General features: G+C 30.9%; 5 protein-coding genes and 2 pseudogenes across 5 annotated transcripts in view; 6 read left to right on the top strand and 1 right to left on the bottom strand.

The window, feature by feature from the left end:
* Positions 1-3202: 3202 nt before the first annotated feature.
* On the top strand, positions 3203-8049 carry LOC114392524 (AP2-like ethylene-responsive transcription factor ANT). The gene is made up of 9 exons (XM_028353693.1): positions 3203-3972; positions 4412-5108; positions 5426-5508; positions 5653-5661; positions 5768-5856; positions 5939-6012; positions 6099-6149; positions 6254-6330; positions 6817-8049. The coding sequence occupies exons 1-9, from the start codon at positions 3597-3599 to the stop codon at positions 7512-7514; spliced, it is 2154 nt and encodes a 717-aa protein (XP_028209494.1). The 5' UTR covers positions 3203-3596; the 3' UTR covers positions 7515-8049.
* A 14978-nt stretch (positions 8050-23027) lies between these two features.
* Positions 23028-27341, top strand: LOC114393652 (transcription factor bHLH74-like). The gene is made up of 8 exons (XM_028355027.1): positions 23028-24837; positions 25128-25364; positions 25459-25524; positions 25639-25707; positions 25869-25940; positions 26024-26164; positions 26441-26522; positions 26609-27341. The coding sequence occupies exons 1-8, from the start codon at positions 24220-24222 to the stop codon at positions 26629-26631; spliced, it is 1308 nt and encodes a 435-aa protein (XP_028210828.1). The 5' UTR covers positions 23028-24219; the 3' UTR covers positions 26632-27341.
* An 880-nt stretch (positions 27342-28221) lies between these two features.
* Positions 28222-29129, top strand: LOC114393296 (annotated as a pseudogene).
* A 14723-nt stretch (positions 29130-43852) lies between these two features.
* LOC114392745 (protein PELPK1-like) lies at positions 43853-44981 on the top strand. Its single transcript, XM_028353972.1, has one exon. The coding sequence runs from the start codon at positions 43953-43955 to the stop codon at positions 44673-44675; it is 723 nt and encodes a 240-aa protein (XP_028209773.1). The 5' UTR covers positions 43853-43952; the 3' UTR covers positions 44676-44981.
* Positions 44982-57727: 12746 nt separating this feature from the next.
* Positions 57728-62441, top strand: LOC114393911 (squalene monooxygenase-like). The gene is made up of 9 exons (XM_028355412.1): positions 57728-58207; positions 59520-59631; positions 59743-59917; positions 60429-60597; positions 60831-61049; positions 61180-61455; positions 61574-61852; positions 61946-62052; positions 62139-62441. Coding segments are annotated over exons 1-9 (1581 nt in total). The 5' UTR covers positions 57728-57964; the 3' UTR covers positions 62140-62441.
* A 4157-nt stretch (positions 62442-66598) lies between these two features.
* On the bottom strand, positions 66599-69415 carry LOC114391747 (annotated as a pseudogene).
* A 592-nt stretch (positions 69416-70007) lies between these two features.
* LOC114391398 (probable pectin methylesterase CGR3) overlaps positions 70008-72089 on the top strand; it is a 4087-nt gene continuing 2005 nt past the window's right edge. Inside the window, exons 1-4 of the mRNA XM_028352401.1 lie at positions 70008-70166; positions 70320-70485; positions 70584-70623; positions 70734-70775. Of these exons, the coding sequence (XP_028208202.1) occupies positions 70378-70485; positions 70584-70623; positions 70734-70775 (190 nt within the window). The 5' untranslated portion in view covers positions 70008-70166; positions 70320-70377. The remainder of the gene's footprint in view (positions 70167-70319; positions 70486-70583; positions 70624-70733; positions 70776-72089) is intronic.

The raw sequence follows: 72089 nt of genomic DNA, 5'->3' as shown, positions 1-72089 counted from the left end.
AACATAACTATGTATCCACTGTTAAAAAAAAACCATGTATGTAAGACTTAAATTATAGCCTATTGATTTAGTTTACACTTCTTTTGTCTCTAAATACAATATGTTTTTAATTAATTTACACATATTAAAAATTATTTTTAATTTAATTAATAATATTAAATTTATCTATATTTATAATAATAGTTTTTTTAAAATTATCCTTAAAATTTTGAGTCCAACTAGATCACTTTTTTCTACTCAATTACTTTCTACTTATAATCTAAATAATGAATATATGGATAGAGATTAATCATAGTAAAATTTTAATATTTAAAATTAAGCAATTTTTTTTTGCCTTCCTATAATTTTAATAATAAATTTACCACAAGTATCAAAGGTCAATTACAACATAGACAAAAGAATTGAAATAAAAAATATTGAGAATAATCCCGCATCAAATTGATAAGTGTTTATATAACTGGTAGATTATTCCCTTATAAATTAGTTTTTAAGAGAATTTTTTGGATGTCTTTGTTCCATTATAAATTTAATAAAAAAAATTGTATTTAAATAATACTCTTTAATAATTTTTTATTAATAAGAAATGAACATGATATTAAAATATTTACAATACTTATAAATCATACTTGATCAATTAAATTAAATCTCTTTTTTATTATTTAATTACTGTATGTAATCTCAGTACGAATTATTTACATTCTTGGAAGGTGCCGAATTAATTAAAAAAATTAATTTAATTTTCATGTGAAAAATTTTGACAGTAAAACACAGGTGACTCGAACCTTCACTGTCAAACACCGAAGGATGAATGAGCTTGCAGCAGACTCATAAAGTCAGCAGAGATCAGATAAGAAGACCCACAAAGGAAACCTCTCTTTGTCTTCATCGACGGTGAACCATGGGTTAGACATTGTCACCCATTCATAGTGACAGTAAAGTTCTGTACCTTTTTTTTTATATATATATTATTGTTATTAAAAAAAAGAAGGAATTTATTTCATAATTTCATTTTCCAAAATTTCAGCAAACTTACTGTCTTTTGATTTATAATTAAAATTAATTTAACATGATATATATTTTAATATAGATTTTGTACTTAAGCATAACATGACTAATTTATACTAGTTACAATTAATTTGAAATATGGTAGTTGTACAAGAAAGTACACGAACCCGTGAAGCTTCACCAGATAGTAACTTGACAATAATTTCATTTTATGCAGGTGTATTTAAAGAACAGTACTTTATTTTATTTAACCGCAATTAATTATTTGACATGACGTGCAACTGTAATTATTATTACTAATCAACATTAAATAATGTTATTTTATAAAAAAACATTATAACAATGTTATGTTATAAAAATAATATAAAAATAAAATCAACATTCTATATACAATAATCGAAAAAATATTATAACTTTTTTATTTAGTTTCGTTAAATGATTTTCACATGCTAGTCATGAACATTTTTTAAGAGATATAAATTTATTTATACACATGTCATTGTTAATATATGTGTTTATATAATTAAAGAAACTGTTCGTTGACAACCTAAATTTTAAATATAATGATTATAAAGTAGTACTTGTTATATTTTGAACTTACTTTTTTTTTTGTACATGAAATGATTTATTATTGTATTTTGCTTTTATTTTCTGTCACATAACACTATTATTATTTAACATCTTTATATTTTTTTTAAATAGAATTAAGTTATTAACTTTTTCAAAATTTTATTTTACAATATTTTTCAGTATCCAATTTAGTTATTTGAAATATTTGTTTGAGAATATTTTCTTTTATCTCTAAATTTTAACTATTTATATTTATTGATTTAAATAATGTATTGTTTATATTTTAACTTTTACTTAAATTAAAATTTAAAAACATCTAAATATCGTAGTATAGTACAATTGTACGCAATATTATTAATTTATTGTTTAAATTTATGAGCAAACATAAATTATAAAAAAATAAATGAATATACGCAGAGCAGATATGTTTTATTTGTAATAAAGATGCTTTTAGACTTTGCAGAATGCAGGTGGCACAGAATGGGTGTACTGTATGAAGGGACTGGATGGGCAGATATGTCCTGCCCGTCAAATCTATGGCCCCCTTCCACTGCACTGCTTGCAACCTTGTCACCCTAAAAACAAAAATCAAATTAATAAACCCCATTTTCCGTGGGGTATATAAGTGATTGGAAAAAAAATATAATAAAACATAATGAGGAAAAAAAGTTAGAGAAAGAGTATATGAATATGATATGAGTTTAATATATATATTATAAAAAAAATATTGTTAATAATTAAAGATTAAGATAGATATAATTTAATATAATTGCAAATTAGATACTATTTTATGTCTATACTTACAAGGAGATGAAAACAGATTAACACTTGAATTAATTAATGTGATGTTTCAATTTAATTAAATGTCTCAAATTTAAATTTCGACTCCTTAACTACATTAAATAGTTAAGAAAACTTTTGTAGAAGATCTTACTCAATCAATACTTGTGATGTCTTTAGACCAGACAAGGAGATAAAAAAAAAAAGAAAAATAAGAGATTGATATTTTGATAACGTAACATATATAAAAAAAAAAGAGAAATCTAAAGTGTTGATAAATTGTTTGTAATTAATAGGCATCCAAAAATTATTATTATATTTTAAAAGTCAATTAATATGTGTATATGTATATTTCAATTTGGAAATAAAAGTGATATAATTTAGTTTATTGATCCAGATGTAAATGTTATAAATTTTTGATATCTTATTAAATTTATATATCTAAAAAAAATGTGAATGTGGATGAGGTAAAAGTATAAAATATAATAACCCAAAAATATATATAAAATATTAAATAAACTTTTTTGGCTGATTTCTGAATCTTTTCCCAAATCCCCTCACCGTCTATATCTTGGTCATTTGCGCTCACTAGATTCACCTACTAGCATTCAAGTTTTCAGAAACTGACCAAAAAAAGTTCATCTCACCATTACCATTTTGGGCTCTTTCTTCTTATCCACTTTGAAAAATTAGATTCTGGGTTTCACATAGGGTTTAAGAAAAAGCTAAGTCTAAAGAGGGGTGGCAGAGTTTTCTCTCTCTTTTTTTTTATAAAAAAATAAGAGAAAAAAAAAAAGAAAGCAAAAGACTTTGTGTGTATATATATATATACACATACATACACAGATCCCTATGGAATGAAGTGGGTGCTCCCAATATCACTTGCTAGTAACACTTATTCCTTCTGCTTAGTTTAAAGAGACCAGTTTTATTATGCTCGAGTGAAGAAAGAGAGAGAGAAAAGAGAGAGTTTGGTTTGGTTGTTTTGTTGGTGTGAGAAAGAAAAACCTTGCTGTAGCTAAACAACAAAAACCAAGTCTTCATTGGTAACAAGAAGATTATTATTTTTATATGATTTGTTTATTTATCACCCAATGATTGACTTTGCCTAGCTGCTGCTGCTACGAGAGAAGATACTGCTGGTGGTGGTGCTAGCAATAGCAAGTTTAAAGTTCAAACCTTTTTCAAGTAATTTATAAGTTGAGAAAGAAAAGAAAAAACCAAGAAAAAAAGAAGCAAAGATGAAGTCCATGAATGATAGTAACACCGTTGATGATGGGAACAATCATAATAACTGGTTGGGATTCTCTCTCTCACCCCACATGAAAATGGATGTTGTTACTTCTTCTACTACCACTGGTCCTCATCATCCCCACCAACACCACCATCATCATCACTACTATCATCACCCTCACGAGGCTTCTGCTGCAGCTTGCAACAACAACAACAACACTGTTCCCACTAACTTCTATATGTCACCCTCACACCTCAACACCTCTGGAATATGTTATGGTGTTGGAGAAAACAGTGCCTTTCACACTCCTTTGGCCATGATGCCTCTCAAGTCAGATGGGTCACTTTGCATTATGGAGGCTCTAACAAGATCACAAACCCAAAGTAAGGTCTTCTTTTTACCCTCTTCCATACATTCAAAATCTTTCCTTTCAACTTCTTTAGGTGCTTTTATTTTTGGGTTGTTCTTCCATTAGAATTAGAGTTTCACCCGGATAATCTTTAATGAAGATTATTATTTTGTTGAGGTGATACTTCAATTCTGATTGGAGAAAAACACCGAAAAATTATATGATAAACTGCTGCATCGGAGATATAAGATTTCCTGAATGATTAAGAATGAGGAGGAAAAGATCGGGACAGTCCGATTCCTCTTATTAACAAAAATCTATCAAAGTAACAATATACAATTAATATTTGTCTATAAAACGACACGATAAACTGCATTTTTTGTTTTAGTTTTTTTCTTGTTTTGTAATTTGCAATATAAAGGATCCTTTAAGGTTGTTGTTCATGTTGTGGCCGTTTTTTGTTGTTGTTGAAGTGATGGTGCCAACTTCATCTCCAAAACTTGAGGACTTCCTAGGTGGTGCAACTATGGGGGCTCAAGACTATGGAACCCATGAGAGAGAAGCAATGGCTCTAAGCCTAGACAGTATCTACTACAGCAACCAGAATGCTGAACCTGAAACCAACAGGGACCATTCATCTTCTCTTGACCTTCTTTCTGACCATTTCAGGCACCAAACCCATCATCACCCATATTACTCAGGACTTGGGATTTACCAAGTGGAGGAAGAAGAAACCAAGGAACAACCACACGTTGCAGTTTGCAGCTCCCAAATGCCTCAAGTGGTTGAAGGCAGCATTGCTTGCTTCAAAAACTGGGTGCCAACAAGGGAATACTCTTCTTCTTCCACTCAGCAGAATCTGGAGCAGCATCAAGTGAATAGTAGTAGCAGTGGTGGCCTTGGAGAGGATAATAATGTAGCTTATGGGAATGTTGGTGTTGGTAGTAGTGTTGGTTGTGGTGAGTTACAGTCTTTGAGTTTGTCTATGAGTCCTGGTTCTCAATCAAGCTGTGTCACTGTTCCAACTCAGATCTCATCTTCTGGAACTGACTCAGTTGCTGTGGATGCCAAAAAGAGAGGCTCTTCTAAGCTTGGACAGAAGCAACCTGTGCATAGGAAATCCATCGACACATTTGGTCAAAGAACTTCTCAGTATAGAGGTGTCACAAGGTTAGTACTTAGTTCACTTCACCTTCATTCACCTCTTTGTTTCTATAATTATTTCCTTCTTTTGTGTATAATAGCAAAAATGAGGTTTAAATCTGAAATTCCATGTAAGCTATTCAAATTCTTACTATTAAGCTGACCCTAGCGGTCCTTTCTTACCATAGTAATTTTCATTTTCATATCTTTTCTTTAGTTCTACTTTTTAACAAATTTTGGAGTTTATTTAGTCAAATTCATGGGGATTTTTACTTTTTGAGTTTAACTTATGGTGTTTTTTTAAGTAAATTTTGTGGTGACATTCTTGGTGGTTGTGTATGCAGGCATAGATGGACTGGTAGATATGAAGCACATTTGTGGGATAACAGTTGCAAGAAGGAAGGGCAAACAAGGAAAGGACGACAAGGTTTGTTAGCACAGACTTTATTTATTTTAAAGTATTTATTTTACTTTGTTTTTGAAGCTGTGCCCACTAACTTTGTTTCACCTATTGTGTGGGTTCACAATGCGGATGACCATTGACCACTCAACAAAACGTTGCATGTCACAGTGTATTTGGGTATGCTACTAGTTCTTTTCCAAAGTGTCCGCGTTTTCAGTGCTCATACTTTTTTTACTAAATGCTAATTTGATTAGTGGTGATTTTTTTTGTTTGTGAACTGAAGGTGGTTATGATATGGAAGAGAAAGCTGCAAGGGCTTATGATCTTGCGGCTCTCAAGTATTGGGGACCTTCAACACACATAAACTTCCCGGTATGTTTCAATTCAGGTGGCATTTCTGGCTTATAATATTGTACTACTCCTTGGAGTCCCATTTTCTCTTTCTATTTGGCAGCTAGAAAATTACCAAACTCAACTTGAAGAAATGAAGAATATGAGTAGGCAGGAATACGTGGCCCACTTGAGAAGGTACATATATTATTATTATTATTATTATGCTAAAAGCTACCAATTATTTTTAATGTATAATGATGATGTTGGTGATTGCTTTGCAGAAAGAGTAGTGGGTTTTCAAGGGGTGCCTCAATGTACAGAGGAGTGACAAGGTTCATGCTGTTCCTCTGCCACTTTTTATTTTTTATTTTATAAACTATAGAAATTAAACATGTTGGCTAATTAGGGGTTAACTCCATTTTTGAATGTTATGCAGGCACCACCAACATGGCAGGTGGCAAGCAAGGATAGGCAGAGTTGCAGGAAATAAGGACCTTTATCTTGGGACATTCAGTAAGTCCTTCCAGAAAGTAGTTGTTGCATTTCCTCGTACTTCATTGCCAAATCTTTCACAGCAATAGTGTGGGGTTTTAGGCTAATGTATACATTCTTAGGACTTTGTTATTAATGTTATAGTATTATATGCTAGCGGCTTTCTATAAGGCTGATCTTATAGCTCTACTTTGGACTGTGCTACAAGTCACTTTTCTTAAGGCTGTTCTCTCTGGAAAGGTTAAAAAAAAGAAGGGAATATCTAAATAGTAAATATCTCCACAGGAATGACCTAAAGAAAGTTCAATTTTTTCTAATGCCCCTTTAATTTTGAATCTGATTAAAATGCTTATGCAGACTAAAGATTTTTTATACTGGCATCTTATAAAAAGTAGTCTTAGTTTGTCATGTATAGTAAGATTAATAACTTTTTTTGGGTTTTAAAAGTCATTTTTTATGTTGATAGTACATTAAAAATTAAATTCATTTTCATATGAATTAAATTAGGCACTCAAGAGGAAGCAGCTGAAGCATATGATGTAGCTGCAATCAAATTTCGTGGGGTGAATGCTGTCACCAACTTTGACATATCAAGATACGACGTTGAGAGAATAATGGCCAGCAACACCCTTCTAGCTGGAGAGCTAGCTAGAAGAAACAAGAACAGTGAGCCAAGAACCGAGGCCATAGAGTACAATGTTGTGTCAAGCCAACAAGTCATAAGCAACAGGGAAGAAGTTCACGAGACTGTGAACAACAACAACAATAATAATAGTGAAAATGGTTCATCATCAGATTGGAAGATGAGTTTGTATCATCATCAGCAACAGTCAAACAACTGTGACCAGAAAACCATCAAGTGTGAAAATTATAATAGAGGTGGTGCTGCTTTCTCTGTGTCCCTACAAGATCTCATTGGGATTGACTCAGTAGGATCTAGCCAAGGCATGATGGATGAGTCTACTAAGATAGGGACTCATTTTTCAAACCCTTCCTCGCTGGTCACCAGTTTAAGCAGCTCAAGGGAAGGTAGCCCTGATAAAATGGGCCCCACTTTGCTCTTTCCAAAGCCTCCAATGGGGTCAAAGATTGTTACTAGCCCTACTGTTGCCAATGGTGTCACTGTTGGCTCTTGGTTTCCCTCTCAAATGAGGCCAGTCTCAATGTCTCACTTGCCAGTTTTTGCTGCTTGGAGTGATGCCTAGAGGTTGATCAATGTCTCTACGCGTGTTTGGAAGCTAGTTGAGAAGAAAGAAATCACGTTTGGAATGTACGTAGAAGCTATAACTAACTACTAGCTTCTTGGATGTAGAAGTTGTAACTATTAGCTTCTTAGTAAAACGTGAAAGACAAATATCTCAGACGTGAAATCAAACACGCCATGTCGTATGTCATTTGTCATGTGTTAAATTATGCATGTGAAAGGGAGGGAGGGAGAAAAGGAAAAGGAAAAGAAATAGAGGGTGGAGAAAAAAATGAAAAAGATGAGGTTTGAAGATTCAGAATATGTTGTTTTGCAAAAAAGACATTAGTGCAGGAATTTTGGGGATTAATTATGGGCATGTGGGGGCCATTTATCTGTCATCTTTCTGTATCCTACTGGAACGAGACATTTTCCAACCGTAGCCTTTTGGATCTATATTGCGAATTTGAGAAGGAAAATTGTGCAAATGGGAGGGAAAGTGGTTAATTTTAACTAGAGGACTAATGATTAATTCAGTGAATTGATGTTTTTGACGATATGAAAGTGGCCCTTAAATTATTGAGTTTGCTTTTTTTGGAGTTGGACCTTTTTCTTAGGTCCAACTAAGTACAAAACCAACTCTATGTTTTGTCAAATAATGCAAAAGAGCCATCCCCTTTGATCACATTCTCTCGTTTTGTTGTGTGTGTTCCTCAATCTGCATAACACCATCATTGCAACCTAACTTTCTTATCTTGAACTTTCTCCAAAGACACAAATACTCAATCAAAAAGAAAAAGGGGTTGTCGTAGATATTTTTGCACTAAAGTTTCTGGGTGCCCTTATTTGTCATAATTAGTCAAGACATCTCTAATTTTACTTTAAGAAAAAAACATGTTAAATGGTTAAAAAAATCGTAACTTCACTCAATATTCCATGGCGAATCCAAATTCCAAAGAGACACATTTGAGGGCCTAAAAGCGGTTCCATGTCTTGGTGTGGAATGATGATTATTAGACCCTTAACACAAAATATATGAGTTCATCTTTCATCATATATATATATATATATATATATATATATATATATATATATATATATATATATATATATATATATATATATATTGTTAATATCGATTCTTTCACACGTGTGTGCCCCTCGTGTTGTAATGAAGTGTATGTTTTGTGCTTGATTGCGCAATCTTGGTTCGTGACCGTAAACATGGGACGACAACGAGGAATTAGTGCCGTCAAAGCTGGAAATGGTTCCGAACTTGTGTCGGGAATAGCTCTTTTTTCTCTGCATGGAACAATAACGTGTTAATAGTACTCCAAATTATTTGTAACATGCATAGTTCTAGCTATTCAACAATAGGTGAAAAGGACAGGTTCTAGCGATTGAAAAATAATGGTGGGTGAGTGAGCAATCAGCTTGAATCCAGCTACGTTTTCTGCTATAATTTTTTTAATATAAAAAAAAATAGTTATCCTAAGTACCAATGTCAAATTATGAATATAAAAAAAACGCACCAAAGTCAAATTAATGGCTTACTCTCCTTAGACTTTGTGATTTAAAAAGGTACAGCATGCATCAAGGATCAAATCTCCTAATATTTTATTTGTATTATTAAGATAAAAAAATGACGAAAATTTTCTTCAATTTGTTCGAATATTAAGTAAAAGAATGACTAGAAAGAAATATATGCATGGAATGGGGGATAAAAACAAAAATGGACAGACATTACTACTTTTATAAATATTTTTTTAAGAAAAACTCTGATGTAGTTTCTTAAACACTATTGGTATTTTTTTCTTAATTAGAATTGAAATTTTAGTTTAGTAATCTATGCGAGCCTTTAATGTAGTACCAATAAGAGAAATGATTTTTTTTTTTATCTGTTTCGGTCTTATGTATTTCTTTACACTTTATATAAACATGTAAAACTATTTGTTTGTCACGTCTTTAGTCTCCTCACTTTCCTTTATATTAACTTCTATTTACTCTTCTAATATGCGTTTGCTATATTGTTTGATGCTTTTAAATATCAATTGAACAATTTAACAAGTCGTAATTAAATATCAAACACCAATTTCAAATACATATATTTTATCTTCAAAATTTAAATACTATATTCTTCTACTCTAAAGATTTTATAATTATGTTGATTTATCTTCTTCAAACTCTCTTTACATCTCTTTTGAAATTCATATATAATTTGTATTTCTTTATGAAATAAGTATTTGTCCTTACAATTTATACATTGATTGTCAATTTGTTATTCATTTTAATTATATAATGTGAATAAAGTTTTACATTAATTATAATAATTAATTAAAATCACAAATTTTAGTTATTAAAATTGATTCGTGCGGTAGTGCACGAGCTAAAATATTAGTTTCTATTGAAAATAAATAAGGGGACTAGTTCACGCATGCAAGATACCCTGGTAGAGATATAAAAAAAATGTAGTAAATTAATTTAATTATATCTGACAAGTCGTACAGTTACGTGAGACTGGCTTTTACATTGCTATCAGCACCTCCATGAAAATGTTGGTTTTATAATGTTACCACTACATACATAAATAGATCGGTTGTTACTTTAATTTCCTTTTACTTCTTTCATTCTTTTCCTTCAAAGAAGTCTAGAAAGAGGTTTATATTAATGCAGCTTATGAATAACATTGTTCTTTGATTTGGCATTGCAGATCTAGTGTAGAATACTTCTGCATTATTTCCTATTAAGTAATTATGTTTCTACCAAGTAAAATTCTTCCGGAATATTAATACGTCTTTATTCAATGGATTTGTTTGAATAGGTGTCAGCAGATACACACTATAATTACTCGTCCAACGCCCAATAACGGTGCAAATGGGAAGAGACAATATCTTCTTCTTTTATTTTGGTTTTGCTAATTAATAAAATGAACTATGTAGAATATAAAACAAGCATTTGTTTTGACAAAGGAAAAGCGAACATATCTAAAGTAAAATACAACAAGAAGTAAATTGCTTTACCAGCAAAAGGTTAAACCAAAAATGGTTGTGGTCAAAAAAGCTAGCAAGACTTGTGGAAAAAAAAGGAAAGCAAAAGATGTGCATCACTCTTTTAACAGGAAATAAAGCAAGATCCATTTCAATTGTATGGTGTTTTTGTTTCTATCCATAGAGATTTGTCAACAAATATGATTACAAATCTTATGGGGGACATCCTAAGGGCAAAAAGTTTGCAAAGGACAGCTTTACAAAAGAACTTGCTCATGAGCTGGATCATAATGTTTCTAACTTATCATATGTTGAAAACTGGTGAAGAAAAATTCAGGGTTACGTACGTACTATATATGCATTGAAAACATTTAAGTCCTTGACATTTGGATATGAAATTAATTACAACGTTCATAAGTTAGGTGAGTTCCCATAGGTTAATTCAATGTGATGACAAATTTAAGTGAAAAAAGTACGTTTAAACTAAGCTCTAAAGGCAATAAATTGATAACTAAAAGCAAAAAGACTTCTTAAAAAAATGGTAGTAACATTTAATGTTTTTAATGCATCCACATCTAATTATAGTTGCTAAAGGAATGAATGCGAAAACGAAATAAATAAAGCCCCCTGACATATACTATTATGAAGCCTAACTATTAACTATATTTCATTAATTTAAGATCCTCAAAATAAATTATAAAAAAACAAGTAGCCTAATATTACCAAAACAACCAAATCTATCGTGACCTAATAATAGGAGAAAATATCTCTCCATTTCTTTTATTTTTCTCTTTCTCTTTTGCTATTAAGCTTTTGAAAAAAATATGTGTTGCTCTCAATTAAATGTGCATCATTTTCATTTCATTTATTTTTTGAAAACCTTAATAATGAAAGAAATGGAGAGAAGAAAAAACATAGACGGTCTTTACCTATACACATATATGCAAGACAACACATAAGAAAGGAAGATTAAGATGATATATTATAATTTGGATTTAGACCTAATGCAATCTTAAACTTAAAGCTAACTTGTAGTATTAACAACATACTTTCTACATGTCCAAAAAAAACATACTCTACACACTCTTCTTAACATACTTCTTTCTATTGGTTGAAAGTTATTTGAAATTATAATATTTTGTAAGTCACACATTATATTTAAAGTTTTTCTCTTCTGAATTGTAATTATCTATAAAATTTAATCAATAGCAAAGATTGTTTGGAAGAGTATGTTAGAAAATGTTTTTAACGCATCTCGTTTTAATTTTAGGGAAAAAACTTTGTATGTGACAAAATGTGTAATAGCCTTGATTTTGCTCACTTTTCCATTTCATGTGACTGTAAGAGCAAAATAATCCACTTGTGTCAAGTCCAACAATTGTTTAACAAACTTCACAAAGACCAATTATATTATATTACCTGAGAATCCAAGTCTATATGCCCTCTATCGATCTGCTTTTGCATGGACAATGTAGTGTTACACTACTATTAGTATATTACCGTACATGCATGATGCATCATGTTTAGAAACATAGTCCCCACACACACGAGCATGCATGCAGATGAATGCATACATATGGTCCCCAAAAATATGTTTGTATTTATCTTGCAACTCGAAATAAATTGTGACATATATCATAAGTATAGTACTGTAGGGGGGGACCAAGAAAACGTTGTGAATGTTTGGTTCTGTTAATGAATAGAGAATAAGGGGTGTTCCCTATACACGAGCCATGTTTCACCCAGGGTGGCCTTGATCTTATCTACTGACTGCTCCTTGCTACAAAATCTTCTCATTTATTCAATTTGGTCACGTCACGTCCTTCTCATTGTACTCAGGTGGATCTCTCTGGAAATTGTCCCAGCAAAATGGAATCTTACTTCTCTATGCAATTTTGAACTCATCCTTCCTATATCAACCAATTTACGTTTGGTAACTAAATTCATCGAGGAAATAATTACTTTGATTACATGACTATTTCTTAGGAGATGAATGTCTGTGTTTTATATGTTATATATATCGATAATTATGAAAACATGCTATATATAGATAAATTAGACAATAATAAACCATAACTTAATTACTACGTGTGTTATTAGCCACATCATTATCAGCGATAGTTGTTAAGAAAAAAATACATGAAATCAAGAACTACTAGCAACAGTAGTATTCATGCTTTACATATTTCCAACATTACATCGATAGTGTCAATCATGAATAGATACAAAAATATCAGTGTCATATATTAATAGTTTTGACATTGTTTAGGCTTAGTATATGAAATTGAGTCAAATATGCTGACTCAATAATAACCCAAATAAAATTATATATTAGTAGCTGTATTATAGAAGAAGAAATAAGTTAACAATGTTTTGGAGCCGAACCGATTACCATAAGATATACAGCCCGAAAAAGGGGCATGCAATTTAATTATGTGTAACCCCTATAAGAAAACTCGTGTATTTAGGCAACTCTAACTCTAATCTCTCACTCTATCTCAATAAAACACTAACTTGGACGTACGTCAGAGTGCTTGCTAGTATTCCATCACCGCTGTGTCAACATCTTTGCCGTGCTCCACCGTTCAGGGAGAGAGAGTACAGTGGCCCATTAACTTTGAAATGTCAGTGTTACTTGCTCTACTCACTGCTCTTTCTTCATTTCAAAATGGTACCATATATATGTCCTACATTTTCAGTCTGTAATTTCTCAAGCATACACAATAGTCAAACATTTCAAACTATTCTACAAATATTTTCAAAAACAGATGGAAAACTGAAAATAACAGATCAATGTTTTCAGTCTTTTTCAAAGAAGTGAAAACACCATGACAATCTAGAGTTTTTTCTTTTCTTTTCTTAATACATGTTTTTTAAATCTTAAAAATTTAAAAATAAAAATAGAAAATGAAAACAAAAAAAAAATAAACTACCACCTTAATTTTTCAATTAATTACATTTTATTTTTGGAACTAATTAAATTTGGTAATGTTATTGATTCTAGGTAGAAGGATACTGGCGTTAATACTTAATTTGTTTGACTTAAAAACGAGAGGAACTTAATCAAATAAATAAAACTTGGGAGATTAAATTTTATATAGTCTAAATTAAATTAAAGAGATAAAAAATATAATTAAGCCTATCAATTTTTTTTGCATGAAGGTTGTTTGAAAAAATAAAAATATAAAACATCTGCTATTGTATATTTGAAGTGAGAAAAAAACAAAAAAAATAAGTAAAGTAAATTGGAATTGAAAGTTTTGTTCATTATAAAAAATATTCAGTGTCAAGTAAAGGGAAAAAATTAAAAAATGTTTGGATAATATTGGCATAGGATTATTCTAGCTTAATTAAAGGTTTCAAGTTGTCCTTTATAGTATTTTATATGAATCGTCAAACGAAACAAGATTATCTCTAGTAAAAAAAACATAATGTTTATAAAACTTTTAACAAAATTAATATTTGTCAGCAATATTTAAACTTTGTTTGTGGATAAGATGTTCTTTCATGTTAACAACACTAAAATTTTTGGGAAATATTTGGATAATATTTATACAAATATAAAAAAATATATTTTAATAATATTATAAAAATTAGTTTAATTGATACGTAATCGTTTTATTGATAGTGTGTGAATATATATATATATATATATATATATATATATATATATATATATATATATATATATACTTGGACTTATAAAATGTTGACCCAAAATTAGAAGAGGGTATTACTTAACACACCTCATATTTGCTTTGGTGCACCCAAGTACATTACGGATTGGACCAAAGCAAATAATGAGGTGCTTTAAGTAATTTTTAGTAGAAGAAAGACTTGTAGTGGTTTAATGGGCCTGTAAATATCCAAAAGAAAACTCCACCTTGGCTATAAACAAGCCGAAAAGTCAAGTAGTGGATTGAGAGAGTAAATAGAATGTCTCACACTCAACACATGTATTTATTTGAATAATTTTGTCAACATTATTTTATGATTTAATAACCTCTCTCTCTTTATATTATTTTAACATTTGCGCTTCAATGTATCTTAACAAATAAAAAATTGAAATAATAAAATAAAATTATTGGACCAAAACATATTAAAAATGTAATTCTGTTAAAAAAAATAGATCAATTCTTTAGCAATTGATTAGGAAATGTCCATTCTAATAGTACAAAAATGCTACTACCTAAAAAATGAAAACTGCTAATTTAAAAGCACTTTTTCCATATTGATGAATATATATGTGGCATTTTTATCTATGTTGCCAACTAAAAGATGTCAAGAAATGTATCTGAATCTTCTACTTAAGAAGAAAAACCTCTTCACGATATGTAGTAGTGTGATTGCAGTTGAGAATGTTGTTGCACTGAATGGATTAAGCCTACAACAGATGTGGAGACTTTCTTGAAAACCTAAACTAATAATTCATAATATAGCTGCAAGGTAGGTAATTTCCAGTATTTCTTTTTTTCCACACAGACTTATTATTATAAATACTATATCTCTATGCATTTTATTTATTTATTGTGGAAAGATTAGAAGCTCATTGTTTATTTTAAAGTTATAAAATCATTTTTTACTTTTTAATATATATATATTCTAATGTGTGGTTTAAATTAATTTAAGAACATATTCCAACCACAACTCTAAATGAATTAACAAATAGTTAGTCAAAGGGACGACAGACTCATATTTAAGTGTTCAAAGTTTCGAATTCTAACTCTTATATGAGGTTGGAGTAGATGTATCAAGACTTAGGTTTAATTCTTATTGTGATCATTGTATACAAAAGAGAAAATATATATTTAGTATATAAAAGAAATAAAGAGGATTAATAGAAAGATGTTGCAAGAACTTAATGTTGGAAAAACTCAAACTTTTCCGTTTCGTGAAATTAAGATAGACACTTAGTAATTAAAAGTAATAATGGAAGCACACAATTATAGTTCTCCAATATGAAAATTCTTCCACTATACAAAAGAATAGTAGGGTTACAAGAATGTATTTACAAAATTGACTCACTCTATGGTGGCTCACTTAAGCTTGAGGATAGAGATAGAGACTTCCCAAGCTATTTATCTTCTCTCTCAAAGAGACTCTCTAATTTTTTAGTTTTTTCACTATTCACTCTTGTCTTGAATGGTTAGGAATGAAGGTTCTTACCTTTATTTATACTACTCTACCTCCACGATGAATGATGGAGATTACTTATACCTTAGGGTGGAGATTAATTCTCTAGAATGCTCCACACATTCTAGGAGTCTCTACACTCTTTTACTTCCTTCTATACTCTTTCATAAGGTTGCAGGAGGTTTCACACATCTCCAGGATATTTCATAGGTTTCCACATTCTTTCACAAGTTTTTAGAGAGTTCTACACTACTCTAGAGTTCTCCAAAATATTCTAAAAAATTTTATATTTTTCTAAAAAATTATAGAATTTTCTAAAACTTCTCCAATTATGAAGAGATCCCAACACTTAAAATTATTTTTGATGGAAAATGACAAGAATAAGAGATAACTTTAACTTGTAAGAATTTAAAATTATTCTTTATGAAAAATGACAAAGAATAAGAAACAACTTTAAGATATGATTTTTTCCCTCTTCCCTTGAGGGATTCCAAGAAATTAATTTACTACAGTTATTGTCTATTTTCTCAATGACTAATTACAGATATTTTATGAAGGTTTGTATAAAAAATTAAGTAATAATAACTAATTTAGTCTTTAATTAAAATTATGACTTATTATTTTAGTTCCTAGCATAACGAAGTTCAAAAATAGTTTCCAATATTTTAATCCTTCACTTTAATGTAAAACTTATATGTAACTTATAATTTAAATGGCAATATTAACATATGTTCAGAAATTTAAAACGATAAATAAATAATTAAATTTAAAAACTTAAATGAAAAAATTATAATTTCATATACTCTTTTTTAATTTTGTTAAATCTAAATACTAAAATAATAATAAATCGCACCGCAGAAATTAAATTAACCATCTATTCTATAAATAAAAAATCAAAGGAAAATTAGTTCTAAAAATCAAATCAAAATTTATTATTTTTGACATAAATTCATTTTTTTGACAGATGACATAATTTTCATGAAACAATAAAAAAAAGTGTTGAAAAAAATATACTATAAAGGAGTGCAACTAACAAACATTACATAAGTGAAAAGATATGAATGGCTACAAATGATTGCTATTTCTGAACAGTCGTTGGTTTTGATACTTTGCTGAGCTGCACAAGAGAGGAAGCATCGAAGCAATCAGGTTTGGTTTGGTTCCTTAATAAATAATAGCAGCCTTTTCAGTTTAAATTTTAAAGCAAACCCGATGATGATTGCATCTTCTCCAACCCAACCAACCAACCCTTCTTCGCATGCTTCCTTTTCCATCTTTTTCCAATTCATACATAATCACCTATAAAGGATACTACAACTTCATTGTTTAATTTGAGTTATATGTTCTCATTAGATTCTCTAATTGACTGTTAATTAGTTATTATATTAATGGACCAATTGATTCTTGGGTTATATCCACGAGAAGTCTTGTCTAATGGGAAAAGTAGTAGTGAGTGAGGTGTGGCATTTCACAACTTTATGTAAAGAAAAGAAAAGATGGGAAAGCATCTTTAGAAGTAGAAATGAGAAATTTTGTGTTGCTGCTTGTCCTGCCATCAAAACATTAAGAAATAGGGGGGGGGGGGGGGGGAAATAGAGACATATCACTGATATATTAAGAGAAACTTTTTCTTAAATTTTTATATATATTATGACCGACGTAATAAATTTCGAACCTTTAACTTCATTCATATTATTTCATTCCTCTTCCACTAGATCCACCTTAATAGTTCTTTGAATCTATAGTATTTCATAAAGAAATTATTAAGTGTTAACATATAAATATTTGTAATTTAGAAAGAAGGCCTAATAAGTTATATTTTAAGTGTGCACTTTGAAAACAAATTACCTTATCATTATTAAAATACTATGTTTAAAAATAAGTCAATGTGCGATGGTAAATTCTTGTAGACTTTACTAATATACAATACCTTAAGTTTTAAAAGGAATATATTTGTAACTTATACCTTAAATGTATTTTAAGACTATTAGTTATAATTTATTAATGTACTATTTTAAATATAAAAAAAAAGATGTACCTTGAGGAATTTATTAATTTGGGAAAGTAAAGTTTCCCCAACAAAGTGATTTGATTATGTTGAGAGAATAGGGTGGCCAATAATTAGGATTTAGGAAGTACAAGTAACAAGAGCAGATCTGAAAATATATATTTTCTCTTAATTAGGCATAAACCCATCATTGCTAATTAGGCAGGACCACAGTTTGTGGACCATAGAAGATGTGTTGCATCTGATGCTGAATGCCTACGCAGTACGCACGCGTGATCGCTGCTTTTCTCTCCCCAATCCAAATTAATCAATCATAAGACTATTCTCTATTCACACACATCTTCTCCGCCATCGTGCAACTATTTAGTAGGGTGTTTGGGATTGGCATTAAAATTAGTTTGAACAAAAATAAAATTAAGTGTCATATAATTTAGTTTTATTTATTTATTTATGAAATCTGAATTAAATTAAATGAATCTTTTATAATTTGTTTCGGTTTGATTTTTACGATTTAAAAGTTTTGCTAGTAAATATTAAAAAAATACTTAAAAATTTGTTATTAATTAGACAAACTAGAATATCAACTAATTTAACAATCAACAGTATAAATAAATAAAAAAAGCATTGAAATTTAAAGTAAAATAATAAATCATTTAACTTAAAAGAAATAATAGTATATGATTTTTGTTTTCAAATTCCAACGACTGATCTTAAAAAAATAGTAAAATAAAATTTATAATAATTATTTTTACTATAACAATAGTTTCTAGAAGTGTTTGTTGTGCGACTTGATTTGATTTGATTTTCATGTTACAAATCATGAACTGAATCAAACCGTATGATTTGAAAAATAAAAAATAAAAAAACAAACCAAGCTGATGATCATCGTTTTTTTGTTGATTTTTGGTTTTATGCTCAGTTCAATTCTAAACACTCTTATTAATAAGTACAATTGAAAAATGAAGTTCAATTTGAATTTAATTTTATAAATTTAATTTAATTAAAAAGTAAGTTTAATGTAATTTGATTTGTATTTAAAGTTTTTTACGTTCAATGAAAAAGTATAAGGTGGGTAGTTTTGGAGTAAGTCTTAATTCAAGAAAAGTCATGTTTAACTCAACCAAAAAAATTCAAAGGCAATGCCTGAATATCCGCGTTTCCATTTTTCAATAGATTTTTTTATTGGTAAATATTAATTTTTAACAGAGTAAACTTTAGTTTAAGTAGATGCCAAAATGCCAAACCAAACCCCATTATAGCTAGATAGCTTCCATGTTAACTCTTGCTGATAAGCCATTTGACCCACAATGATGAGCCAAAATAAAAACATATTAACATTAAAAGAGTTTAAGTAAAAAAAAATAGTATTTAGGGTCGTACAAGGGGTTCAATAGTGAAATTTGTATGCCCCTTTGATTGTTAAGATTCAAAGCTTCAAATCTCATGCATGAAATTTGTTGTTTACTCATATACTCTTGGAGAAGACAATGCGATTGTTGATATTCTAGCAAAGTGCGGAGCAACTAAGCTTAATACTCCCGTAGATGTTCAAGCTAGTCTTGCAACGAATGCTTTTGGCACTTTATTTTTCTGTTGTAATTAATCGTTTTTCTTTCCCAAACGTAAAAAAAGGGCACGAAATTGTAGTCTTGTAGATATATATCAGTAAATTTTTTATAGAGTTTATTTAATATAATACTAACATAATTAATTAATACTATAAAAATATGATTAAAAGTTAAGTGTATAGTTTAAATTATATTTACTATCAATATCACTCGTATTTTTTTCTTCTTCTCTCTCTATTTGACGTCTCTAATGTCCTTCGCAATCGTTTTCCACGTAACTAACTGTCTACCCTTGAAAAGGAGATTATTGAATGAACGGTCGTAATAAAATGGCCCGCATATTTAATTTTGGTAACTTTAACCAAGATCATAAATTATGAATTTGTACGTACTGTTGTTGGGTTCAATCTCACCGGTAGCATATTTTCTTTTGATAAATATATTATATTTACTACGTAGTCAGTTACTATTAATAAAACCTTACAATTCAGTAAAGAAACTTATATATCTTAAAAAAAAAAAACCTTACTTATAGGTAGCTGTTTATATGTGATCGGATCATAATCTTTCTATGTACGATAATCTTTCTATGTACGATCATGCATAAATAATAGATATGGGGATGACGTAGATGATTGTAGTGTAAAATTCATAATTATTTGATTAAAGTATTCATAATTTAGTTCGAGCACCCACTGAGTTTTTCATTTTGGATAGCTAATTTATACTTTTGTTTAACATATATAAAGTACACTCTATACTTTGGTTTAGGATTCGGACTTTCTTCCAATTATAGTGATAGATAGATTATAAAAACTAATTGCCGGCCTACTTGGTTAAAAGAAAATTAATAGTAGGGACATTGGAGTTGCATCATTAAGGTGAAGAAAACTCTGATGTGACCAAAAACTAATAATTATAAAATGTTAGTATAACCTAAGGTGCAAGAGTGATATCAAAGATATTTTTATAATTAGTGTACTGAGAAGTGTAAATATCAATCAATCTCTTATTGGTTCAATTAGATGGGCGTACGTACATTTTCATATGCATGTGCCATATTTCAAGTAGGTCCATGAGTGGTGGAGGGAATGGGATTACCCATTCTTGCCATGGTCACCCCAACATTTTTTTATACTACTAAATAAAATATTTTTGTGTCTCTAAATTTTATTTTTTTGGCGGCAACCCTATCCTTCACACCTTGAAAATTCAAGTAATATACTCTTCATGGTCTTGCTATTTGTTATTATGTACGTTGAGTTGTTTGTTTCTTTATAAATGATCATGATCTATATGAGTTTATTTCATAAAATCTTTTGGCTTATGTAAAACCATAAATAAATTTGATCAAATGGGTATTATGCTATTACTGATTTTTTATCATGGAATTATGTATTAGGGTTGGGGGATAATTTATAAAGTAATCTTATGAATAAATAATGTATATTTTATTATTACTCAATAAAAAGTTATTATATATATATATGATCAACTTATTAACTTTTATAAATAAATAAAATTATATAAAAAAATTCCTAATTAATTAATAATATAATACTTTTTACACTGACATTACATAAAAATTGAATTCTAGAATTATTTATATGATAATCTCTCATCACCTTATTTTTTATAATTATATCTTTCAGTCTTTTTATCTCATTATTCATCTTATTTCACATTTTCTTTTCTTTCCCTCCTATAACTCTCTCATTGTTATAAAGTACCATAACATTTTGTTGAAATTACATTCCTCTAATTTATATGTCACTTTTTCTTTTTACTCATGTTCTTATTCAAAATTGTTGCATAATTATATATGTGATATTTAAAAAAAAATACTAAATATTAATTATTAATTTGTTAGTGAGAGAAATTTAAATCTAAGACTTCTTTCTTCTTTTTTATTTATTTTTTCTTATTTTAACTATTAAGCTAACCTATTAACTCCTTATATATGTGATACTTAAATTTTTCTTTACTTATTTTAACCAAAAAAAATCCTTTAATTACAAGTCATATGTTTTTTAGGTTTGCACCTTAAATCATAATTCTGACTCCGTGTCCATTGATCACACTCCTTAGATCGCAACCAGTTTCCTATCGATCAATCCTATATTTCTATAGCCAAAACAATTATAAAGAAAAAAAAATGACACACGGTCCCAGAAATTATATTATATTACAGTATGTTATACTTTTTTTTTTTTTTCAGGTATAGGCAATTATATGATTTTATTTGACACTACGGGGTGTCTCATTCTTGATCTGATCATGAGGGTCGAGAAAATAAGCCGTTGATTTCGGAATTTTATTGATTTTTATTTTGGAGGGTTTTACAGCAAGATCACAACGATGCCAAGAGTTGACTAGATAATTTTGGTTTGACTGAATTGGTGTGGAAGGACAAAGGCTTCACAGGCTCCAGCTGGAAAACGTAGCAGCAAGACAACTAGGTAAAATTGATGATTAGATTCCATTATTCCCTATGTTCCTCACCCCTCCAAAGTTAAAAAAAAAAATACAAAAATTAATTAATTAAAATAAACAAAAGCTTTCTGCTTCAGGTTTTTATTTATTTATTTATTTATTATTACATCGTTGCTTAAACAAATGGTCTTTCTTAAAGTAGAGACATGAGATATCATAGCCTGCACTGCCTCCACACCATACTCTCTCATTTCTTTAAATTACGTCCCTACACGTGTTCCCCCTGTGGTCCACCGCACACAGGTTGAATGGTTTTGTTTAGAAGGAAGATTTGGTGGGGTCCACATTTGGGACAACCATGGCGAAACAGTGGCTCAGGTTGATGGAAGATGATGAAGGTTAGGTGCATACAATTGAGGATTCTAAAAAGAAATGAAAGAGGTTAGTTGGCACTGAGTAAAATGAGTGTGTAACAGCAAAGAGAGAGAGAGAGAAGGATACATACGATATATAATGTTTATGTTACTTAGAACAGTTGGCAAATGTGTCAGTAAAAAAAAAAAAGAAGAGAAATGAATAAAAATACTAAAGAAGTATGTTTGTTAATGAATACATAGGGGGCAAGCTTGGCCTTCAAGAGAAGAACCTCTCCAACTCTATCTATCTACACTTTGTATACAAATCTCACACGCCCTCAAGAAAAGGAGAGTTGTACTTAAAATATTAAAGGTGTGTTTGTTTTACCATTTTAATCCGTCAACACGCATTCTTATTATGTACCAATTTGTGAGAAACAATAAATTATTACTTTTTGAATGTATGTTTCAAACTTATTCAACACAAAAACAAACTGGTATAAAATTATTTTACTTTAATTGGTAATATAAAATTTTAAGTATGTATATGTAAAAATTTTATTATCAATAATAATCTTATTTAATTTAAATAAGATTATTTTTCATAAAAAGTAAATGTAATATCATAAAAAAATATTAATTAATAATGATCAAATATCAATTAATACAAAATTATTTTAGTTCAACCAATAACCTCAAACTCTAAATACGTATATGTAATAGTTATGTGATTAATAATAATCCTATGTAATTTAAATAAGATTGTTTGTACAAGAAAATCCTATCTTCTGTCTTATTTATAAAAAATAAATGATAATATCACTTATTTTTTTACAAAAAAAAGAAGACCAGAGAGGTGGTATGTGATACGTGCTATAGTAAAAAAATATTGATTAATGAAGATAATTATTAATTTAGTTTTAAACTGAACCTAGAAATGATTACAAGTGTGGGAAGAGAGAAAAAGAGTGATTAGGTTGTGCTTCTGCAATAATTTACCAACAGGAGCAGTTGGCAGTAGTTAGTGTGTCTTTTAAAATGATACATGTCACCTCATAGCTTGGGCAGGTACACAAACAAAGCAAATACTCTCTCTCTTTCTCACTTACACTCACACAATCTCTCTCTTCTATGTGTCTTTCTCTTTCCAGCTTGGTAATATTAGTACAAGTAGAGTAGTAGTAGCTCCTGGTGGTGTTGTTGTTGTGTTGTGATCTATTAAAAGGTTAGATATTTATGCCACATTTTGATGTTTATGCTTAGTACCCAATTGGTGAAAAAAAATGGTTTATAGCTAGCTAGGCATTTGATGCTCCCGTCAGAGAAACCCCCCTGCAAAGGGAAACTCTGCTAAAATAAATTCTGTCTCTTTCAGTCATCGCAGGATTTTTGAGTTAGAATTTGATGCCCTTGGTCGTGCCTTGTTCTTGGATTCCAAATTCCAATCCCAGAATTTTAATGGCAAGAGTTTCAACTTTCAACAACCCTTCCTGTCCTATCTTTTAAATCAAAAGAAAATAAGAAAAGATACTCATTGTTTTGTTCACTCATGTCATGTTGGAGCTTCTTAATTAGAAGAAGCGTGGTGTTGTGTTTTCCACAACGACAAATAAATTCATCATCTAATCTTTGCTTAACACCAATATTTTGATCGAATGAGGGATTTTTAGATGTTGTTGTGTGGACAAAGGAGAAAAGGGAATCTGCTTTACTTGTAGTTTGATGAGTTGTTAGCTAAATCTCACTCTCTATGTCCCCTTTATCCTCTGAAGACTGAAAGGTTCACTTTTCTTGTCTGAGGGGAAGCATTTTCTCCCCCTTTTACTGAGCATTCTTGATCTTAGGGTTTTAGAAGAGGAACAGGTAAAAAAAAAAAAAACCAAGCTGGTGAGACTGACTAGAAGATTATATTCCATTTACCTTTTCTTTTGTTTTTCTCATTTTATCTAAGGCTACAATGAGGGTTTTCTTTTACTTTAACTTCCTCTCAGTCCTATAAAGCTGCCAAGTTATTTGTTCCTTGTTTAGTCCTGCAAGATATCTCTAGAGCCAGCTTAGTCAAAATTCACTTTACCCTTTAATCATATGCAGTTTGTTTATTTCTAGATGCAGCCCTGTGTGATCAAACTGTTTGAGTCTGATTGATTTGGTGTGTTTGTATTGTGTTGTGTTGTGAGTATATATAAATAGGTTACTTTCTCAGTTGTTGCTGTTTAGGGACACTATCGAGTTTATAGTTCAGATGGGGGGTCAAGAAAATGCAATGGGGGGGTTTCAACATGGAAATGAGAGCATTCTGACTTGTCCACCAACTTCTGGTCTCAGTGGTCCAAATGTTAATGTTTCAGAAATGGCTATTAGTTCTGTGTCTATGGCCAAGCCTTCAAATGTTGTAGCTAACCCTTTTCTCGCTTCTTCCACTTGGGATCCACTTGTTTCCTTGAGCCAGGCTCAAACTTTTGGAGGCTCTTCAATGGTTTCTCATAATGAGTTTGTCAATGCCAACTCATCTTACCCTCTTGTTTTGGATAACCAGGGGGGGATAAGCAACACTTCCCACCTTGTTCAATACATGTCTGACTCAAATCTTGGGGGTATAGTCCCCAAGGTTCATTCCTATGCAAGTGGGGGATTCTCAGAAATGGTTGGTTCTGGCTCTTTTTGCCAACATGGGTCTGGTGATATGGCTGACACAGGGTATCCAACGCATTATAATCCAATCAAGGAGGCTCCAATTATTAATGGTGAACAATCTCAGGTTGAGGACTCAATTCCTGAAGAGGAAGCACCAGGATCTGCACCTAGTGGGAATAGAAGAAAGAGAGGGCTTGATCATAATTCCACCTTCAGTCCAAATAAGGTTTGTTAATTGTTGAGCTGAATGTGATAGTATATCTGAGGACAGAACTTAGATGCTATTGGTGTTGTTTTCCAAATCAAATTAAAGTTTTGCCTCGGTAATATGTGCGGAACGATTTACATTACCAAAGTAAAACTCTAATTCTGATTGTAGAACAACACCTAAGCAATTGTATTTTAAGTTTTTGTCATATATCCTAATCTCATTTAGGACAAAGAATGTTTCACTGGTGTTGTTTTATGTGGTTTTGAGAGCTAATGAATGAAAAATGCTTTTGAGGGTTGGATTAGAATGCTGAGGGTGATGCTGTGAAAGATTCTCCTGGGAAGGCCTCTGATGGTTCAAAAGAACACGAAAAGAGACCAAAAGTGGAGCAGAATAATGGCGCAGATGTGCGTGGCAAGCAATCAGTGAAGCAAGCTAAAGACAACAATAATTCTCAAAGTGGAGAAGCTCCCAAAGAAAATTTCATTCACGTGAGAGCTAGAAGAGGTCAAGCCACTAACAGCCACAGCCTTGCAGAAAGAGTATCATCCCTATCTCACCACGATATTTGCTATGAGAAAGTTAGAAAACCCTTTTTTTTGTTGTATGTCTAATGATACAACTTTTTGCTCGCAGGTGAGAAGAGAAAAGATTAGTGAGCGAATGAGGTTGCTTCAAGAACTTGTTCCAGGATGCAACAAGGTGATATGAATATCATGATTGTGTTAAAACGATTTCTCAAGAAACTATGATGTCTCTGCATACTAATTTTCTCTTTGGTTGTTAAACTATGATGATGTCTTTGGTTTCTCTTAGATAACTGGCAAAGCTGTAATGCTTGATGAGATAATAAACTACGTGCAATCACTTCAGCAACAGGTTGAGGTATGATTGTAGTGCCACCTTTTATGCTTTCAATTTACCATTTAAAACTGAATAGTGCATGTTAAGAGATATTTTATGATAACTCAATAACACAATTTTTTTTGTCTGTTCCATTATTATTGTTTTGTGACTAGTCAACTTATCAAAGAGATATTTTGCAGTTTCTGTCCATGAAACTTGCCACAGTGAACCCAGAACTGAACTTTGATGTAGACAGGATCCTATCCAAGGATGTAAGTGAAGGTCTTAATCTTCTAGGTCCATTTACTATTTTTTAACACATTAAACTAAGATAATTTCATTTCTCTTCAATTAGATTCTCCAATCACGCATAGGACATGGAATTGGTGCATATGGTCCTGGTATCAATTCCTCTCACACCTTCCCCAATGGAAGTTTCCATGGAACATTGGCTGGCATGTCTAGTACATCCTCACAATTCCCTCCTTTGCCACAGGTAAAAAGAGTTAAGATCTTTGAACATGTTACTCTAATGCGTTTAATTTCTATGCACTGTAAATATAAAAGCTTTTATACTGCCAACCTATCAGAAATCATTGTTGGTATGATATTTAAGGTACTTTTTGTAAAAGTCAACTAATTGTTCATACATGATGATGTGTGGTTGGATTATTGTGTAAAACTCTTTATACTATAAGTGCATATATGATTTACTCTGCTCTAATACTCTTTAGCTCTCAATTATGAAAAATACTGATTCTTTTACATGCAGAATGTTTTGGACCATGAGTTCCAAAGCTTCTATGGAATTGGATACGATTCTAATACAGCACTTGACAACTTGGGACCCAATGGTAATAATGGACAGAATTTTAAATTTGGTTGCTTGCACAATTATATCAAGTGTCTGATTCTTGTAATTTATTGTTACATTGAACAGGGCGGTTGAAAACAGAGTTATAGTGTGTGCATTATTACATAGCCATGTTACTACAGCAACAAAGACTTTGGAATTTTCTTGTTGACTGCACAATTTAACCGAAGATGAAAATGGGAGGACAATAGAGAGGGAAAGAAAAAGAAAAAAAATAAAGGTTTTAGTTGTATAGGGTCTTTAATACCTAACTGTTGGCACTTCGAATTTTTAGCAGAAGATGACTTGTTAGATTTATCAATTGGAAAATGAGTTACACATATTATGTGTAGAATCTAGATCATGTAGAACAAGTTGCAGTGGTCTTGTTTAATGACACGGAGAGCAGTATTTTGAGGAGCATGCGAGTAAAGTGTGTGCAACTATCATTACTTTTATTGAATTATTATGTATAGAGTTGCCGGGTTCGGATTTTTGAAGCACAATGTTTTCAAATTTCAAGTGTTGCAGATTGGATAATGTGTGTACTTGACTACTACTTATGCTAGGGTTTATGGTTTTTCTTTGTATTTTTCTTTTCAAAAGAAAATGTAACCAATGAGGAGATTCTTAGTGCATACAACTTCAAGGATGAATATGTTGCAACTTGTATGAGGGTGAAAGATTGTTTAAGTAGACCAGTGCTTCAAACATTGGCCTTCTTTTGTTTTTCATTTTCCCATTTGTTGGTGTTTCTTATTTGAAAAGTGTAATTTAAACACCTCTCTTCTGAGAAAACTAGGCATGTTGAATACGTAAACATGACTCATTCTTTTTTACTATGATATAGCCTAAAAGTCTTAAAATAAACCAAGTTTGATGAAATAGATAAAATATTTAGACTATCAACTGATTAAATGCATAAATTATTTCAAATTGACTTTGACTCATTAATTTTTTTTGTTACAAATCACAAATATCCAATATATATATATATATATATATATATATATATATATATATATATATATATATATATATATATTGCTGCTATCTAAACATGAGCACAGCAACATGAGACAGAAATGCGCCAAAAAAATGTTTTGCTTTAGTTTGCATGAGAAGGTTTTCAGAAGCTGAGTTATAAAAGGTTTAGAGATGTGAAACGTGTACCGGAATGGTTACTTGTTGGTCATCTAACTTTTTATTTTTATGAGATTGAATTTGTCTGTTGTTAATATTGTTATACGCTTCTGCCCATTTCAAAGGTAATGATAATGATAATAATGATTTATAACAGGTTATTGAGGGTTGAAATTGAGTCTGGTTTGTTGACAAGGCATAGAAAGCTTGCCAGGAACTATTTTCATTGGCAAACATCTCTAGTAATTAATCCTTGGTTTTGTGGTAGCTTTCTAAAAGGAAAACATTGACTTTCGTGGATAAAGGAAATTGTTTAACACTTCAAATCAAAGGTGACTAAAATGTTTTCATTTGCTTCTAATGTAGATAGATGATAGATTATTAGTTGACCAACAACTGTTCTGATTAAAGTTTGTCACGGGGGATACTATGTGGGTAAGAAGTTGAGCTAACTATACTTACATTACATGTAGCATCCAATTCCCACCAACTCACGCTGCATACCACATCATTGAGTTACGCAGTTCTTTCTATAAAAGTACCATTACACAATACAACATCAGCAGTCTACACTCACAAAACATCTCTGAACGCTTGTAAAGATCTCCATCTCCCATTGATCCTCCTTAAGTTCTTGCATTCAAACATGCCTACCAGTAGTAGTTTGTCAACAGAGATATTTTCATTTGTGGTTCTAATGTTGTTCTCAGCAAGCAGTCACACAATGGTTGCCGGAGCACGCAATCTCCTGGAATCAACATTGTCAAAACCAGAAGTGCCTCAACTTCCAAAATCCAAGTTGCCACTTCCCAGCAATCCCTAAATTACCAAAGCCAAAGTTGCCTAACATCCCTACATTCCCAAAAAATTGATCCTTAAGGTCCCTGAATTGCCTACAGTACCAAAAATGTCTAAGGTTCCTAAGTTGTCTAAAGTACCCAAGTTGTCTAAAGTCTCCGAATAGCCTAAGCCAAAGTTGCCTAGAGTACGTGAGATGCCTAAGGTTCCTGAATTGTCTATGCCCGAGTTGCCTAAAGTTTCTGAATTGCCTAAGTCCAAATTGTCTAAAGTACCTGAGATACCTAAGGTCCCTAAATTGTCTAAGCCCGAGTTACCTAAAGTACCCGAGTTGCCTAAGTTGCCTACGGTTTTTGAATTTTCTAAGCCTAAGTTGCCTAAAGTACTTTCCAGAATTGCCTAAGCTGAGTTACCTAAAGTACCTGAGAGGCCAAAGGTCCCTGAATTGTCTAAGTCCGGGTTGTTGAAAGTCCCTGAGTAGCTTAAGCTCGAGTTACTTAAAATATCCGATTTGTCTGAGGTTCCTGAATTGCCTGAGCCACAGTTTTCGAAGGTACCTGAATTGTCTAAGCTCGAGTTGTCTAAAATAACTTAGGAGTGCGTTTGGATAGAGAATTTTAATTGAGGAAAGTAATTTATTAGAGAATTTGAATTTCTGTAATTTAGAATTCATTGTTTGGATGCTTTTTTATGAAGAATTTAAAATTTTGAAATTTTAAAACAGAATTTTAAACAACTAAAAATCTAGAATTTCAATTTCCTTCTAAAAGGTGAGAAATTGAAATTCTCTTCTTACCGTCTTCTTCAGGAAACACCGTCTGAGCTCCTAAATATTTGGTGTGAGCATAGAGGAACAAGTATATACAACTAGCACACCAACTATATCTTCTCTTTTTTTTTTCATTCATTTTTTTCTCCTCATAATTTTAATTTTTTTTTATCCAAACACAAAATTTTGAAAATAAAAGAATTTCAATTGAAGTATTTGAAATTCTTAGAATTTAAAATTTTTCAGAATTTAAAATTTTTCCATCCAAACACACTGTATATGCCTAAGTTTCCTGAATTTCCTAAGTTTCCTAAAGCATTATCAACTACCAATCCTTGAGTTTGAATTATGCCTTATGCTGTCTTGCCCAAAGGTCATAACTGGCTGCATTCCAATGTGGCAATGCCTAGTTCATGCTGTTTGATGGATGTGATATGATTATGTTAATTTTCACTTGTGTATAACATGTTTTAGCTACTTGAGAGTGATTGTGGCGGTTTACAAGTATTTTGCACCATACTATAAAATTATGTTTAGTTTGGAGTTGTTTAAATTGATTATAGTTATACCATTGCATACTTATAGACATCTCCTTCATGTAATGTTGTGAATTTAATAAGATTGCCATTTCTGAGTATAACTTTCTAGATATTTTGCTTCTAATGTTGGTTCTGTCGTTACATTTTTTTTCTTGTTTTAAAAAACTCAATATACAACACTAAATTCAGCTACCGAAATTTTATCGATGCTCTCTGCGAAGCAAAGGAAACTATGATCAGGGATCATATCACGCACAAATTAACATTTTCGTATATCAAATTCTTACATTTAATATTTGATACAATCTTGATTCGCTACTATTATGCCTCAGACAAGTACACTGATTTATTAGAATTTTCACAAGTAATGACTTTAACACGTATTGATTCATTAAATCATAACTAATTGGATCTGATCAGAATTGTAGAATGCTCTATATTAGTATATTTTTTATGGAAACTATTGAGATTTAAGAGCAAGCAAGAATCTAAAAGTACTGAAATTATAAATATTAACAATGCGTAATTTTATTTAAAATTAAATTGTAAAATTTGGCTCTTATCTATGCTAAGGCACTGGCACTGTCATGACATCTCGTGGCATACTCTCCAGGGCTTCCCTTTCCCATTCCCATGCAACAAGCTAACAAGACCACGGTTAATGTTGACACATCTATAATAAGAATGATTTAAAATTAAAAATATACCAAGATTGATGTTATTACTAGAAATAGGGCATACCATAAATTTTATATTTTGCAAACATTGACAATTTTAGGACTGAAGAACAGAACATAAGAATTTTCTTCATGAGTCAACAACTTGGTTGAATATGCTATGCTTGGTCGGAGCTAAATAAATAGGTGGAGTAATGAAACATCAAATGCTGAATTAAAAAACAAATAATTAAATATTCATAATTTCCATATATCTGGCCTTCTTGATATAAAGATTAAGTTTGCTAACTAGGTAAGTTTCTTTTCTCAAAGTCATACATAGATTATGGAGATAAATAAAATCTGGATTTGGGAAGAGAAATATGAATGGAAATATTTGCAAAGTTATGATTTCTTCATTCATTGCACATGTATGTATCTTTAGGATATAGGAAATTATGTGACAGAAGGGTTATCAACATCAATATTATGAATAATTAAACCAATGTCATGCAAGCAAAACAAATTCAATCTAAACTTGATTAGTTTCAACTCCTATCAAATTAACCACTCCTTTAGTTGGATCCCAGACGATGAAGATAAATATCTCCTTATCTTCAAGTCAAAATGAGTAACGGCACAATAACATATAGGTAGGGCTTGAACAAAAGACAAATTAACTATCAACACATTGTTAAGAAGAATAAAGATATGCTTATAAAAGAAAAAAAGAATAACAAACATTAAAGATGCTAAATAGGTTTTGCTAACTGGTACTTTGACTAGGAACAGAACAGTACACGATAGGCTAAGGAATCAAATTACACATCATGCATTCTACTTATAACTTTACATTTTCCGTCGTGCATGTTAAATAATAATAAAATTGTCACTCCAATAACTCAGTTGTTAAAACATACCGAACTCCAGCTTAAATGTAACTAAGCCTATCTTATACTATTGGAAAGTCAAAGATGGAGTATTAGTTTGATAGGTAACTGGTAATTTCTTGGCAAGTGTACCAATTCGTTTAAATAGTATTTTAAAATAGTAAGACCGATTATCGACTCTACAGGAACTTTAACTGTATTCAGAGTTTATATATGTTCAATTTTAAGCAATTAAGAAATTAAATTTGATATTGATTGAATAATGATACGAAATGTAAAATTCGACATAAACAAAGATAATTAAGCACAACACATTAAAGAAATAGAACACAAACATTGGGGGGTGGGGGGGAGTTGAGTTGTCGATTAAAGCGAAATTACGAAACATATTGAGACTCAACCTGTCGAAGTTACTCTTGATGCAACATTAATGATTTTTCATTATTTAACGTTATTTCAATTATTATTTTCATCTGCAAACATACCCTAACCATGATCTTTCAAGTGAAAGAGCCTAAATTACATAATTTCACTCATAATCCCTTAAGAGCTACATCAAATAATTTGTTCTAAGAATAAAGATGCATAAATAAGGCTAAATAATATCATTTTATTCCTAGACATGGATTACCTAGATGCTCTTTTTAAGTTCATAAGAGATAAATATTTTCCAATGCATAAACCTTATAACACTACATGAGTATGGGTGATCAAACCATAATCTTGATATTAAGCACAAAAAAGAGACAATAATATCAAAATAACATTAAATAAATAATTAGAATAATTAGAATAACTATATGCTTCGCTAAGCGGATGCCACTCGCTAGGCGAATCTGTTTTGCTGAGCGAGTCATCAGCTACTTGAACCTTCTCTTCTTTGGCCTGAAACTGAGTTGGATTCAACATTAATTCACAAAATGGGAGTATCTACTCTATAAAATCACACTAAACAGAAAAATATGTACAATTCCTACAAAAAGAACCATAAATTAAAGGTAACACGTTATTTCCTTGCAAATATTCAATATAAAACTACTCATGAATAGCAACTAACAAGCGCACATGCAAAGTCCAACTGGTATAGGTGACTGCGCTCTAAGCAGTCAGATACGCGTTAAGCCGCCAAATACTCACTAAGTTCAACCTCCAAGTTAGCTCCTCACGCTCAACGGTTGTTGACGCATTGAGCGTGCTACTCTTAATTCTTCTACTCTCTTTTAGGTCTCCTATTGTGTAATTCAATTCTACCAAAATTACAATAAAAAATACTGTAAATTAACTAAATTTAGTATCTATTGAATAAAAAACTCATAAGAAACTAAATTCTTAATGTTTTGACAAAAAAAAATAATAAAAGAGAAAAAAAATTAAATAATTGATATATAATTTAAATATACAAATTATGTATGCATATAGCTTAAAAGAGTAAAGGTTATGAAGATACTTAAAAATCCTCCAGAAAAAGTTAAAGATCATAATTCTAGTTATTAAGAAAAATGATAAAATTGTGGAAAGGATCATAAAGCATTACATACATTAAATTCTTGTTGTCCATTGTCGATCTTGTTCCTCTTCAGTTGCTTCCTCAAATTCTTCTAGGAGTGATAGCAAACTTTCTCCATACATAACACAATGTACTAAACCATATCCCCCATCCATCCTCTGTCCATGTGCATCATGCTCAAGCACTTTGCCTTTGCCATCAAGTTTCGCTAATATTTTGTCTTCATTAATCCCAAAATTTCACCATTTTTAGTTAATTAAGCATATTATAGGTGAAAGAAATAGTGATAAGGGTGATAATTAGGAGACAAAACAAATGACTGGATCCAAGATGACTCCGCCTTATATTCTTTCATTGTCCATATCTCGGACATTGCATCAATACTACCATCGAAAATACAAAGCCTCAAATAATGCGGTCCAGATCTCAATGCAATGGTCAGATCATGTGATAGTAGAATCTCTAATGATTTTCTTTCAGAATTGGGTGTCTCGGCTACGTCAAAATGGGATTTGGTGAATTGAGATAGCAATAACTTACACACATTTGAAAAGCAATAGAGATCTCACTACAATCTCAACAAAATTTCTACGATCAAATCGTTAGGGAGATGGGGAGGATCAGAATAAGAATTCAAGACACTCGTCTTCATGTTCATCATAATACCTATTATTTTGTCTCTAGTTTTCTCTAACGTGTTGTATAGTATATAAGTATATGAGGTTGACAAATCTTTTTCCCCTTTTTTTTTACCGGAGACAAATATCTTTTTCATAATAAAATAAGTAAGTATATATAAGTGATAACAAAAATATCCATTAGGTAAATCTTTAACGATAAAATATTTAAAATTATAAACGAGATATTTGTAAAATATGAATTATTTTAAAAATTTACTTCTTTCAAAATTTACTTTTAAAATTATTTTTAATTATCTTAATATATCATTATATTGTACATCAATCTGAAGATACTATCTTTTTTTTTTCTTGTTTAATATAAAATAAATCTTACGATTAGTATTATAATCTTAATCAATCCTAAAAAAATATTGTAATCTTAACGTCATATGTAAATTTTAAATTTAAATTGAATTAAGATTTTATTTTAGCATTAATTTAATTTAAAATTAATCAAAATTGTTGTAGTATTAAAAATTAGTTTATCTTAAAAAGAAAATTTCCTTCCATCTAGCGTGGTGGATCCAAACATACCCAATAGATGTATCTCAATTGACAATATATATTGAGTTTGTGAGAGAAAATTTTAGTTTGATTTGATTCATCCTAGACCGAGGTTTAATCATTAATTTTTTAAAAAATATTGATAATTATTTTTTAAAAATATCAAAATTCAAGTTAGAAGTAAAGATAATAAAAATCTTAAGTTGAGAGTGATATGAAATCAAGTTTGTGATAAAAATAAAATTAAAACACAAATCAAATTAAACTTTATAATTATAACCTGTTAACTTACTCTTTTAAAAATTAAGTGGTATAAATTAACAAACTTTACATCCATTTATTAACATACATCCACTTATTTTTAAAAAGAATAAATTAATAAGTTATACTCGTATTTATTTTAATAAAATTTATAATTATAATTTATTGACTTATTTTTTTCTAAAAAAATAAGTGAATATAAATTAATAAATCTCACATTTTTTTAATATAGATCACATGTTTACTTTATGGGTGGTAATCATATTTGAATTAATATGACAACATTATTTTTTATATATTTGAATTAATACATTTTTAATATGGCAACATTATTTCATCACCCAAGCTTTTTTTACGGATTTTATTATTATATTTTTTTTTTCAATTTTTATACATTTTATTTAATAATCTATTATCGTTAGTTGACCGTCAATTAGAATAGATGATGTGACAAGTTGTCATCCCTGCACGGTACCTAACATACCACAATGTTTGTTATATTATGAGAAACCAATTTTTTATTTTTATTTTTGTAATGTCTCGTTATACAACTTTTTGCTTGTAGGTGAGTAGAGAAAAGATTAGTGAGCAAATGAGGTTGCTTCAAGAACTTGTTTTGGTTTACATATCATCAGTAACGGACCCAGTACTGAAACTTATCAAAGAGATGTTTTTTGGTTTTGTGACAAGTCAACTTATCAAAGAGACATTTGCAGTTTTGGTCCATGAAACTTGTCACAGTGAACCCAGAACTGAACTTTGACGTATACAGGATCCTATCCAAGGATGTAAGTGAAGGTCTTGATCTTCTTGGTCCATTCACTATTTTTTAAAACATTAAACTAAGAAAATTTCATTTCTCTTCAATTAGATCCTCCAATCACGCATAGGACATGAAATTGGTGCATATGGTCCTGGTATCAATTCCTTTCACACATTCCCCCAATGGAAGTTTCACAAAATCTCATTTTAATTTTGTTTGTTTGCACCATCAATACCAAGTGTCTGAGGGTTTATGGTTGTTCTTATATCGTTCTTTTCAAAAGAAAATGTATCGAATGAGAAGATTCCTAGTGTCAGGGTGAAAATGTTGCAACCTGTTCGAGGGTGAGAGATTGTTTAAGTAGATCAGTGTTTCAAGCATTGGACTTATTTTATTTTTAATTTTTCCATTTTTTAGGTGTTTCTTATATAAGAAAATAAGTTATATATAATATAACAAGACTCGTTCGTTCAATCACAAATTATCTTAGATGATGATAAATTTTTTATGTTTACAATAATTATCTTAAAATCAAACTAATAATAATTTCTGATTTATTCAATATAAAAGGTTTAGAATAACTTTTTATATAACATGTACGAAGATTAAATGAGTATATGTTATTATTGTAAACACTTTTATACTTCATAAAAATGTTTTTAATATAAATGAATTTTAAAATGTGCGTCTTTCTTTAAAATAAAGCAAGAATCAAGTGTAAATTAAACATTTCTCTTTTGAGAAAATAGGCATGTTGAAAATGTAAAACATGGCACGCCTTCATTTTTATGATATAATTCAATGTCTTAAAAATATTTACACTATCAACTAACTAAATGTATAAATTATTTTAAATTGATTTTGATCACTCATTTTCTTTTTTAGTTAAACATTGATTCTCAAACAGATTCAAATGTAGTTGCTAAAGATAAGTAGAAGCCTAAGTAATGTATAGATTTCTAAATTTTAAACCCTAGATGAGAAAATCACATCACATTACGCGTAAGAAAGTAAAGCCTGAGTTTTATAAGATTCCTACACTCCCAAAACCTAAACTCTGAAAGGTTGCTGAATTGCCTAAGCTTGAGAAGCCTAAAGTTCCTGAATTGCCTAAAGTACCAAAAATACCTAACGTTCTTGAGTTGCCTAAGCCAGAGTTTCCTAAAGGACCAGAATTACTTAAGCCTGAGTTGCCTAGAGTACCTGATATTCCTAAGGTCCCTGAGTTTCCTAAGTCAGTGATGTCCAAGATTGAGTTGCCTAAAGTCCCTAAATTGCCTAAGTCCAAGTCGTCTAAAGTATCAAAATTAACTAAACTTGAGTTACCTAAAATATCTGAGATCTCTAAGGTCCCAGAATTGTCTAAACCAGAGTTGCTTAAAATACCAGAATTTCCTAAGCTTGAATTACCTAAGGTCCTTGAATTAGAAATTCAATTTCTACATAGGTTTGCATAAAAACCATCTTAGAATATCTTTTTTTTTGTTTTAAAAAATTAAAAAAAGAAGATTTAAAGATAGTTTTTAAAAAAATTATCTTAGAAAATGTTATTTTTTTTATTGAAAATATAAAAAATGTGAGGATTTAAAGACATCGTTATTCACTTTCCCGACCATTTTTTAACACTAAATGATATTATGATGATGAGGCTCATGCAACAGAGAAACAATGGTTCTTTCTTTTCAGCTGATGCTTTTCTCTTTCATCTTGAAAATATAAGAATAAGTTTCTTTGATATTTGCATTTAGCAAACACTACTTTCAACATAAAACAGAATGTTAGACAATAAGAGTGATTCGAATAGTGTGATTCAATGTATAATTCCAAAGCAGTTGATAGTACAGCTTTAGCATAGAATAAAAATATAAATTGAATGTAACTACAGTGCAGCTTAATTTATCAAGAGTAACTTTGCCTAGTATAAGTATTCTAGTTGGAGAGCCTGCAGTTCACTACAATCTGAAGCCTACAGAGGCACGTGTGCCCAAGTTAGCAACTAAGTACACAACACACTCCATCTCTTCTTAACTTGCAACTCCAACTTAGCAGTATCCCCTCTTATTCTTCATTAGCTAAAAGAGATCATGAGATAAAAGTCAATTCATATCAAACCAATTCATCTTAAACTAGCCCAAAAAAGTGTGTTTATACCAAGAAAAATACTTTCATTATCGCTTCTGTTTCTTTAAAGATGACGACCTCTTTTCAGATGAAGATGACAACATATACTACGGGCTAGTGCTTGAGGACATGGACATAGTATACTTTTTTCTGAGTTTAGTTGCCTTGTTGTATTTAAGCCAGAGAGGTTTATAAATCCAGCCCTTTCTTTCCCATGCTCATGTCTAAACAAAGATTTTTAAATCGAAAATACATCATATCCAATATCCACTGAATCTGACAAGCATAAAAATAATTTCATGTGAATGTCAGTATGTGTGTACCTTGCTCTGCTCCATCGTTACCCCATACTTATTCAGTAGTATTTGATCAATATCGTCAACTCATGGACAAAAAAATTCTGGTTCTCCTCGCATCTTGGATATGTTTTTGCATATTTAACAGCAGCCATGATAACTTTCTTGGCACTGTGATCATCAAAGTTTATTTCTCCAGCTATAGTTTCTTGCATTTTCATTTGGCTCTAATAGAAAATACAAAAAAAAATAAAAAATTGAAAGACAATAATCACAACAATAATTATATATTAGACATTTAGAATAAGACATATAATTGCTCTATAAAGTATACATTTGTTTTTTCCCAGTAGCCAGTAGCAGACTTGTGGATGAATGTTAGCAGGTCTAACAGTGGAAAGACAGGGTCCAAAACCAGTATTCTGATCTGAAGAAATTTGATTATAAACACCCAGATCATGAGTAAGAGGGGTAGAAATATCTATAGATTCATTAGAAGAGCCAGACTCATGACTTGGAACTTCAACTTAGGAAGCAGTAGGAAAATTCTGGTATATATTCTGTAAAGTAGAGGATCTTATTCTGGTTATCTCATGTTTGCCTTGATGTATTATGATGTGAATGATAATTCTCCGAGTTCAAGGACAGAGAAATCTCCAAAGAAAATAACAAAGAAGAGGGAAATTGGACTTCATTCAACATCCTCATTCCTGTAGCAATTGTTGAAAGAATTCATAGCAATTGGGAGAAGTTGTAAATCTCTGTTTGTTTTTGATAAAAAAATGTATTAGCTGGCTATTACAATACTGAATCTTCCCTATAAATAGACAGATCAGCAACACAAGTGTTTATTAACAGAAAACTAACTAAAACAATTGTTATCCTAGAAAAATAACTTCCTTGGAGTAAGAATACTCTAATAATTCCAAAGATAAATAGTAGTGTCATGAGCCACGTGCCTATTGCTCAATTGAATGCCATTAACAGAATTACAGCATAGCAAATTCAAGAAGCTATGAGTCATCACTATAATTCTCTATTTGTAATAAACATAACCAGAACACCTATTAGACTTAACATTGATTCTTTTGAGCCTATTAACTTGGGCTTCATCCTCTTGGGTCATATCAGGCCATTCAGATACAACTTGTACCTCTGAATTGGCACTTTTGATTGATGCTTATGAATAAAATTATATTTTTTCCTTGTTCAAAAAAAACTGAGTATTGATCTGGCAAGCATTTATAACCTTTGCAAGCTCACATGCAAGAAGCCCACCGGGCCTAAAGAGGATTCATCTGAGAATTACTCCCTTTTGCCTCTGTCCTAATAATTGGAAAAGTTCATCAAAAAATAATAGAAAATCATATTCAGAATAACATAGAGTTTCGTTTCGAAATAAGAAAACTTATGTTGTACTTATAATGAGACAATATTCCTATATGATCCCAGACAAATACTAGGACATGATTATACAGCTCTCTAAAGTTTACCTTTATTAACATTTTATTAAGAAGAAAATTTTATTGATTCCAAATTATCTAAATATCTTGAGTGAGTTCAAAAGATGATGTTTACAATAGTTCCATCTATTTGTAAAACTCATTACGTAAATTACTATATCATTTTATTATAATTTAATCTGTTTTCCTTCAGTTTATCCTATACACATAGAAAATGTCCTAAATCTGTAAAAAGTACATTTGATTGTGCCTAGCAAATCATAACTGTGAAAAGATGAGTACAGTTAGATGTAAAACTATTAATGTGCTATCACCAAATAGTTTAAGCTTTTGGGGAAATTGGTTCATGATTTGGTATCAAAATCTTGTAACCATGTGATATAGTTCAACTCTCATTGCCCTAGTTTATAGTACCTCCAATAAATTCCAAGGTCCCCAATAACCTTTTGACATTGTTCGATCTTCTTTCCACCTTTCAGAGACATCAACCCAAGCAGTAAAAGTTTCTTCCCAGTCGTCTTCGAAACCATTGATATATTCTAAGAAATCATTACACTCATCAAATCCCCCAGAGTCAACATATCTGAAATTCCCCTTCCACATTCATGGACTCATGATTTCCATATACCTAGATGAAGTGCATTGAGTTATGGAAAGTTACTTCAAGAGAAAGATGATAGCTGAAAAATAATGAACCAGTTTCTTCTGACTTTACACATAATTTCTACTTAGATTTTGATGAAAACAGAAACTTTATAACATGACAAGGGAAACCATGCTATAATGCACTAGGAATTATCATCTCCTTGTGATGTTGTCTGTAACATTCAGTTAATAGACATAGTAACTTGGATGATTTATAATTCTGTATACTAGTACTAAAACTTTTCAAGTTCAAAGGCACCAAAGACAAACCTGAAACACAGCTCCACCTTTTGTTTTTGCCTGTTTATCCAATGATTGTAGCAAGGACAAGATAGCAATTTCATCTTCACCTCGATCTAGTATATCTCCAAGTTGAACCAACACCTAGAGCATGGAGAAAAAATAAATTCATGTTACAACCTCACTACTCTATGATATTCGTTCATTTTCTACTTTTGCCAGAATTACAGATAGTAGATGACAATAAAGATTGGGTGGTTTCATCAGTACAAGTTTGAGCATTTCATAACTTAGTCTTTTCAACAATTTTTAGTATGTTAAATGATAGTATTCGATAGAGGCTACTGATTCCAATTAAAACTAAGGATTATGTCAATCTTCCATATCGAAGGATGCATTATGCTAATTGTTAACGGTTTGACAAGTGTACCAAATGTCCAAGTAGTAAAACTTAAAAGTTCGAGTGTCGAACTCCACAAGGATTTTGTTTTGTACTTTTATTGTATAATTTTCAATTTGTAAGGGAAGAAATAAAGAGTGGTGTGAAAGAAGTAAAAGAACAGTAAACAATAACAGATGATTATAAATAATAGAGACTAAAAGGATAGATTAAAAAATTCAATAAAATGCGAATGTTAGGACTTAGTATGTCTTGTTTGCCTAGGATGTATGATTTTTTGGATTTTTCTTTATCAAGTAGGTGAATTTATCCTACCCACATCTATTCAATTACTTGTCCCTAATGTCTCACGATGACAAGCCTATTTTACCTACTTATCTCTCAAATGCCTTTGCAAAGATTCAATAGATAAAATGTATGAAGCCTTGATTCTAGATGTGTGCTTGAATGCATGTGCATAAAGTTATCATCCTATGTCTAGCAATGATTTCATTATGATATATTTTCTTTTTGTTCTATTAGAAGTTATCATTTTTCGAACGCCTAGCGTCCATAAAACTGATGCATGCATATCTTTTTTATATTTTTATTAAGAGTTACCCTCTGCCCAACACCTAACCCCTAACATAATGTAAAAATGAATAATGCATGAAATATAAATAGAAAAGACAATAGGATAGAAAACACCTGTTGCATTGATAAATATGGAGTACATCATACATCTCTTTAGCTTTTTATGCCTGTCAGACCCTAACGGGTTTAACCTCTCATGGCCATTAAGGGCCTTACACTGAAATGGGGCATAAGAATTGGTGGAGGAGAAAGGATGGAAGAAGGAAATAAAAAAAATGATGAGAGAGAAAAAAAAATCCCTAAGAGTTCTCAGGCTTTGGATATGTAAGAGAGTACTCTTAGACTCGTGTGTACTTTCTCCTTGACTTGACTCTCTTTTTATAGGTGCTGAAGTGGACTTGGACCTTCGTATTCGCACTTAATGCGCTTTGCTCGCTCATTGCAGATGCATGTTTTCACGACGCGTGCTGTGCGCTTAGCGCCAGTGCTTGTTTGCGCGCTTAGCGCGCCTTTGGACTGGGCCTCATGTTGAATTCTCAATTTTTCTTAATAATTCCTGTAACATTTTGCTATTAGTCCCTCTAGTTTTTTTATATCTACAACCAAAATTTGGGAAAACATCAATTCTTAATAATTAGGCACAAATAATTGCTAAATAATTATTTTTAAAGAAAATTTTGCTTTATTTTCATTATCAACAACACATTTATTTAGCAGTTATCCCTGATCTTCCATATCTCCTGCGTTTTTTTACCGGTTGAAGGTTGCTTGAGTATGAAGAACTGACTCTGAACAAAGAGACAATGTTTAAGGTAAAAAATTCACAATAATGGTTTCAAAACAGAATAAAGGACGGCGGCACCACCCGCGGGAGACACCTTTGGCGGCCAGTGAGGGAGGGCCGGAGTGAGGGCATGAGCCGAGTAAGGATGGGAGGACACGACAGTGAGTGAGTGAGTCTGTATATGAATGCGGTACTTTTAATTTGTAAAATAGGGCGTAAACCACTATGCTTTTTAAAAAATTCTACCATGATTTTCCTTTTATTTATTTACAAAATTATAACCGTCATATAATCTAAGATGGTTATTTAAAATTTACATTATTTTGATAGTATAGAATGTAATCTTTTTAATAGTGAAGAATAATTTAATATAAAAAATCATGAGTCCACAACTTGGTTGTATATGATATGCTTTTAATAAGTAGATCGAATAAAAAATAACAAAAGATCAAATGCTGAATAAAAAGAAATAATTAAATATTGGTAATTTTAATTATTAATCATTCCCAATGTAAGGATTATTTTATTATTAATTTGGTTTTTAATTTATTTTAAAAGATTTAATTTAGTCTTCAAATTTTTTAAAAATTTAATTTGATACTTAAATTATTTTAAAATGCATCAATTTAGTCATTTCTATTAATTTTAAAATGGATTAATTTAGTCATTTTCATTTAATTAAGTTGGCGCCATTAGGATTATAAATTCTAACGGCTTTTGTTTACGAATAATGATGATTTTTAACGGTCATAATATTTATTATTAATAAACACTGCCCAAGGGAAAGGAAGATAAACTATTTTAAAAGATTAAGCATTGAATTCGAACGGAATTTCATGCTTAAAAATAATATTGTGGCGGTCATACATAGATTATGCAGATAATAAAATCTGGACATAGGAAGAGAAATGCGAACGGAAATATTACCAAAGTTATGCATAAGCTAAATTACTTCATTCATTGTACATGTATGTATTATTTAGGGATATCTTTTGACTATCAACTAACTAAATGCATAAATTATTTCAAATTGACTTTGACTCATTTTTTTCGTTTTTTGTTACAATACGAAAATAAAGGACAAAACAAAGCTAAAGATTAAGAATATATTTAATTTAGAGGAGAGAAATAAAAAGAAAAAAAAAGATAATTTTTTTAATTAAAATAGAGTGTAAGAGATATGGATACCACCAAATAAAGCACAAAACAAACACACACTAAAACTAAAAGAGGGACATTCGGAAATCAAAGTGTGATTCTCATGTACCAGCAACAAAAGTGAAACTTTGTGCTGTAGACCAGCAAGTCAAGTCCAAATAATTATGTATGTTTATTTCTCTCTAAATATCAATATATCATCTGTCACACAATAATATAGTTCAGATTTCTTGAAACATTATCTAACGTATGACTTGCTCATGCCCAAAACTTTACTCAATTAAGATCTGCAAGAACTTGAAAAATATAGGGTATGATATTAAAAAAAATTATCCGTCAAAATCAAAAACAGTAGTGTCAGAAATTTACAAGTTCCCAATAGCAATATGATATTAATTAATATGCCATAGGACACTTACATATGCTATAGTGTACCAAAAGAAAAGCCATAACAACTAAACTGGACAAATAACATACCCCACAGCAACGATAAAGATCTCAAATACCAGAATTAAAATAAAAATATTTATGTAAGGATATACTTATATATAGATACAGAGACACGAGAACAGCAATACAAGAGTAAGAACTGAGCCAAAGAATTGTTCTGCTTTAATTTGCATGAAGTTGAGTTGTGAAAGGTTTAGAGATGTGAAATGTGTACCAGAATGGAAAACTGTCAGTCATCTAATTTTTATTTAATTTATGAGATTTATTGTCTGTTATAAACTTATTGTCCGCTTCTGATAATTTCTAAGATAATAATAGTTTATTAATTATTACAGTTTGTTGGGGTTGAAATAGAGTCGGGTTTGTTGACAAGACATAAAAAGCTTGCAAGGAACTATTTTCATTGGCAAACGTACATCTCTAGTAATCCTTGGTTTGTGGTAGATTTGTGAAAGGAGAACATTGACTTTCGTGGATAAAGGAAATTGTTTAACACTTCAAATCAAAGGTGACTAAAATGTCTTCATTAGATGACCAACAACTGTTCTGATTAAAATTTGTTACGAGGGATACTATGTGGGTAAGAAGTTGAGCTAACTATACTTACATTACATGCACCATCCAATTCCCACCAACTCACGTTGCATATCACATCATTGAGTTACACAGTTCTGTCTATAAAAGTACCAATACACAATACAACATCAGCAGTGTACACTCACACAACATTTCTAAACGCTTGTAAAGATCTCCAGCTCCTAGTGATCCTCCTGAAGTTGTTGTATTCAACCATGGCTACCTGTGGTTTATCAACAGTGATTTTTTCATTTGTGGTTCTAATGTTATTGTCAGCTAGCAGTCACACAATGGTTGCTGGAGCACGCAATCTTCTCGAATCAACGCTGCCAAAACCAGAAGTGCCACAACTTCCCAAACCCGAGTTGCCACCTTTGCCGAAAGTCCCTGAATTACCAAAGGCAGAGTTGCCTAAGATCCCTACATTCCCAAAACCTGAGCTTCCAAAGGTCCCTGAATTGCCTAAGCTTGAGAAGCCTAAAGTTCCCGAGTTGCCTAAAGTATCAGAAATACCTAAAGTTCCTAAATTGCCTAAAGCACCAGAGATGTTTAAAGTCTCTGAATTGCCAAAACTAGAGTTGCCTAAAGTAGCTGAGATATCTAAGATTCTTGAATTGTCTAAGCCTGAGTTGCCTAAGATTCCTAAATTGCCTAAGATTCATGAATTGTCTAAGGTCCCTGAATTGTCTAATCCTGAGTTGTCTAAGGTTTCTGAATTGCCTAAGGTCCCTGAATTGCCTAAAGTACCTGAATTGTCTAAACCCGAGTTGCCTAAAGTACCTGAGTTGCCTAAGGTTCGTGAATTGCCTAAGCCCGAGTTTTCTAAAGTCCCCGAATTACCTAAGGTTCATGAATTGCCTAAGCCCGAAATACCTAAAATACTTGAGTTTCCCAAGGTTCCTCAATTTCCTAAAGCATTTTCAACCAGCAATCCTTGAGTTTGAATTATGCCTTATGTTGTCCTGTTCTCAGGTCGTAACTGGCTGCATTCCAGTGCCTTGTTCATCTTGTTTGATGGATGTGATACTATTTATGCATTTTTTCACTAGTGTATAATATGTTGTAGCTACTTGAGAGTGATTGTGTCGGTGTGCTAGTATTTTGTGCCATACTATAAATTATGTTTAGTTTGAAGTTGTTTAAATCGATTAGTTATATCATTGTATACTGATATACATCTCCTTCATGTGTTATATTTTGTGAATTTAATTAGATTGTAATTTCTGAGTATAACTTTCTAGATATTTTGCTTCTAATCTAGGTTCTTTTGTTACATATTTTTCTTGTTTCAACAAACTCAATATACAACACTGAATTCAACTATCGAAATTTTATCAATGCTCTCTGCAAAGCAATGGAAACTACGATCAGGGGATCATATCACACACAAATTAACATTATCGTATATCAAATTCCTACATTTAACATTTCATACAATCTGTAATTTGCTTCTATATTATGCCTCTGGCTTGTGCACCGATAGTGTATTGAAAGTAGTTTCCACTTTCCACAAGTAATAATGCTAACACGTATTGATTCATTAAATCAAAACTAATTGAATACGATTAGGATTCAAGAGTATTATACATTATTATATTTGACTTAATATATTTTTACTAAATTTTTATGTTTAGTCTTTAATAAATTTTTATTCTGTATTGAGTTTCTAATAAAACAATCATTTTATTATTTTTAATCTTTGATATTATATTTTAGTTTCTGGTAAATTAATAAATTTTATTGTAGTTCCAACTAATTATAAATAAGAAAATTAAGAATATTAGAAAGACACAAACCCACCACATCATTCTTAATCACGATCAATAAGTATTTTACCACTAATAAAATAAAATAAATAATCAATCAAATTACCAAGTAAACTTCTTAATTGACTTGCTTCCACCTTCAACCACAACACTAATACCATCGCAAATCACAGCACATCCCGTCAAACGGTTCTCTTGAGCATTAACATCAACTCTAAAAATGTGAGAGATCGTTTACCTTATAAAGAGAGACGATTGTCTCCAGTGTATTCGGGTCATCAAACTGAATATGTCTAATTCTTTTTTAAATATACTAATCACTCTAATTCAGTTTGATTTTTGTACATATTTCAATTTTAAATCTAATTTAGCAAAAAAAAAAAAATAAGGTAGAAGATTAGGAAGAAAAAACAGAGAGAATATCAAATTTAATTTTACTTGACAATCTGATTTTTTATTTATTTTATTAGTTGTGCCTAAAAATAATGTGAGGGTTATGTCTACCTACCTTAAGAGTTCTTCCTGTGTAAGTTTCTTGTCTCATGGTTATTATGCAGATAAATAAAATCTGGACATGCAAATAGAAGAAATAAGAATGGAAATATTAGCAGAGTTATACAGAATTATAATTTCCTCACTATTGCACATGTATGAATATTTAGGGATATCATATATGCGACAGAAGGCTTAATTATCAACATCAATGTGAGGAACAATTAAACCAACGATTAGTTTCAAGTTTCAACCCCTTTCAAACCATTCCTTCTGTTAGCTAGCTCCCACACAATGAAATCAATATCTCCTTATCTTTTAGTCTAAATGAGTAACAGTACAATAACCTATAAGTAGGGCTTGAACCAGAAAATCTCGTCAATGTTTGTCATGATTAGTTGACATAACAAAAGACAAATTAACTATTAACACATTGAGGATATTAAGAACAAATATGCTTATAAAAAAAGTGGTCTAAAAGACTAAAGCTTATATAAATATCTTAAAATCTTACCAAAAAATCAAAGATCTTACAGTAGTTATAAAAAAATCATAAAGGCTAAAGCATTACATAAATTTATTCTTGTTGTCTATAATTACTTTTGGTCTTGTTCATCTTTAGTTGTTTCCAAAAACTCCCCGAAAACTCCTCTCTCTATACATAACGCAGAATAGTAAACCATAGATGCTTGCCTTTGTCATCAAGTTTAACCAATGTTTTGCAGATCTCAAAATTTTGTCATTTTCAATAAAGCATATATTGGAAAAAAGAAATAAGGATCAGAGTGACAATTACAAGACAAATTAAACAAATGACTATGTCAAGATGACTGCACTTTATATTCTTTCAACATCCATATCTCAAGCATTGCAGTACTATCTCCCAAGCAACAGAGACACAAACATCCTCCCATCACCCTCAAATAATATTTCGATGATTCAAGGCATATACATGTGAGATTTCGATTTCAATGCAATGGCCAAATCATGTGACAGTGGAATCTCAAATAATCTCTTTTTCATCACATCAAATGCAATAATAACACAAAGACTATCATGGGGTTGAACCAACCAATGAATAATCCCATTCACGAACAACTTGCGACTGGATTTAAAAGAATATGGAACAATAATCATATCCAATGCCAAATATATTTGAATCTGTCACCACAGTGTTAATTCATTTATGAAGGCTAATAGACAGATTTCATATGATAAAATCTAAGTTGAATATTACAAAAAAATTATTAAAAAAACTTTCAAAATCTTAATCTAATCTAAACTGAAAGATTTTTAGAATTTGATAATTTATTGTATAAAGGAACAGATATCCTTTTCAACTTTTTACTATACCTCCATTATAGATAAAATATGCAAAAGAATAAAATCAAATATTTCATTGGTGACTAGGTGACATCTTAAAAGCTACATTAGCACATGTTGGGCAAAAGGTGAAATAGGAGAAACGTACAAATCTCATTGGCACTGCCTTGCCTATTGTTACAAATGGCACAAATTCATAAATGAGAGACATTAAAAACTGGTCAAAAATTGCATCCAGAACTTTATTTATTTTGAATTGACTCAATCCACCTGCTGACCCAATCGATCATTTAATAAGTGGAGAAGAGGCACACACCCCATCAAGCACTCCATTATTTGGTAGAAAATAAAATATCTATTGCATGCATATATGATATTAATGATAGTATTACTTTTAGGGTTAATCTTCAGTGATGAGCTACAATAATAAGCAAACTCCTGAAGCTATAAAAGCTCTCATATCCTATGAAACACGGACACTCCAGCCCTTTGCCGCGTTCGGTGTCCGACACGCGTCCGTGTCAATGTCCGACACGACACCCGTATTACGTTCTATATTTTGGACATTACAGGTGTCCACGTGTCAGTATCCGTATCGTGTCCAGTGTCCGTGTCAGTGTCCGTGCTTCATAGCTCATATCATTTAAACAACAAAACTTTCCCAGATTTGAAGTTACGTGACAATAGTCCATGTTGGGGGTTCCCGTACGTTCAGGATGCTGCACTAATCAGTGCTTGCTCGATTACACCAAAATCGCGCATGTTACACCGTTACCAAGCTCATGGTAAAATTATATACACTTCTTTTTCTTACACATGTTTTTTTCTTAATAAAGAGAGCTTGCTTAATTTATTGTTATCATTATTATCAAGATATTATCGGAAATCGTAAACACATAAAATAAATATTTTTTTTATCTAACACAATTTATTTCATACTTAATGATTAATCAGAATTCAAATTTTTTAGACTATCTAGTTAAAAAAACATTTATATACATATTATAAAGAATTTAATGATCATATATTGTTTCTTACATTTTCAATCATTAAAAATCATTATTAATAAATCTTTTAAGTAGTTATTATTAAAACCAATGAAAAAAAAATATTATATGAAGTTTTGTAATTCAACTTAGCATTGGAACTCATGTAAAGCACGATTTTTTTTAAAAAAAAAACAGAAAAAGTAAAAGGGTAACAAAGTGAGTAAAAAAAGATAAACTTGAAAATTAAACAGCCAACACGTGGTAATGGTTAGATCATTTTTATAATACTACTGAAGATAGTGCCTAGTTTTTTTTTTTTACATGAGTGCCTAGGTTGTTCTTTCTAACGTAAAATTGAGTTTTCACTTATACATGAAAATCTATTCAATATTTTTTTTTATTAAATCACGTGATTCTTGTATTACGTTTCTTTTTTTATTTTATTTATTATTTCTTTCACACAATATTACTTAAATCTAATTTAAATTAAATTTAAGTTTATTTTAAATATATCTTTCTTTTTTAGATAAGCTGAATTTTAAAATATTATATTTTAAATTCTTCCTCATTTAATTTTTTTTTTAATTTTGAATCTTGGTACACCATACTAATAAAGACTGTGTATTATGATTCAAATAATCTGTTTTCGCATTTTCTCTTCAATTTTAAAAACCTTATCTCTTTAATTTATTCAAATTTTCATTTTTATTAAAAAAAATATCTACCATTCTCTCTAATTTTTTATTTACAAATTTTACTTAAATTTGAAAAATATTCCGTATAACTCACGAAAAACTTGTTAATATTTATTGTAGGCAAATGTCAGTCACCGTCGTTAAAATATTGGTTAAGGAATAAAATAAATAAATTTCTTCATTAAAAAAATCTATTGATGTATTGTATTCCATCAAATGCCAATGCATATCTTCAACCTAATTTCCAATAAAAACTTTTTTCTTGCAACACCCTTTATCAGAAGAGCAAAAGACACAAGATTTTAACATAATCTTATACATTATGTTCATAGAGGATTCTGTCCCCTGCTTGAGTGGATGAGCATCAAACATGAATGCAATCATTGATCAATGCTAGAGCCGTAAAACGTTGGTCAAATTAATCAATAAAACCAAAAAACGAAACCAAAAAAACAAAAAAAAGAAAAGCATAATTAAATCTTTGCTCGTGTTTACTAAGCCAAAGCATATAAATAATAATTGATAAATTGAATTTTATATTTGTGTATTGAGCTGGCCCTAATAAAAATATGAGTGAATATTAGAATTATGCATGTATGGGAACGGGGCCTGCACAGACACTGATGCAGCCCCAGGCACCATATATTATTATGTCACTGCCATATGTCCTTCTATTCACTGTTCTGCTAAGGCATGCACCCTTCAAAAAACGTGTCAAGTTGCGTGAGAGATCAAGGCGTTATCATTCCAACACTTGACGTTATAATAATAAATAGTCTCATTACTGTTCCTACAAGCATGGAATGCAAGCAAGGGGAATACCAGTTTGTTCTATTTTCAAATTTGTACTCACTCGTGGCCACTCACATTGATTAACATTAACCCTATCGATGTATTAACTTGTTCTAGGATCATGATATGGTATGATTGATAAATAATTATTTCAGTATAAGTTTAATAGGTTTAATAGTATATCAAGAAGATCTAATTCATTCGAATCAATAGGATATGTGTTATATATCTTTTAGTACTTGTTTTTATTTTTACAAATAAAAAAAAAAGATTTAAGAGTGCAATTGACAGGTCACTTTTATAGCTTATAAGCATATTTGACTAATTTACAATTTAATTTGGTAAAAAAAAAAACCTATTTTAGTACTAGTAATTTTTAGATTATTTTCCTGTGTTTGTTTTTGCGTCCGATGGCCTCTAACTCGCATTTTTTTTACGTGAAAAGTTAAAGTTATACTACTAAGAAGCTTATGTCCGAACTTAGAAAATTGACACATGTATGACTTGAAGCAATGCAATACCTAACATGTTATACCACTTTGAAAAGTTTTCAATTATTTCCCTTTATAATTCACATTCAAAATCTTGAAATTCACTCGTTATTGTGATCAACTGGATTAAAATAACTTATTTAATGTTTTTGAATTTATTTAATGTTTTTGAATTTGAGATTTCAAATATATAAGTTATGTTTCACAATATTAGATAAAAAAACTAATTAGAAACTGAAAAAAGCTGGCTCAAAGTTAAAAAATTAATTGATTGTTGGAAGCTGAAAAATTAGTTTATTAAATGATAAGTGTTCGATAAAATTAATTGTTGAAATAACTGAAATAACTGAAAAATGTAAAATAAAAAAATATCATGATTTATTTAAAAAAGGTAACAAGAAAATCAATAAATATATTAAGAATAAAGGTAAAATAAAATATAAAGTTATGAGTTAGAATTTAGCGTTTTAAAAACATAACTTTAAATAGTGTTTTAAAAATGTTATTTTTAAGTAACTTTTCAAAAAATATTAAAAGTTATGAAAAGCTATTAAAAAAATTTGTTTATCAAATAATCAAATGACTTTTTCAACTAATAAAAAAGTTAAAAATTAACCAATTGTCGAATATAATTATAGTGTTTTAGTTATTTAGAAAAAGGACTTTATTGTTAATAATAATTATATTCTTATTTACTCAAAGAATATTACTTTTCATTAAAAAAACGGTGTCATCATTTTAAAATGAATTTGGATGGTAAAAAATATTTTAATAATTAATTACATTTTGTTATTTATAATGCATTGTTATAATGAAACTAAATCAAAAGTTAGTTACATATTGTTTAGTTACTTTATTGAAATAAAAGCATTTGATAATATTATTTATTAAACTAATTAATAAATGTATAATGATATAAAATGATATATTCATACTATATATATATATATATATATATATTAATCATATAGATAGAAATATTTTTATGTAATTATTGTTTATGCTAAAAGTCTTATTATTTATGTTTAAATTTCAAATATTTTATTAAAATATAAATTATATATGATCACAAAATAATAGTATAAAATAATTCTATATTATTAATCATTATAAATTAGTGTGAATATGAATTTTAAGATATTTATTATAAAAATTAATAAATTTATTATATGTAATAATTTGAGACCGAATAACAAAATAAAATTATGTTACATTCTGACTGTATAGTCAAATCTCATCTTTTTCCCCTGATCATTCCCAAATGGGGTCCTCTTGTTCTGTTCAATCAATTGTAAAAGGGTGCGTTTGTGGACATTGGAGGTCGAAATGTTTTGGTTGGTAGTTGATTGGGTTGGTTGATGTTGTGTCGACTTCGATTCTGGTTGGCGTGAACTGTGTTCGGTCTCTTTGTTTATATTTATTGAATCAATTATTAATATAATTGAAGTGGTATGTGTGTGATTAATTGTTTGTGTCTGGATTAGACTCTGTCGTAGAATTAATTGTTGACAATATGTTGTATATATGCTGAGTAATTTGTAAGATTAACGTGTGATGTAGTTATCATTCTTTTGTTGTTAGTCGAATTGAAAACTTGTGTGAGCTTGTACCTCGTTTTTGCAAGGCAATGAAGGTATATTATAACATGATTCTCCACAAAAGATCACTTACTTTACATGACCACGCTAGACTCCGTCATTGATTAATGCACAATTGTGTAAGGTCATGCACAAACTTCTTGACCTCCTTTGAGCTTATTTTCCTCTTCTGCATGGCCTTCAACTCTTCAAAGTTCAAACTTCCACAAACAAGATCATTAATGCATCCAAACACTCCTTAAAGCATCTTCATGGAATGCTTATATGACTTATTTAACTTTAAATAATATTATCAAGTTATTTATATAAGTATTATTGCTTATATAAGCAATTATTACTTAATAATATTATATTATAAATAATATATTTTTAAGTATGATAGGATTCACAAAATTAATTTAAACATTCGTTCTAACAATTTTAACACTGAAGTGAATTTTTATTTAAAATACTTAAATTAATATGGAATTGATAGATAACTTATATAATCAATTATTCATTTTAGATGTTTTAAGCACCTCATTTATGTTAAAAATTCTCAATTAAAACATAAAAACACTAAAAATGTAGCAAATTTAACAAAACAAAATGAAAAAGAAACATAAACATAAACATGCAGAGATTAACCAAATAATGCGAATAAACCTAACAAAAATATGAGACCAAAAGATGAATTAAAATGCAAAGCATCATAATTTCACTTTCATTGCAAAAGCCTACATGGCATGAAACTCTTCAGTTTAAACTGACACATTCTACTTTGATCAGATTGAAAATATAGCCCCGTGTCAGCAATATATTTTTAAAGGATCCTATTTTATTATTTTCTTTGTAAAAATGTCCTAATTTAATTAATCATCCAGGATATCATGATGTTGGCCTACTACACTTAAATTTTCTACTATTGACTGTTACTCGTGTTAGCGCCGTCGGGGCTGCACAACACATTAAATAAATAGATCAAATTAATCTAGTAAAAAAATTAATATTTTGTTTTAAATATATTTTATTTCCTTGATTTTCTTTATTCTTGATCTAAAGAGATAACTTCAACTTCCCTTTCTTGATGAATAGGGAAAACTTAATGTGACGTGCATCAAATTTATCGAGAAAATTAACACAGTAATTTAAAATTATTCATAATAATTGTACCTAATGTCTTAAAAGTTATTTATGTATTTCAATGGCTCGTTATTTAGATTTTGGACCTTTCCTTCCCATCAGTGAAAATTGGTCCCCAACCCTAATCTGGTGTATTATCACAAGTAATTAAGGACCACACTTTGCATAGAAATGTTATATATATATATATATATATATATATATATATATATATATATATATATATATATATATATATATATATATAACAATAATAAGAAATTAGTAACCTCAGATACGGTGGTCGATCACCAGGAATGATAAAGCATAAATTATGTTAACAAAAAAATTATAATTAGAAACAGGTTAAAATCTCAGGACCCCGTTGGTTGTCATTGATGCATCTTTTATAAATATTATATACAAGTATACATCGAGCAGTAAGAAAAAGGTATACATCGTTGTATACCGAATTTCAACGACAATGCTTAGATATTTACACAGAGGATTTTTAAATCGGACTAATTAGTTGGCTCATTTAATAAAAATAATATAGAAATTATCAGTTTGGACAATTGACAATTCAATTTTTTGATAACGTGTTATTCATAAAACTCGAAAATTAGATGATAGTGATTTTAATCAGTAAATGTTAATTATTAAATTATTAGTTTTTGTTAGAAGGGTAGAGATTTTAACTCAATTATGAGACTCAAGTTTAATTATTAAAATTTTTAAATTTTGAAACAAATAGACTCATGGATGGGTTGTGATTATCATTTTTTTTATGTGTTTGGAGCCATAGCAATGTGAATATTCTTTTACTTTTTTTTGTTTGACGATTAGTGAAAAGTTATTTTAATTATGATTATTTTTAACACGTTTTAGTTGTGATGGATAATTATGAATAAAAGAAAGATATGTTAAAGTTTTCAATGTGATAAATAATCAAAGGTAAAAAAAGATGTATTGAAGTCTTAGATAATATTGAGATAAAATATATATGTGAGAATAATTTTTGTCATATAAAAAAATATTATAGGTTGAATTACACTAAAATTTACATTATAATATGATGAGTGTACACACAAACTTATTAGACACATGAATGACAATATAAATAAAATGTATGCTTTATTTATTTGAACCTTTACACTTAATTTCACTGAGTTTGTGTTCGTCTCTCTTTCAGTAGGAGTGAAAGCCACAATGAAAGTGACCGAGAAATGAAAGAACACACTTTTTATTTTCTCTCCAAAAATGACATGAAAATTGAAATGCATGGAAAGTGTAGAGGGAGCTTCCTGGGCCTCATTGGAGAGAACACCCAAAATGAATTGTGTTTCATGCACATTTGATTATGCTTTGGCGCATAATCAAATATTGTTTTGTCTTGTAAAACTCCACATGTTCAATTTTTTTTGAAGGGCATAGCATAATCGAATATGCCTTTGGCATGTGAGTAAGTATTGTTACGAAGTATTTTAATCTTTACTACCACCGTTTGTTGTAGTTTTCTATAAAAAAAAAAAAAAATTGGATGAGAAATATATTATTTAGCACATGATGATTTTTTCATTTAAATATATTCCCACTTTTAAACCCTCATTAACGACTAAAATACTAGTAATTATTTGTCCGTTGTAATTGCATTTTGTCCCTGTTGAAGGCAAGTTCGTTGGATGCAATGCCACAATTTGTGATTCACAAGAATGACAACCCTTGGTTTCATTAATTTTAATTTGGAGGTACATGCTGCCCCTTGATTTGCTGCCCTTGGTTTTGATTTTAAATATTGTATTATTGCTTATTGTTATTTAGTAAATCCAACAACTAACAAATCTAGACGCAGGGGAAAAATAGATATAAAAAAATAACCCATGCTTCACACGCAGAACGCACGGATCAACCATTATTGTTTGCCAAGAGAAAGGTGTATCTAATATCGATCTAATGGAATCCCCTATTTTATAAGCACTCTCTTTGTCATTTCCTTTAGTAGTACTGTCCAAAGTACATTAACAATGGCATCTTGATAGATATATACGTTCTCTAAATATGTTGATTGGGATTTGACTTTTTATTTATTTATTTCGTGTATAAAAAAATTATTGAAAAAGATAAAACCTACTTTAGTCATAAAAAATGCAAACATAGTCAATAGAGAAATTGAATGCCATGTAATAGTTAAACAAAAAGTTTAATTTGAAGAGATATATATTTTTTCATAATTAATAAAGGAAAAGTATCCGGTAAGAGAGTTTTTATTTTTATGTAAAAGTGAGATAATTAATATTAACCATTAATTTTTTCATAAATAGTCAATATTAAAACATACAAGTTATATATGTTAAAAAATCACATGCATTTAAATGTTTTCAACTAAATTTAATCTTCACACTCTCATTAAAATTACTTTCTCAGTCGAGACACCCCAACTGATAAAAAATGTAAAAATCTATTTGAAAAAAATGATCATTAGATTTTATTAATAGACAAAAGTACATATGAATTACCTGTTACCTTTGTTATGAAAAAAAAAAAAACTTATGAAGCCTTATTACCTGTTAGCCAGTAATATTTTTTTTCCCTGTAAATGAAAGTACATATGAATTATAAACTGCATAAATTTATTCTTATTTTTTAAATAACTATTGCATTTTGCTTAATTTGTAATCCTTTTTTTGTTTCTATTAAAGTAGTTAACATTTGTAAATGTAGATTTAAATTAGATACAAAAAGCTAAGAAGACATTTGTGAATGTTGTTCCATATTATTGAACGATCATTTGTTACTTTGAATTAGGGTTGTGTCGAGAAATTCAGAGCTTGAAAAAATATTTAAAGTTTAATTTAATATAATTTCTCAACTCTTATTTTATCTATTTATTGATTACAAAACATTGATCAAAGTGAGTAAATATTTTAATGTTTCACTATCAATACATATATCATTATGAAACTCTTAATAGAAACTTAAGAAGTTTCACATAACACTAATGAATTTACATCTATTGTTGCCAGCTCTATGAGCAAAGCAAACTATTTACATCTAATTTGTTAGTGGAAGACAATGAAGAAGATCAAACATAGGCCAAGATGCTTATCCTACGAGTAATTGTTTCTACTTTTAACAGAGAACTGTTGAGAATCAAAGTCACGGTGTTCATATCAATCATCCCATGCTTAATTAGCGTGTGTAATTTGGATGTTTGAAGCTAAATCATTTCAACTTGTAAGAAAAGAAAAAAAACGTGAAAGCTACTGTTAGTAGCAGACTATGCATGCTACTAGTAGCTTCTACTTCGATACCAAACACGTAGTTAGGTTGTAGAAGAGACAAAGACCGGAAGAAAAAAAAAAGGCAAATAAAAAACAGTGAATCCTTGGTTGGCATGCAGTATTATATGTATAATTATCAAGAATAAAATTAGGTGAAGTTAAGCTAAGCTTTATTCAGCTTGAATCTAACAATAATTTGTTTTCCTTTTTATTTGTAACTGTCATAATTTTAGTTTTTGTTTTCTTTTTTTATTTTTTTGGTAAGATTTTGAGATATTATTGTAAACTGTAATTCTCTGTCTAGGATTTATAGCATATTTGGAAACATATTGAAAACCAAATAATGTTTAGGCTATAAAAACCATAATATTGGCTTATAAAAATTACATCTAAAATATGAAAATTCACATTTAAAATATGAAATTAAGCACATTATTAGTCATATTTTTGGTAATGAAATGTTTTTTTTATAATGACATTATTAGTCTTATTTACAACTGTGATTGAATTTTATAGGGAAAAAAATTAATAATTTCAAATTTTCAGAAGATTGAATTTTCAAAGACTAAATTTAAAAAAAAATACTAATTTTATTTTGAACCTTGATTATTTATATCACAATTTATAATTGTTAACTTTATAATCAATCACCGTGAATGCACTTTATTTTTAAAAATCAAATTCCTAAAATATATATCTAAACACTAACCCAATTAATTTCATAAAAACAAATCAAACTCAATTAAAATATATCTTCGGTTTCCCATCTCCATCTCCCAACGCCACAGATAATCACTCTGCAAAAAATGAAAATTGAGAAGCAATTTAGCCATTGCTAAAAAAATTATTTCAATTTTCGCTTTCTCTATCCTTTTTCAGCTCATTATTATTTTATTATTGCCCAATGGCAATGGAATTTGGAAGACCGAACACGGCAACGCTCGAATCCTTTGTCAATGCTCACGCGGCGCAAACTGGCGGCTAAAACCTTTCTATTTTATTTTCAATTGTTTTTGTTCCTTTTTTTATTTCTCTCATTTTTATCAGGATATAATGGGATGTTCTTCTATTATCCTTATTAAAAGATTTATTTTGATTTCTTTAATTTTTCTCTTATACTCTATTTGATAAAGTTAATCATTCCATTCAAAAAAATTAATGACGGTTGTCAAATTAATAAAAAAAAATTAATGGTTCTAAAATTTTTAAGCATTTTAATGGATTACTGTTGATAATATGATTTTTAATTCCTTTAAGCTTTTATGAGTATAGACATCAGGACTAGAAAGAACAAAAATGATAGGTGTAGGAATTAGAAGAGATTAAAAAATGATACATATGAGAATTAAAATAAATAATTTTGAAGTATAAAAAGTAAAATTTGTATAATTATAAAAAAAATTAAATAAATGTTGTTTTTGAAGAGTTGTATTGTTCGGAAAATGGAAATACAGCTAATGTGCGGGACCGTTGTAAACAACGAAGCTGGTGGCTCTGGCATGTCTCTATAAAAGGAGCACCTCTCATTTGAGTTCCGTTTACAGTAACTGTAACCGTTCCAAATTTCTATGCCAGCGAGGCAGAGAGAGAAACTAGAGCGAGAAAGAGAGAGAGCGCCACGCACCGTTCATTCCTTCGTCCTCGCCGTTTCTAACCGTCGCAGTTTTCCGGCGAAGTTTCTCCGATTTGTTTAACCGAAATGGCGGATCTGTCCGTTCTCGGTTGGATTCTGTGCTCCGCTCTGAGCCTCTTCGCGCTCTACAGCCTGGCCTTCGGCGGAGCGAGCCGTAACCACGCTTCGCCGGAGAAGAGGAATGAGTTATCGGAGACCGTGACGACCTCCGCCGGAGAATGTAGATCAGAGAAACACCACGGCGACGCTGACGTCATCATTGTCGGAGCCGGCGTCGCCGGCGCCTCTCTGGCGCACACTCTCGGCAAGGTAGGTTTGATTTATAAGCGTTTTTCATTGTTGTTGATCCGTTTTCCTGTTGCATGTGATTATTATTATTATTATTAGTATTATTATTATTGACGATGAATAATGAGCATCAGAACATGCCTCTGTTTTTTATCTGTTTTGAGATTCTCATATATAATTATTAGAGAAATTATGTTATTACTTTTTTCTTCTTTTTGTTTTTGCGTTTCAGGAAAATTTGTTTATTATTGACGATGAATGATGAACATCAGAGCATGCCTCTGTTTTTCTCTGTTTTGAAATTCTCACATATGAGAATTGCTGTTATTCATTAGAGTAATGATTTTTTATTGCTTTTTTTCTTCTTCTTCTTCTTGTTTTTGGGTTTTTGGAAAATTGGAACTTATTTGAGAGAACAGAGCGTTATGAAAAGAACTGTTGTTTTGCCAATGAAAGTAAAGCATCTTCTATCTCTATCTGCGTTGAAAAGTAAGTGACAACGTTACAATTCGTCGTTGGCGGTGGTCACGTGCTTGTCTCGTGGTTATGTAATTTAACATTTTTCGGAAATTTTGCGTTGGAGTTTTCTGTTTTTCAATTGAAAGCAGCTGGAAGATATAGCATGTTCTGTTTCAGAATCAATACGATGTTAAGAGCTTTTCTAATTCTTTTTTATTTCAAATAATATATTAAAGGACCGAATGTCAAAATTGAATACGAAATTTTATTTCGTTAATCTATAGGTGCAGCCTAATATTTCCGTGGGTGATAGGGATTTGCAGAAAGCTTGAAATTAATAGTTTTCTGTAAAATATATATTGATTTTAGGGGCAGTTTACTTGTTTCTGCCTTTCGAAATCTCAGGGATTGTGTTTTAGATTTGGCTCATCCGAGATGAGCAAGAGTTAAAGTAAGCAATTTTAGGTATTAATGAAGAATTCAACTATTAATATCCCAATATATTTTTTATTTGTTATGTACGTGCACATAATACTTATCGTCGATTTTCTCGTCAACTATTGAGATTACTCATTTTATTCTCTAAAACGAGTTACTTACTTTAGAGGATCAGATCCGTGATTTTTACCTCAGTTTAGTTATACTGTCTGCCAAGAGTCCAAGACCACATATGAGAATCGAACTTGGATTTGAGTTATTGGGTGCTGACTATTATATTGTTTGTGTTGTGTTGTTGATTAGCGAGATTCAAGACATGCATTTTTTTTTTTGAAGTTTTTAACTATTAAGGATTATGTGGTAGGTAGGTTGAGTACTGTTTTTCGATATTTATGGATGTTGAGTGTTGACTACATAAATATTTTATGTATTATAGGATGGGCGTCGGGTACACGTCATTGAAAGAGACCTGAGTGAGCCTGATCGAATTGTTGGAGAGTTGCTTCAACCCGGTGGCTATCTCAAATTAATTGAGCTCGGACTTGAAGGTAGTGTAGATATTGCACTTGTATATTGTGGTTGATCATGGGTTTTGGAGATTCTCTCCAGAATTTTGCCTAAATAAACATCTGTGAAGTCTGTTTTGTGTTTAACTGCAGATTGTGTGGACAAAATTGATGCTCAGCAAGTGTTTGGTTATGCCCTTTTCAAGGATGGGAAACATACTCGTCTCTCTTACCCCTTGGAGAAGTTTCACTCGGATGTCTCTGGCAGAAGCTTTCACAATGGGCGCTTTATTCAGAGGTTGCGGGAGAAAGCTGCCTCACTTGCCAAGTATTGATTTCTTCCTTTTTGGATTTATGCTCAAATGAATATGCTTGCATATCCTTTTTTCCTTTTGATAAACTTGTATATCCTTCATTTACTAGTTATTGTTTGTCATATATAAAAAAGAGATAAGAGATTATATATTACTTGTTACAGAGTTGCAACTGCCTATGAAGCTATGACTGCCTTTAGGATTCTATTTTTTCTAATAAATGTAAAATTTGACCTCATTTTATATGTTTAACATTGATACCATTTGAGTAGATTTGGTTAGATATTTTAATCATGTTACATGAACCCAAGTAGTTCGATTGAAAGTTGTTTTGCTATTAGCTTCTGTTTCCTGTAGTATTTGATCATATCTAGGAAAGCCAATTGATATAAATTGTGACAATACGATCATAATTCAGAAATGATGTGAGAATTATCAATGTGATTTTAGTTATTCAATTAAGCTAGAGGTATTTACTTGTTAAGTCATGTTTACATGGTGTTTTTCTTTTCAAATATTCTGCAGTGTACGATTGGAGCAAGGAACAGTCACTTCCCTGGTTGAAGAGAAGGGAACAATTAAAGGTGTGCAATATAAGAACAAAGATGGCCAGGAGTTGACAACATATGCTCCTCTTACCATTGTTTGTGATGGTTGCTTCTCAAACTTACGCCGTTCTCTTTGTAATCCTAAGGTGAGAACTCCTTTCAGATTAATTCTGTGAGAGTTTCCATGATCAAATCAGTCAACTTCTTCCTATAAACTAATCTCAGCACTCACACCCAAAAAGCTTTTTGCTATAATTTATTCAGTTATTTTCTTCGGTTTATTCAGACATTTTTTTCCCTGCTAAAGGTTTTCTTCTTGTTATAAGAAGAACTAAGTAGAATTTTGAATTACAAATTTTTTATAATGCTGTATTTGCAGGTGGATATTCCCTCATGTTTTGTTGGTTTAGTTTTAGAGAACTGTGAACTTCCATGTGCAAATCATGGCCATGTCATACTGGGAGACCCTTCGCCGATTCTATTCTATCCTATCAGTAGTACAGAGATTCGCTGTCTGGTCGATGTACCTGGTCAGAAGGTTCCTTCTATATCAAACGGTGAAATGGAAAAGTATTTGAAGACAATGGTGGCTCCCCAGGTACCCCATTTATGCTCCAAGTTCTATAAGTATTTTAACCCTGGCGAGTGATTAACCTTTCATTCAGTGTAGAATCGCATTCACATTTTATTGGTCTCTTAGATAATAATGAAGTGGCAAATTATTGCAGATCCCCCCCCAGCTTTATGATGCCTTCATTGCTGCTGTTGACAAAGGCAACATAAGGACAATGCCAAACAGAAGCATGCCAGCAGATCCTCATCCTACACCCGGAGCCCTTCTGATGGGAGATGCATTCAACATGCGACATCCACTAACTGGGGGAGGAATGACTGTAGCATTGTCTGATATTGTGGTGCTGAGAAATCTTCTAAGCCCTTTGTCTGACCTGAATGATGCACCCACACTCTGTAAATACCTTGAATCATTTTATACCTTGCGTAAGGTAATGTTAGCTTTTCGCCTTTTCCTATTATCTGACATAACTTCTAATTTAAGATGGAGCAGAACTTCACTGAACTCATTAAAGCTTATAAAGCTAATGTAATTCTTTTAATTTGCAGCCTGTGGCATCCACCATAAATACATTGGCAGGTGCTCTTTACAAAGTATTTTGTGCATCCCCTGATCTGGCAAGGAAGGAAATGCGCCAAGCTTGCTTCGATTATCTCAGCCTTGGAGGCCTATTCTCGGAAGGACCAGTCTCTTTACTTTCTGGATTAAACCCTCGTCCCTTGAGCTTGGTTCTCCATTTCTTTGCTGTTGCAATATACGGTGTTGGCCGTCTATTGTTACCATTTCCTTCACCTAAGAGAGTATGGATCGGAGCCCGATTAATCTCGGTAAGTATTATTCTATTATTTTTATTTCAGATTTTGCGTCCGAATAAATAGCAGGAAAGTTAACTCCGTAGAATCAAAATTTTCTTGTGTTAGGGTGCATCTGCAATCATCCTTCCCATAATTAAGGCCGAAGGGATTCGTCAGATGTTTTTCCCTGCCACTGTTCCAGCTTATTACAGAACTCCTCCAGTTGCACAATAGTGAGTATCACTGAAATTAGTGAATACATTTTGAAAAATCAAGGTGCTCTCAATAGCACGAGCTAACTTTATCCTGCTTTTTTCAGAATTGAGGGAAGGTTGAAGTTCGTAGTTCTGTAAGCATTTTGGCTTCTTTTGTGTGTATTCTTTGTAGTCTGTAGCTTGTAATGTTTCAATTGAATGTATCATCTCTGTCTCTCTCTCTCTCTCTCCTTTTTGGTACACTAGAAATTAAATCCATGATATTAAACTAAATTACAATCCACTCTGGGCACTTAAACTAAAGTATAGCATTTGCGCAAACGAGTTTATTGAGTATCCACCTTTGAATGGAAAGTCAAAGCCCCACTATTGAATGGAAAGACTCCCTATGAGCTGTTCAATGAGTATCCACCTTCCTATGATCATCTAAGTGTGTTTGGTTTTCTGTGTCATGCATACAACTAGAGAACGTAGTGCAAAGTGTGTTCGTAGGGTGTCAAGCTGGAAAGAAAGGGTTAATTTTATTTGATTTAGAGTCGATTTAGAGGAATCATCTATTTTGCGTTAAAAGACATTGACTTCTTTAAGAATGAGTTTCTCTCCCCCCCCAATCTAACTTGATGAATGATAAATAATAGTATAGTGATAAACTTGCTGCTTATGCTGAAAATTGAGTATGGTTTGAGTGTTCAAAATAATTTTATCGAAAAATAATAATAATAATAATAATTTCTTTTATCTCAACTAAACAACACCCTTCTCTGGGATTTATCAATTTCTTTTATCTCAACAGCTTTAGTTCCCAATTAGCATCAAGAAGTTTTCGGCGCACGTTCGTAATCATAGCTCCTAAGCCCAAAACTTGAATATTCAACGTTTTTGCAAAATTAATTATGTGTCTAGGTGACTAACTATTCTTTTTATTCTCAAAGAAGGTTCCTTAAAAACAACGTCAAACCCTTTTTGATGAAGTAGGAGGAGGAAGGGATTGAAGGAAAAAAATGCCCAAGAGGGAGAAGGACATAAAAGCTTAATGTGATAATCGTTAGCTTAAAATTTTGAAAATTTTAAAATTTAAAACTAGTTTTCGGTTTTAAGATTTTAGTTTCAATTTTTTGTAGCTTTTTATTTTTAATAAAAAATGAAGTCAAAAGTATACAGATTACTCAAAACCACAATACATTTGGGTTTATTTGATGGTGATGGTTGGTTGATTACGAATAAGTTAATAACCGCAATAATGGTGTTCTGGGCAGTAATGAGAGAAGCAACAATAATGGTTATGGTAGTACTAGGCAAGAAGTGGTGAAGACAATACTCGTGATACCAACAATTGGTCCCTGATTTGGATGGATAAAAATAGAAGGGAGTTAAAGGAAAACGTTTAAAAATTAGTCTAGATCTCATATTTCCACATATTTAATTTAAATTTTACATTTAAAAACTAAAACTAAACTTGCAATCATCCCCAAAAACTCCAGGCTTTTTTTTTATATATATTTTTAATTTTATTTTTTAAATTAGTATATTTAAGATTTATTTTTTAATGTATTTTTATTTGTTTCATTAGTGACGTGATATTCATCAATTCAGCAAAAAGAAAAAGACGTGATACTCATCCAAAATTTTCTTAAATGATATTAAAGAAAAGAGTATTTTTTTTAAAAAAAATCATAAAATTTGAAGAAGTGTTTTTCTTAGATGACATGCTAAAAGAATGTCTAAGAGGACAATTTATGGTATTTAAACTCTATTAGCTACAAACCTAGGGATTTTATTTTCATTAAGTAAAATGCAAGTTATTATAAATATTCTGATGCGTATTTTTCATTCTTACGAATAAAAAAAAAAACTCTACAACTATGCTTCAATAGCAACAAATGTGGAACATATGTATGTCAAATAAAAAATGTTTGAATGCATTTTTGACCCCTCTTCTTTCTCATATAGTTCCTTTATTAGTCTAACATTTAATTTGTGTTATTTTTGCTTATTTTTAGGACGCTCTAAAATCTAAATATTATGAGCATTCTATTTGGTTTCCTATTTTCTAGAGCTACTTAAGTACTCAACAAACTCTCTAAATGCGGGGATAAGGCTGCATATATCTATACTATCCTTCCCAAACCCCACTCAGTAGACTCATAGCGGGCTGTCATATTTTCTTAAGAACCGCAGCCGAATTCGAGTATAACTGATAAGTCCATATTTGTTTTTCCATTAAATACAACCTATTTGCAGTCATACGTTGATCTATGCATGGATTATGTGATATATCATTTAAAGTGGAAAAAAAAATTAAACTAACCAAACACATCTTTACTAGGATCGCCCATTTAAAGTAAAAAAATAAAAAAAATTAACCAAACACATCTTTTCTTTACTAGGGTCGCCCATTTAAAGTAAAAAAAATTTTAAAAAAATTAACCAAACACATCTTTACTTGGCTCGCCCTATGATATACTGTCATTTAAAGTAAAAAAAGAAGGTTAAAATAATTTTTTATCCTCTAATTTATTTTTTAATTCAATTTGATCATCTAATTTTTTTAGATTCAATTTAATTCTTCAATTTTTAAAATTGATTCAACTTGATCCTATATTCTAGATTGAATCAACGATGTTAAGAAATCATACTTTATGACCGTTTTAAATCACGACTAAGTGAATTTAAACTACTACAAAATACACATTTTATACTTGACAGAGTCGGTTTAATTTAGACAACATAACCAAATTGGATTAACTATAAAAATTAGAGAATCAAATCAAACCTAAATAATAAATTAGAGGAAATAACTAATTTAACTTAAGAAAACAACAACAACATCATGATATTGAAGTCTTGAAACTCTTACCATGTAAGATAAAAAAAAAAATCAATATGTACTGTGCCTAGGTTAAACTGCACCCGCTCAAGAGTAAACCAAGTTAATCTCAATTAATGTTTAACCCACTTTTGTGAACTTCTCGTTGTATGCAACATTTAATGTAAAGACAACAGGCTTGTCTTTTTGGTTAGGCCATCGCAATAGAATTTTGAGTCGAAGCATATAACAACTGAATCCAAGTCATGCCGTATAAATTAATGATATACATATAAGTAAAATTCCAACTCTTTTAAAGTCGCATAGGCACAGTACAGCATCCTCTAGGAAAAAAAGGCATCAACAAAAAATTTACCAAAAGAAACATAAATTTTTCTTTTCTTTCATATCATAAATATATTTGGACCCTTCTAACATCAATCCTTGTATTAAGGAATCTAAGTAGACCACTTAATTGAATAGGGTAAGACTTTCAGATGGTAGGAAAACACCAACAGTTGGTAATTTGTTTCATTATTAATGACTTTAAAAACAAACATAAGATAATAATGATTTGGTCACGTTCAAAATGAGGGGTATAACTTATCTGAATAGTTTGGGAAATGATTACGGTTTCCTGGTGGGTTTGGAAGAGTTTATTTACAACTTATTTGAAATATCTGGAAGACCCTCATGAAAATAAATTATGATATGTTCACAAGCTGTTTTCAACTTATTTCAATAAGTTCTCTAAGATAACTAAAATAACTTACAACTTAATCTTATTTCCTTTTTAACTATAAAATCAACTTATACATATGTGCTTATATGATAAAACACTTCTTTCATAAGAACTTTAATTAAGCTATTTATCCAAATGCACTTAAGTGTGGTCAGTACTTGTATCTAGGAGCTGACAGAGAAAGTGTAAACAGAGTGTGCTATTACTCCTATACATAGCACACATTGTGTATTGTGTAATTAGAAAAATAAATTTGAATATATACATATATATATATAACAAAATAAGCAATTTACACATAATATGTCCAAAACCAAGGTAAAAAGTATGAACACTAAGTTGATCCTTGCTGCAAACCTATTGTTATAGAAAATCTTATAATTGAGTTTATAGATTAGTTGTTGCCCCATTACACATATCATTGATAGTTTGAATATGTGTGATACAAAATCCTTTATTCAATAGAGCTTTCTGAAGGAATTTTGGCAACTTATCATAGGGTTTTGCTAGATCAATCACCATCATATGTGTTGGGGAACTGACAGGGTAAACACCGAGGAGATTTACACCAATGGCCCATGAGCAACCATATAAGTGAACTTAACACCACACCTTAACCCAAAACTTTAAGGTTTAAGTTTATGAGTCTTCTCCTCACTTATGTGGTGCTCAATTTTTCTATTTCTACTCAATGTGGGACTTCACCTCACACTTGTACTCCAACAATATGTGAATTAAAACAGATCACACTCCCTGTAGATAGGCCAATCAAAATACTTGATAAAATGTAAATGAAAATTATGCAGTTTATAGTTTTACTTGAGCACAAACCATAATGACATTGTTTTTCACATCAATGTACTACTAATTTCCAACAAAATGATTGCTTTAATAAATAAGAATGGTCTAATACCAATCTACCACCCATCAAATAATATCAACCAAAGTGTCAATCATAACCATTTCTTATATATCAGAGGCAAATAGGAAAAATAGATAAAGGACTATCACCATAATTCATATTCATAAATCACTCTCTTCATTAATATAGATGTGATGCATATAGCTTGTAAAGCATACAGTAATATGCAAAGAGATAATAATGATAAAACAAAAAGTCACCTTAATCTCTGCTTCTGTATATGGTGTTGTTCTAAACTTTAGATCCATAAAAAAGGAACCTTTAACGGCTAATCATGAATTGAAAACAGGATCACTATTGCTAACATGTAGATGGTACATGATTTATGCATGGTTTTCCATTCACAAATAATGGTCTGTCAGCTATCAACGGATACCAGAATCACATCCTTTTTTATGGGGTCGTAATCACATACTGCTCTACATCAGATGTCATTACTGACCCTCCTGATGTATCATATAATATCTTCAAATATTCTTGCTATAGACATTTTCTTCTTCTCAACATGATTCTCATATTTTAACGATATAAACTGTGCATGCGCTATCTTGTGTTCTCTCATGTCATATACGTAAGCACAGTATTTTTCTATCAAATCGCACCTTACCCAATCCTGTATCTGATATTACAACGGCGAAGTTTCAATGCCTATCACAATATGCTGTAGGTGATTGTAATATAAAAATGAAAAATATTATACCTTAACAATTATGTGATTAAAATGTAGCATATTACATAAAGAATTTAATTTTAAATTTGATAAACTACAAGCAAACAAGTGCTGGATCATTGTAGCAACTATGGCCTCACATGTATAGAAGCTTTAATAATAATTTTCAAACAAGTGCAACAACATGGTCTGTTGATTGTTTAAATAAGATCAAAATCTAATCATTTTGAATTTCAATAAATAGTTGAAAATATGGAATACATTCTACAATTATTACAGCATTCTGTTAGTTAGGCCAATATCTTGATTTTTTATAAAGAGGGACAGAGGCTAGGGTGATAAATAACAGGACAAAAATGTAGTTAAAATCTAGGGAGGGAAAAACGAATTGAATGTTGAGGATGCTTAGCTGGAAGAAAGAGAAAGTAGGAAATCCTAACAAAAAGTAGGGATCATGGCAGTAAGGAGTCTGAGGACATTGTAGAGGTGGTTTCAGCAGGGTTGGACACTCCTAAGGCTGGGAGTTGGCTGTTCCTAAGACTGGGGTTGTCTTGGTTTTACTCTGATATTTTATTTGTTGCTGTTTATTTAATTTCCAAGAAATTCAGAATACCTACTGGTTGTAGGGAGTTTGGCTCTATTTTCCTATTCAATCAATCCAGTACCATCACATTCCAATATATCTACTGCTAATACAAGGCACTGAATAACATAACACACAATATTTCCATAAGTACCTGTCAAGACCTAAAACTGAGTATTGATGTGATAACGAACAGTTTCCGCTCCCTCTTTGAGTGTGTTGATGATTTGCCCACTGCTCTCTGAAGGATGCTTCAGCCTTCCAATACCAATCATCTCTTTGGAAATGTTGCACCAGCACCATTTTCCTTCCAGCTCTCGTAGTTTCTTCTATACTTATCCCTTTCTCTATTAAACACACTTGGCATACGCCTTATTCGTTCCTACAAGAAGCAACCTAGACTTAAGACACGCTGCTCAGCATTAACCAACCAATTAAACATCTAAGCAAGCAAAAGAACACATTTTCAATCAACTAATAAATACACATTGCAGTGAAATTTGTTTTCGTCACAAAATACGGGGATCCAGGTTCGCCCCTCTGAAGGATAGCATCACAACTTCCATCTTAATTTTTTTTAGAAGGCAGTAAATATTTTCCCATAAATAACAATAAAACAAGTACAGAAATTAACGATACTGTACTAGAAAACTCACCACCCTCTCCATCTCCTCCTCATACTCCTCTTGCAATCGCTTATTGTACCTCTTCCATGCTTCTTGAAATGCTGTTCGGAAAGAGCTGCCTCCTTTTGACTGCAACCTGGACAGCTACAAACAGTTCAATAATAGCACGCATGATCAGTTTCACTGTGATTGCCGTCGTGCATCTCTAGCTTGTAGTAGTTCAAACATAAATTCAAAAAAGAATAAAAAAAACTTTTTATACAAAGCAAACCCCCCTGAGCACGAGAGGCAGTGTATATGTTCATAGAATATTAAGATTACTAAATAAAATTTGCCACCCAAAATCAAAATGATTCTGTCAAACAACTCATTCAATCACTTCTTCACATTGATGACGAAAAACAACCACTATGAAAATGCAATCACATCTTATTCAACTACCATAGTCCCAACCAATTTCCATGTAACAAGTAATCAAGTCTTGTTAACTCTTTCTCGTAAATTGAAAATCTCGATTACATTTCAAAATAAAATTAGTTGAGACCAACACGTGCTAGTCCTAAACCATGCAATAATTTCTCCAAAAACACGGTCTGTGTGAGAATGATAATACGAAGTTGCAATTGAGAATAAAATTGAACATGCAAAGCCTAACATCATTATTCTAAGAGAGAAATAAAAATTAAGAAAGACAGATTAAAAAACTAGGAACATAATTGCACAAAATTCAAACAACAATTCGAAAAGCAAAAAAAAAAAAGAAGAAGAAAAAAGCGGAGGACTCACGGAGAAAGCAGTGACGGTGGCGCCGTTTAATCCGAAGATGAAAACTCCCCAAAGCTTAATATCTTGGGCTTTCTTTTCGTTCCTATCGCTTTCGTCTTTGTTCAGTTCTGAATCAAACTCAATAATATCTCATTCAACGATTACAGTCAACAATTATTCCACAATCCAAACACATACTCTCTTTCTCTCTCTAAATTTCTCAAAGTACCAAATTCCAAAACTCTTTTCTTCTCTCTCAACAGCCATTGCCATCTATTTCTTCTTTTCCCTCTTCTCGAGCTTCTGTTCAACGAATTCACCAGAATCGGTTCGGTTATTAATATTATTAATCCGAATCAGCTCTATGACGTGGCACCGTATCATCCAATTTAGAGAATTGTGATTCACCTCAATTCCATTTATTATTGGCTTATATAACGAAATCGTATATATTCTAAAACATATACGATGTAAATGCAATTATAATTATAATGTACATTATATAACAAAATCACATTTTCGTCTTAAATATGTATATTTACTTCTACTTAATCTGAAATACAATTTCGTTGGTACATATATAAGTGTTTTTTTTCACTCCCAATTACATAATCGAATTTCATTGTATAATTTTAGAATGGAATCATGTTTCCATCAAAAGGATATTTTTTTAAAAAAAAAAGTGTCAGTTACTTGGTACTTGGTAGGGGCCATTATAGCAATGCCATGGGGCCAATAGCAATCTCCTCCACTTTAACTTTCCCACATTTTGGGCCACGCATGGCCCATATTCAATAAGGCCTGGCACATTGTCAATCGGCACGCCCCGTTGGATTCCACCAACCGACACTCCATCATACTCTGGACTTTTTTTTTTGCAGGAACCAAAAAATCGACACACACCATAATCTGTTTTTTTATGTTTCTCTCTCTTCTTTCCATTTGTATTGCGCGGAATTCAGATCTAGCGTTTGCACTTTGCACAATGCGAGTTCTATAGGATCGTTTGGTTATACCGGTAATTCGAGATTTATTTTTGTTGTAACGTGCTTTTCAGTGCATTGATGTAGCTTCGTGCTTAGCTTTCGTCGTGTTTCCTTAATGGCATTGTGGTGATTTGGTTTCCGTTGAATGCATTTTCATTCACGTTTAAAATTCTTCTATATTGCAGATTAGTGTTACTAAAACAACGTTTTTGTGATATCGAGAAAAAAGAAAAATAAAAAGTGATGTCGAGGAGACCGGGGAATCCTTATAGAAGGTTCGGTGACAGTGGCGGTGGACTGTTCTCGAAATCTAGGTCGCCACCGGTTTTGTCTATTGCGCTCGTAGTTGTGGTGAGAGTTTTTTTTTTTTTTTTATGTTGATTCAATGCTGTGATTTCACTTTGAGGAAGATTTTGCTGATTGATTTGGTTTTGGCAACTTTATATTAGGGAGGTTTGTTTCTCGTTGGCTATGTGTATAGAGGCTCAGGTATTTTGTTATTATTGTTTTCATTTTGTTACTATGATGTGGTTTTTGGCTCGTTTTGTTTATCTATTTAATTTAATTTAATGTCACTTTTTTTTTTCTTTCCTATGTAGGTGGAATTGGAAACCGTATAGAATCTGTTAGCAGGGTTGAAGGTAGTTTTAATTTTCTTTCCCTCTGGATTGTGAGAATTTATTGCATGGTCCCAGAGCACCCCAATGAAAACAAAACTAAGGGGGTCTATCTAGCTCTACATGCATGAGTTATTGTAAACCTTTTGTACCTTTGTTTGATTCCTACAGATTAAAAAAAGAGCTTTCAAACAAAACAAACCAAACTCTTCAAACGAACGCCTTATTACATGGTCCTAGACCACTATAGTCTTGACTAATTTGCATGTGACACGCACATGAGTTTGATTTACTCTTTCTTGTAAATTGAAAAAATTGGCTGTGTCATGTCAAATTGGTTGGGACCATGGACATATGTTGATCTTAGACCATGTAATAATTTCTCATTGATTGTAATCTGTTTCACCTTCAATTTCTTCGTGCGTTTAAAATATTATGGTGGTCTTATAGTTGGTGTGCAATTAGTGTGTCTAGCGTGTGCGCACATAGTGGATGTTATTGATTATCCTAGTTGATAATTACATGAGGCTAATTCCTGTTAGCAGAGAAGTATTTTGACACACTTGATGGATGTCAATTAAGTTGAAGTCTTAAACAACAATGCAGTGCTGTGCATGTGTGTGGATGTGCTGGAGCTTTGTCGGTGTTACGAATGATTGTTTACTTGTTTGAGCTGACCTTGAATGATGGCTTGCTGCATCAAATGTGATTTTTTTCTAATCGTGTTTTTTGTTATGTGATTAAGACTTCATGAACATTGTCTCCTCTTTGGAATTGGAGTTGTTTGTGGTTCTTTAATCATAAAATTTTCAAGATGCTAAGTCACATGATGCTTATCTCTTATTGGGTCTGTCCATTGAAGGCTTATGGTTGCCTGTGAATCCATAGTGCATACAAGACCTAGCTGCTCAATACCCATTTTTATCCGACCTAATTCTCTAGCAGATGAAAGGTGTTCAGTTGTTTCTCTTTATTGAAATATAAGTAAGCTTTTTATTCATGAATCCTTAGGTTGAAAATTCATACTTTTCTTCGTTTCTTCTTTTGGTGGCGGGCAGCTGTTATGGTTCAACGATCATGATTCTTTGTGATGATGTAAATTTTGTAGATCATGGTCCATTTTTATTCATGATGTTTGTATAATTTATTGTGCCAATCATGATGAATTAGTTGAACTTATTATGTCAAATTGATTTCTATCATCAATTAATTAATCGATCAACAATTTTTAATTCATTTTCTTGGAACCGTAATTTCTTGGTAATTAATTGTTTTTATGTAAAAAAGAATGCATAATGCACATGTATTGTGCATTTATACTTTATAGTTCATTGTGTA

The sequence above is a fragment of the Glycine soja genome, chromosome 17 (genome assembly GCF_004193775.1).
Source record: "Glycine soja cultivar W05 chromosome 17, ASM419377v2, whole genome shotgun sequence".
Taxonomy (NCBI): domain Eukaryota; kingdom Viridiplantae; phylum Streptophyta; class Magnoliopsida; order Fabales; family Fabaceae; genus Glycine; species Glycine soja.
Note: the sequence above shows the minus strand (reverse complement) of the source record. Positions and strands in the feature narration are given on the sequence as shown.

What these genes read in the sequence shown, in the direction of transcription:
- LOC114392524 (XM_028353693.1), top strand. Translation starts at nt 3,597, where the DNA reads ATGAAGTCCATGAATGATAGTAACACCGTTGATGATGGGAACAATCAT. An exon ending in AACAAGATCACAAACCCAAA is followed by an intron (nt 3,973 to 4,411) that starts GTAAGGTCTTCT and finishes TTGTTGTTGAAG; the next exon opens with TGATGGTGCCAACTTCATCT. An exon ending in CCTTTATCTTGGGACATTCA is followed by an intron (nt 6,331 to 6,816) that starts GTAAGTCCTTCC and finishes GAATTAAATTAG; the next exon opens with GCACTCAAGAGGAAGCAGCT.
- LOC114393652 (XM_028355027.1), top strand. Translation starts at nt 24,220, where the DNA reads ATGGGGGGTCAAGAAAATGCAATGGGGGGGTTTCAACATGGAAATGAG. An exon ending in CCACCTTCAGTCCAAATAAG is followed by an intron (nt 24,838 to 25,127) that starts GTTTGTTAATTG and finishes GGGTTGGATTAG; the next exon opens with AATGCTGAGGGTGATGCTGT. An exon ending in CACTTCAGCAACAGGTTGAG is followed by an intron (nt 25,708 to 25,868) that starts GTATGATTGTAG and finishes GATATTTTGCAG; the next exon opens with TTTCTGTCCATGAAACTTGC.
- LOC114392745 (XM_028353972.1), top strand. Translation starts at nt 43,953, where the DNA reads ATGGCTACCTGTGGTTTATCAACAGTGATTTTTTCATTTGTGGTTCTA.
- LOC114393911 (XM_028355412.1), top strand. Translation starts at nt 57,965, where the DNA reads ATGGCGGATCTGTCCGTTCTCGGTTGGATTCTGTGCTCCGCTCTGAGC. An exon ending in AAAGCTGCCTCACTTGCCAA is followed by an intron (nt 59,918 to 60,428) that starts GTATTGATTTCT and finishes AATATTCTGCAG; the next exon opens with TGTACGATTGGAGCAAGGAA. An exon ending in AGACAATGGTGGCTCCCCAG is followed by an intron (nt 61,050 to 61,179) that starts GTACCCCATTTA and finishes AAATTATTGCAG; the next exon opens with ATCCCCCCCCAGCTTTATGA.